This window comes from Salminus brasiliensis, chromosome 7 (assembly GCF_030463535.1).
Source record: "Salminus brasiliensis chromosome 7, fSalBra1.hap2, whole genome shotgun sequence".
In the NCBI taxonomy this organism is placed as follows: domain Eukaryota; kingdom Metazoa; phylum Chordata; class Actinopteri; order Characiformes; family Bryconidae; genus Salminus; species Salminus brasiliensis.
In genome coordinates, this window is record NC_132884.1 from 14,947,681 (window position 1) to 15,019,057 (window position 71,377).

A 71,377-nucleotide genomic window follows, 5' to 3' on the forward strand; every position below is an offset into this window, starting at 1 on the left:
TAAATTGCCTAATTTGTTTGTTGTTCAAATAAAGTAATTTAAATAAAGCCACCCCACTTCAAACGAACACAAATCAATGGCAAAATGCGCTGTGCATTGTACACACACGTCTCTGCTGACTTTGTCCACGCACTAGATTAGTACAGACATTCCAGAAGCCCAGCTTTTTGTTGTTGTAGCTGAGCTATGCTGAGGACACAGTAAAACAAATTCTGAGCACAATCAGCGTTCAGTATCATAGCAATCTTTCATATTGTCAGTTCTGAAAGTACTGTCATTCATAATCAGGCAACTACAGAAGGCATTTGTTTGCAATCATTCTGAACTGTGTTCTGCCAGCTTCTCATGTTGAATCAAGAGAACACACAGAATGTCATTATGAACATTGGTACTGTACCAAGTTTAAGAGAAACCAGAAAAAAATGTAGTTGCCAAATCATTTCATAATATTACTGAGGAATAAACCTACTTCCAAATACTGTAGATCTGACCTGTGCAGTGCTCCAAACAAACAGAAAGTACAGTTTCCAGTTTCAGACGACCCTGATAATATGCTGCCAAAAAGTCAGTGTTTTCAGTAATTATCAGGTTACTTGGTATCAGCATTATATTTAGATTGACAGCAGAAAGTTCACTCAGACAGATGTCCAGGTAGCAGCATCCAGTGCAGCATTTCTTTTATTTTCCATTTTATTTTCCCTCAGTTTTTCCCCCAGTCCACTAGAGTGGCTTATAGCCTAGCACGGATCCCTGCTCATTTCCCTGGCTTTTGTGTGTGTGTCAGGTTTGAGTTACTCTTCCATGGACACTGAAACAGGAAAAGCAGCGGGCAACCTTTATTTCAATAATTCACTAAATTTAACTATGAAGAGACTGAAAAGGAGATGCATTGGTTCATCTATAAAATGTCCTTTACATTTCTAAAAGGGATCAGAAGTGATTGTAAGTGAACTCTTACTTAAAGTACACATTTTACCACCACACAGCAGTACAACACAATTCTACCTCTGCATTAAACCCACATATAGGGATCAAACCAGCAACCTTCTGGTCCCAAGCAACCTTTTAACCAAGCCTGTCCCTAAATGTCCAACATTATTGGACCATGGCTGGAAAAATAACATCTGTGTGGTCCTTTTTTTGGATTAGGTTGAAAACCCTTCATGAATTCCTTGAAGAAAATTATAGTAGTAACCCCTAGTGTCCCTAGAGGGCACTGTAGAGGGCTGTTAGAATACCACCATCTCTTGTCTCCTAGTGGCCTTTAATGTTTAATACGGTAGTGATGAATCTTACAGTACCTGTAAATGCAGTATGTGTAAGTGAGCTTAATGACAATAATACACAGTCCATTAACACCTTACTTGTGATTCCACTTACTGTTGTTTGCTGTAGCTCATCTGTTGCTGCAGCCCTTGATTTATTTCTGCCCACCAGCCCTCTGCTAACTAGATTTGGGCGGTGGGCCATTCTCAGTACAGGAGTGACATTGACCTGGTAGTAAAATAGTAACTTGTGTGTTGCTGATAAGTGTAACAGTGGCACAGTCCTTTAGTGTGTCACTGCTGAGTTGAGTGTGGTCTACCATCCAAAAATAGCCTGCCAAGAGTGACTCTGTGGTTAGAAACTGACCATTAATGAAGGGCTATAGGACATATAGAAAGTTTATAATGTAATGTGTTTAAGGTTATGTGTTCTTAGGCTGTTTAGGAGCCATAGAAAGAATTGCTGTGAACAGTTTTTGTATAATTATCACTGTTAGGGTTGCAATTTCATGTTTTGGTGTCATTCTGTTTGTTGTACTTCAGGTTTAATACAACATACTTTTCTAATAAAACTAAAAATGATTTCCTGAACATTCTCAGCATCTTGTAAAATCTCAGTTTCACTCATGACGGTGTAGAGGTGCAGAATGGTGACGAAATGTCTGCTCAGTGTTCTTCAAAGCCTGCCAGATCTCTGCTGCTTTCTACAGAACTCCGGTTTGAGTTTGTAGACATTGTTTGACATTGAATGCTGCCATCTCCTGGACAAAACATCCTATAAATAATGCAGTTACAAGTTACTTATTTTTTTTTTTTAATCATCTTAAAAATGAAGGTGCTGCTATTTGAGGGACACCATAGAAGACCAAATTTAACCCGTTAACCTCACTGACAAGTGGTTTTCTTAAGGCTACACAGCTGTTTAGTCCCAGTCCCTTTGCATTGTACATGTTGAAATGCTCTTACTTTCACTATTAAACATATCCTGGAGTTCTATTGTTGTTTTTCATAAGGTTTGATTTCACAGTTCAAACGTTAAACGGATCCCCAATCAATCAAAATTTTTTTCTTACCACATTCCTTCCTCGAAAATGATGTTTCTCCACCATCCTTCCACTATTTAATAATGGGTGGGAAAGTTCCTTATGCAATATTAGTAGTTTCAGCAATCTCGCCTGCTTGATGCATGCCAATAATTCAACCCTTCTGAAACAGATTAACTTTCTTTTCCACGATCACAGGATGTGTCTTTTGACATGGTTGTTTAACAAATAAGTAGCTAGACACTGCATCAGTTAGGGTTTAATAACTCGTTGTAATTATCCAATGGGACGATTTCACCTATTTGCAGTGTATTTTCCAGATATACAGATCTGAATGCTGTAAACAGTAACAGTAAATTGGAGGCAGACTAATGAGTAGTGAGAGGACATTTAGTAGAAAGTGATAAGTAGTCCCCTTGCAGTTTGAGATAAGTAGTAACTCGTTACCTCAACAAAGAACTGAATCTTGAAATTGATTTTTGAACTGTGACATATTATGTAGTGATCCTAGCTGGTTTGTCATTATAACAGTATTTTCTCAATATAAAATTCCAAATCATCAGACTTTGTTTACCTTCTGATGGTCATCTGATATTCAATCTTGTAAAAAAAAAAAAAGTGTACTAGATCACAGCAATGACATACTGCAGCAAACAACATTCACAAGTCATCAGTATGAAACGTCAGAGTGGTATCTGATAAGGTCAGAGCAAGGTCATGGCTCATTTTCACACCCCCACTGGCACTGGGTAACTATGATCACTGTTTATATGTTTATATGCATAATCCAATAAGTAAGAAGAGTATATATATGTAAATATATGTAATTTTGACAGAGCAATGGGAGCAATATGTTTTACAGCTTTTTGTTTATTTTTATTATCGTTTTTAACGTTATTTATTATGATTTTTTCATAATGAACATGCCATTATTAATTAACAGTAAGGTTGCTCAGTAATGACACACTATTTAAATAAAATATGTTACATTTATGTTTTTTTCCCATTTTTAAGCAGTTCATTAATAATCATAATTGCCTAGGTTGCTCTTATAAAACGGTCCATAAACCAGCTTCTGGGCAACTCAATAACTACACAACAACATCTCAGCACTCCACAAATAACCCAGCAAAATAAACCAACAGGCTCAGCCCAACATTTGGTTAGAAAAAACAACCCAGCAGTTTTTAAGGGTGTAGGTGCTGTCTTTTCAGCTGTTGAAGCTGTTCATTTTGGTTAGCTTGGACAGCTTACTTGGCACACTGATTCACATGGTCAGTTCTTTACTGTGTTGTTCACTTTGTGTTGGCTAATAGAGTGAACTGACACTCACTCACATACACTCCACTATTTGCTCAATATTAAGCTGGGTATCATTCTGTGTGTGTGTGTGTGTGGGGGGGGGGTATGTGAGAGAGAGTACCCCCCTCTGTCTTTCGCTCTTTTGACTTAAGTTACATATAACTACCCACACACACACACACACCATCCTGGCCTGTTTTAATTATAGTACTCTATCTCTAACATAACACACAGCCCTCTCACTCTAGGCTGTTTTCCATGAAATCATAAGGTTAGGCTAAAAATAAGAGTAAGGGTAATAAGGGTTCTAAGCCATTTTTATGATTATAATCTATATTAAGTTTATGATTAGTAAAGGAATCGTTTGATGTGTCCTGTAATCTCTGAACCTGCTTATGAATGATATCGATATATAAACTATGTCAAGTCTCATATCTTTAAATTATAAGTAGGTTTTTGGCCATAGTTACAGCTGAATTAGATTAGAAGGGCAGTTTTTATGTGTTTTCTTCAGGGTTCTACCTGAAACTCAGGAGAACATTAGTCATAGAAGCAAAGAACCATAATAATAAGGTTCCAGTGACTCTAAAATGCTTGAGGTGTGTGTATGTGTGTGTTGTGGGGTTGTGTGCTAAGTGAGTAAGTGTGTGTTGGGGGTTGGGTGCTGTCACCTGTTGTAGCAGCTGCTTCCCATCACTGTCACTCTGATCTTAGATGTGCTGCCATACACACACACACACACATATACCTATACACAAGTAAAATACTCTTCCCCACAACAAAACACACCCACAAGTGATCGATTATACACAATCTATTGCCTGTTATAAGTTATAACAGTGCAAAGGAATGTTGTTATTAACACTGGTTATAAAGGTGGCCTGTGTGTGAAAATTAAATGTTATACATCTTTTTAAAGCTTCACACACGAAAGAACACAAATGTATAAACATGTTTTATACATTTAAGGAAATTCAGTGCTGAACCTGTTTAAATTGGTCACTGGTAACATATGAGTATAATTTTAATACTTAACATGGTTGCAGTAATTATGATTTCTCAATCAGCTCAATGACACATGTGGAGAGACTGAGTGGAAATGGCAGATTTCCAAACCAAATTTGTGTTTGTGTCACTGTATTATATGAAGATGCTGTATAGTTTATATTATATTTAGAAAATAATATTTTGAAAAGTAAAACAACCATAATTTACATTTTTGCTATTGGGAAATTAGGAGGAAATCTGAATGTACGTGTTATTCATTATGTAACTCTACATTATTATTGCATATAAATACTCATGCACTATAAATAAAATGTACAGCAAAATGACAATATTCATGCATGTCCTGGAAGTTTAAAAATCAAAGCGGTTGCTGAGTTACTCAGGGGTTCTTTAGAAAAGGCGCTGAGGTTATAAATAGAACCATGACAACTTAAATAACCATTTGAATATTTAAATGGTTGCGTGGTTAAAATAGTTCTTCTCTATGATTGAATATCTTCTATCACTGCTGTCCCTCAAAAACCTTGAATTCCTATTTTTGTCCATTTTAACTTTTTGACATAATGAATGAATCTGGCAGTTGTTCTTTACATTGTGTCAGATTTTGAAATGCCCCAAAATTACTTGGAATAAAATGTTATTAAATAGTACTGAAAGGGTTCCATTACGATTAAAAGAACCATTTCTCAATAATATATATATAACCCTGGACAGCTGTGATGCAATTTATTATGTAACTTTTATTATGTATTTTATTAATGAACTGCATTTGAAAGTACACTAAAACAGCAACAACAGTTTCAGACATTTGAGGGTTAAATCTCAGTTAGGTCTCTGCAGCCTGTTTTACTGTGACAACTGCTGTCATTGCACTCCCCCAACTCACAGACGGACAAGAGGGGATAGCAGAGGGGAGGAGGGTCGAGCCCAGGTTAAATTTAGAAAGCCCAGATTAAATAACAGCTTCTTCAGGCTGCGAATCTTTTCTGTGGTCTGTCCTTTTCCAGCCAGGACTGTGTGGCAAGCAGAAGCCACCTTCTCGCCTCTCTTTCTTCCTCCTTTCTTTTTTGTTCTCCACCACTTACCTCCCCATTTACTGCCATGGATCCGAAAGCACTGAAGGAAGAACTCCGCCTGTTCCAAAGTACGCTGCTACAAGACGGCCTGAAAGAGCTGCTGAACGAGAACAAGTTTGTGGACTGCACTCTCAAAGTAGGCGACCGCTGCTTTCCCTGCCATCGCCTCATTCTGGCCGCATGCAGCCCCTATTTTAGAGAGATTTTCTTCTCAGAAGATGGAAAGATCAAAGAAGACCTCAAAGAGGTTGCTTTAGACGACATTGATCCTACCATTCTGGACATGATCATCAAATACCTCTACTCGGCTGAAATCGAGCTGACCGATGAAAATGTTCAAGAGATATTTGCAGTAGCGAACCGCTTCCAGATTCCATCTGTGTTTACAGTTTGTGTGAACTATCTGCAGAAGAAGTTGTCCATGGCCAACTGTCTGGCCATCTTCAGGCTTGGCCTGATCCTCAACGTGCCCAGGCTGGCCGTAGCCGCCCGCGATTTTATTGCAGATCGCTTCGAAAGCCTAATGAACGAAGAGGAATTCCTGCAGCTAGCACCTCATGAACTCTTCGCCCTCATTGGCGGAGACATGCTGAACGTGGAAAAAGAGGAAGTGGTGTTCGAGTCTCTAATGAAGTGGGTGCGAAGCGACAAAGAAAAACGTGTCAAGTCTTTGAATGAGGCGTTCGAATGCATCCGTTTCCGCCTGTTGCCGGAAAAGTACTTCCGGGAGAAGGTGGAAACTGATGACATCATCAAGGCTGATCCAGAACTCCTGAAGAAACTGCAGGTCATCAAAGATGCTTACAAAGGAAAACTTCCAGAGACGAAAAAGAAGGAGAAGAAGGAAGGAGAGGTGAATGGGGAAGCAGAGGGAGAGGAGGAAGAAGAGATGTTGCCGGGTTACCTGAACGATAACCGCAGGCTGGGGATGTACGGGCGGAATTTGATCCTGATGATTAATGACACAGCAGCGGTGGCGTATGACGTTGGAGAAAACGAATGCTTCCTGGCGGCCATGGCTGAACAAGTGCCAAAGAACCACGTCAGCCACTGCTCTAAGAAGAATGAACTTTTCGTCATAGGTGGCCTGTTCGTTGATGAAGACAACAAAGAAACACCACTTCAATGCTACTTCTACCAGGTTAGTAATAACAAGAATGACAGAATTTTATTTTGATTGATGGGTACATCCTTACATATTAAATACCTGTCATTTAGTTTACTTGTCAGTGCAATATCTTATACTCATGTGAAAATGAGTTGTATCAAGTATTTTAAAGGCAGCACATTTTAAAGCTAAATTTTGGGTGAAAAAAAACAATTATGCCATACTCAGTTTATACCAAGTACTGAAACAGTTATATATATATATATATATATATATATATATATATATATATATATATATATATACATATATATATATATATACAATCAAACAAATCACTTGAAATATTACAGGATATTACATTACAGATCTCTTCTGTAAAACCTAAAAAACCTACCAAGTACCAAGTTTCTCTTATCCATGAATTCCATCATGCACAGTGAACCATAATAATATCAATTCCCAAATGTATGTTAATTGTGATATTTAAAAGGTGACTATAATGTTGTTTTATTACAGTTGGACAGTCTCACCTCTGATTGGCTAGCACTGCCACCCATGCCAAGTCCAAGATGCCTCTTTGGTTTGGGTGAATGTAGCAGTCTGCTGTTTGCTATCGCTGGAAAAGACCTGCAGACCAATGAATCCCTTGATTCTGTAATGTGTTATGATACTGAGTAAGTAATCTGACTATTCTTCTATCAGTCAGTTTTTCACTCGGTATGCCACAAAACGTGGTATTTTTAATGTAGTCAATATGTCTCTTACCATTTAGAAACAATTTAGAAAGCTAAAAAAGCTGTAGCTCTTTTAAAACAAGCAATTGTAATTGGTACTTTACAGATTCAGACAGGCACGTAGTCTAGCTATAGTTTATTTAGTAATTTGTGTAGTCTAGTCATCTTACTTCAGTGGTGAATAATTCTAATCCCTTTTTCATTTACTTCATTACCTTTCTTCATTCATTCATTTTTTTTTGTTATTTGTTGTTGTTTTTTATCTTTAACTGTCTGCTTCTACTTTATGAGAATCTAATCACACGTCATTTTTTACAGGAAGATGAAATGGAGCGAGACGAAGAAACTTCCACTCCGCATACACGGCCATTCAGTAGTCTCGTATAACGGCATGATTTACTGCATTGGAGGAAAGACAGATGATAAGTGAGTGTGTGTGTGTGTGTGTGTGTACACTGTCGGTTTTGCAGGGTTGGTAACGTACTAAGCCAGCCTTACTGCACCCATATTATAGGCAGTGTTTTACCACTGTATAGGAATTAGTAATAGTACAAACATTACTATTGCTATAGCTATTATTGTTGTTGGTAATGACAATATAAAAAGAAGAAGATATAATATATGGTTGTAAGCAAATGTTTGAACACCCCTGCTTAAATGATACATCTGCATATTCTATACAAAATTGCTAGTTTGATTATTTATTTGCTTAATTAAATATATTAATGGGAGACAGTCTTACTCAAAAGGTGGTGTGTACACAGGTTTAGAATAAAACATTTTTCAATTAACTTATAATAAAATGTTTCCATTTTGGAGATACTGGGTTCTTGAGTAAAAACAACAATATGTTAAACTGAAATTATGCTCTAGAATTTGCTAAAAGATTAATTTCTGTAAGAGTTTGTTAATTGTTTATACGCATTGAATCCACAAAATAGATCATTTAAAAAGGTGTAGCAAAACTGTATGGTGAGATGGTGATGTTACGAAGCCTGTTGAATTGTAAAAGTGAAATCTATTTCTCTGTCTCTCAGTAAAGCTTTAAACAAGATGTTTGCGTATAACCACAAGCAGTCTGAGTGGAGGGAGCTCGCCAGTATGAAGACGGCCAGAGCAATGTTTGGAGCCATTATTCACAATGGGAAGATCATTGTAGTTGGAGGAGTTAATGAGGAAGGTCTGACTGCTTCATCTGAAATCTACGACTTCGCAACAAATAAGTATGTATATACGACATCATGATAAAGACTGTGTTTGTACGTGTATTTATTTGTGTTATCTGATATATGTTTATATATATTTTGGTACGTTTAGTAAATTGTAGTTGTTTTTTATTTCTTGTCTTCATGTGCGAAAAGGCATGACGTTATAGAAGATATAATACATTTTGTGATCATATTTTCATTTCTAGGTGGGACACGTTTGCAGAGTTCCCACAGGAACGCAGCTCGGTGAACCTTGTAAGCAGTGAAGGAACTCTCTATGCTGTTGGAGGCTTTGCCATCGTGGAGTTGGAGAACAAAGAATTTGGACCCTCTGAAATCACAGATGTTTGGCAGTAAGTTATCGAGCCTGAAACTGTTATGGCTCCTCTGTAGTCTGAAATGCGGTGTGGCCTATTATTGAAGTTTAATTTAGTTAAGGCTTTTAGTTCGGTAAGGGCTGCTCATTTGAGGTATATCCACCGATTTTTTTATAATATGCATAATTTCAAGTGTTTAGATCAAAGCCCAATGTTTAGATCAAAGATCAAAGCCCAATGGCTACTTAAAAAGCGCTTTGCTATCTTCATCATGTAGCCTCCTCCTACTTCTCCTACGATGACTGTAAACAGGCCATAGTCCTAACAAGCCTTTAAACAATCAGTTCTTCATCTTCAATCATCATTCAATCTTCTACTTAACAACTTAACAATATAACAGAAATGTGCCAGGGCTACACACATTTCTGCATGCCACTGTATATACATTGAAACAATACTTTCTATAATATATTAAAGAATGGTAGAGCATAAAATAATAGCTAACTAGACAATCCTTCAGATCCTGTAAAACATATTGCCACTGAGGCAGTCCCTGTCTGGTTTCCTATTTACTGAAAACTCTCTCAAATATACACTATATGTCCAAATAATTATGAATCCTCTTTCTAGTGATTACACCCATTGCTGACACATGTGCAAATGTACACATAGCTTGTCTAGGCCCTAAGCACACATGTACTGTCCATAGAATAGGACCCTCTGATGCAGATAAACATGAACCTATTGGCACCATACCTAATGCCAGATGTGGGCTAGAGGGGTATTAAGTTCACCCACCTTGAGCAGTGAAACTGTGTTCTCTGGAATGATGGATGGTGCTCCATCCAATACTTTTGAGTTGAGTTGCAGAGTTTGGGATGAGGTCGGGTGTTGATCACCCAACATCCTAACCTCACTAACACTCTTGTCACGGAATGCAATCAAATCCTCACAGCAATGCTCCAAAATCTAGTAGAATTCCTGGACAGTAGAGACAATTAATACAACAAAAGCAGGATAAACTCTTTTCTAATGCCCTTGATTTCGGAAGAAACTATGAATGAGCAGGTCCCAATACTTTTGTCTATGTAATGTATTAATATCATTAAAATAATATAACTTGAATGCCCATGGCTACAGCATTATATTCCCCAGGCTTTTTGTTTTTATACCTAACTAATTTTTTAACCGACAAATTAACATGAAATGTAATGACTAATATTATTATCATCATCATCATTATCATTACTGCTGCTGGAAAGTTAGCAGGAAATTGACCCTCTACTTTTCAGCTTGGGTGTTGGGACATTTCCCAAACTGTGAAACTGCATTCTATGGAATGCTATTCGATAGTCTAGGTCCTATATAAAAAATGGGTCGTCAGACATTTCTAGAAATAGGGACATGACAGAGCATATTCAGTATTAATAAGCTGATAGAGGCCTGCCACCATGTTTTAAGTGTTCTATTTATGTGTGTGTTCCCAGATATGACGGTGAGAAGAAGCAGTGGAGTGGTATGCTAAGAGATCTGCGCTATGCGTCTGGAGCCTCTTGTGTTGCCATGCGCCTTAATGCTGCCCGTATGCCCAAACTCTAAACTCAGTGTTCCTCTCCAACTGCCCTGTCCTCGTGTACATTCACCTCAGAGCCCAGCTGTCTGCAGACTCTGACCACTTATGTGCCTTAGACTACTCAAAACCATGCTTTCAAAGTTACAACCCCTTGTGTAATGAATGAATGTATGTATGTAGTTTTATGTACATTTGATAAATACTAACATTTCTGTTCATTTAGGGACTTTTTGACAATTCTCCACCGTTTCATTCAAGCCTCATAGAGTTTTTTTTTGTTCGTTTTTCTTTTTTAAACAGTAGCTTACCTATGCAACTTTTGGCACATGTGGTCCAGTTATACATAACTATGTGTTCTATTTTGTAAATTAAACATTCTTAAATTGCAGATTCTGTTGCTTTCTTTTGGGCTTCTTCGATTTCTTGATCTAAAAAGAGCTCTTAGTCAAGTCAAACCTTTTTGTGAAATCTGGGATGTAACAGTGTAAAGTTATGAAACACGTGTTCAGAATACAAAAGTTAAGTATCTCCATTCAGTCCACATTACATTGTGACAAAGTAGTTTTATAATATATAATAAACAGCATTTGACAATCCTAATAATTAAAAATTTGGCAATCATTTTTATTAGAAGTCCTTGAGAGTAATTTAGACTTAGTAATGTCCAGTAGTTCGGAACATGGCATAAAATGTGACATCTGTTATGTTTTAAGCAACATTCCATGAGACCCTACCTAATAATCCGACTAACGAACGGATTTATATTTGTGGATATTTAGCTGATGCTTTTATTCAGTGCAACCTACATTTGAATCATGTCACACATGTAGTCTTAGGAGTCTTGCCCAGGTATTCTTATATAAGGTTTCTCCCAATGTGTGCATAACTTCCCCCAGGAACTAGCAATGCTCCCAACACTAGGAGGGTAAGGACTTAACACATATCTCCTTCAATACATGTAAAGCCAGCCACCACCTCTTTTCAAACGGTTGTCAATGCGATAGTGCCAGGCAGCTGACACGCTTGCAGGAAAGCATTGGGTCCCCAGATCCACTGCAACAGCCAACAGATGCTTGTGCCGGCCAACATCACTTAAGAGTGATGTGGGTAGAGAACACAGCTGATTGTCCTCTCTGACTCTGTCAACTAATGGCAAAGTGCCATAGGTCGGGATTCGAACTCCCATATGAGCCACATAGTGGTGGAGTGTTAGGCCGCTGGTGGCAACCAAAGACCTTATTGGTGTTTACCTGTGGTGAGGAGGGCCGTCAAGCATTAGAAGGCTTTCTAAGCTTGGCTGGTTTGGGATACTCCCAATTTTACTAATTACAATACAGGTAGGCAAAAATGGTAGCAGCTCTGGCTATCTCTCACATAGTTGAGAGTGGATGAGAGCTTATTGTCATAGGGGCACTGCCCTCCCCTGCCCTTAACACTGTAGAACAAATAGTTTTTGTGTAATAGCCAGTATGAGTGTTGTATGCCCCCTAGGAGGACAAAGTCTGATCAGTATGCAAAGCACCTGACAAGGAGGAAGGTGAGTTCCTTCTTAGACCTTCTGGACAACATCACCAGTTTATCCCAAACTTGCCCAGCTGAACAGCCATTCTTACAGACCTAACAAAAAAGGACGCTTAAAGACCTTAAAAGATGTTTATGCTCAGAACCGGTTCTGCTTAGCCCTGACTATGAAGAACCATCAGTGGTGAATGGATCAGGTATTGGACTGGGTGCAGTGCTTGCTGCTACAAGAGATGGGCAGGATCACAGCCCTGCTAAAAAAACAACCTGGCTAGCTCGAGCTGGTTAGTCTCCAAATCAACATCAGAAATCTATGTTGATTAAACGGTCCTTTCTATCTGGGAAGAGTAAAGAGAGAGTAACTGCGTGCCCCATTTTGAAATAACTTTTGTTGTTCATTAAAATATACAGCTGTTTTTTTATGTCTGATTAGCATATGTTGGCATAGCAATTCTTCACATCCTGTTAGAATAAAACGGTGTTAGCATGGTAATATTTTGTGTACTAATCTGCCAAATCCGCACTACTAAAATTAATATATAGCGTCAGAAATACAGGATACAGGAGACTGGCATTGGCATTTATTCACTTGCAGACAGAAAATCACACACGGGCACAGCTTAGATGATGAACGGTCTGTCAGCAGTCTGATCCAGTCCAAAGAATGCATAGACTTTCAGGGTTTAAGTACACTGAGGTGAGGAGGAGGGGGCAAGTGTGAAAGAAGATAAAGGGGAAAAGAGGTAAGGGTAAGGTGACAATGGTAATGTTATCAGGAGAAAAGGGGATAGGCAGTCATTTAATTAACACAGCAAAAGGGCAGTGGCTAAAACTTTTAAAAGAGAGAGTTAGTTAATAATCAAGATAATCAATGATGTACCTTATAGTATTAGTGTGTAGTACTCAATTGGGAAACAGCTAGTACCACCAGTGGAAGTAGCGAGACTGGGTGCAGAAGCCAAGATTAGCTGTAGCTACTATAATACGAGATTCCTGTGAGAGCGTCGGAGTGAAGAAAACCAGACAATACCAGCAAATCTTTTTTTGTATGAACTCATTGTAAAATAAAAATCTGCATTTTTCATTCGGAGGGAAAATAATAGTTGTAAATAGGCTTGTTAGGCTTGTCAATACTCTATATGCTAAGCCAATAATTGACCTCTCTGTATTATGATGGGTGAAAGTAACAGTTTAAATTCCAGTTACCGGTACATCACTGTGACATATTCATTCATTCATCAATTCATTCATGTCATGTCACTTTTTTTTTTTTTACATTTTTTATATATTGCTATTTTATGATATTTTCTACTAGACTTTGGAGCATTGCTGTGAGGATTTGATTGCATTCAGCAATAAGAGCATTAGTGAAGTCAGGATGTTGGATGATAACCACGCCCAACTCATCCCAAGAGTATTGGATTGAGTATCATCATTCCAGAGAACACAGTTCCAGTGCTCCACAGCTTAGTGCTGGGGGGCTTTATACCCCTTTGGCCCATCTTGCATTAGGCATGGTGCAGATGTAAAGAGTATTCAAATATTGTAAAGGAAATTAGTATTACTATACTTTGATGACATTTTCCTTAAGTACAAGTAAAAACACCCGTCTAAAAATCTACTAAAACATCTTGCAATCCAGTCTGACTGACCTACTTCAGCTCCTAGTTCCTTGACAACTCTGCAGTGTAATCACACAGCATGTGTACATTAGCACAGCTCTGTTGTGACGGCGCTGTTCAGAGCTGCTTTTATAGTCTGATGTTATAAAAATAGACCAGGTACAGTCCACTTATCAACTTGACTCTGACATGTAAGATAGAGTAAGATATTGGGGTGGGTGTTTAATGTATCTCCGTACCCAGAACGTCTGCACCATTAATAACTAAACTTCTACCTGTGTTTGGTAGATTATTTCTTTGTTGTAACAATGCTTCTTGGATCCAAATGCCGTAGGCAGAATCTGGACTCATCGCTGAACATAACGTTTCTCCACATGTTCAGGTTCAGATTGGCTGCGTGCAGTCTGTTTCGGATTGTCTGGACTGGAAGTGCTGACAGGGTGAGGAAATTATTTTCTTGGGGTGAGATTTATTGCAAAGAAGTGTTGTTACAACAAAGAAATAATCTACCAAACACAAATTGACATACTTTTTGTGCTAAGTTTAGTTACCAGCAGGTTAGTAAGTAGATTGACATAACCTGCCAGAGGGGCTAGGGGAGAGGCAGGCGGGTTTCTCTCATATAAACCAACGTTTTATTGACATTTTTTCATTCTCAGAAACAGATGTGATTTAAAATGTAGTAAAGTTCAATACTTTAAACATACAAAGTCAAATTACAGATTTTAAAACCTAGTACAATAGTACATATTGTACAAAAGTACAATAACTAGAGTACATATAATTAGTTACTTACACACAGTGTAAATATGTTCATGCTTTTCAGAGAGTCCGGTTCTATTGACAATACGTCTCTACATGGACTCACCCAGTGACTGTAGAAAGTATGAATGCCCCTACTTATTTGGTTGGACCCGTCCCTTCTCTCAGACCAAGCTTGTCAGAAGCTTACAGCACAGCCTAATGAGGCTTCTGTCTGGGGCACTTTTTTAACAGTAATATACTCCACAGCACATCCAGCTGTTGGTTCCTGATCATGCTGTTTTGATTGGTAACGATGTCACTGTTCATACTGTACGTCGTAATATGCCATTAGACTTTCATGGCAGCAAAAGTCACAGATCGTTGCTTTCATTTCACAGATCACTGCAGTACTGGACGGGCAGAGCTACACATCATACTGCCACCAGCCAGCAGAGGCGCTAGACCTGTGGTGGCTTCACTAAAGCTGGCCATGCTTTAACCGAGCTGCGTGTGAGCGTTTGGACGTTTGTGGCAGCAATGGGAGCAACTTACAGTGTCTGGATGCAGTTCATTAGACGGGGTGTCCACAAACATTTTGCTTACCAGGTCTGCATTCAGCCCTTTACAAAATATGTTGTATATTTAAATTGGCCCCGTGAACACTGCATACACCAAGGTTCATTTGTAGAGGACCATTAGATTCTACGCTGTGCCTTTCCGTCGTTGCTGATGGGGAAACACTGCCGACACTCCCAAAAGGAAACGCACACAGGGTCGCACACAGTTTCACACAGTTTCGACTAAACATGTCGTTCAACCCAGAAATCCTAGGGTAAACTGTGCACAACGCTGTGAGATAGACGGCGCCCCTGTTGACTGCGCCTTCGTCCCGCCCTGCGCGCTCTCGTGCGCCCTCTTCCGCGCGCTCCAGTTTGGCGCCAGTTACTGCTCGTACTAGAGGGGGCGGGGGTCTTATACCCACAATGCACCGCCCCCCATCAGAGCGCCATCTTCTGAAAGCCGCGCTGTGTAAGGGAGTTTCCAGTCTGCAGTTTTACTGTGTTTTATATGTCCTCTGTGTTTAGTTCAGCCCCAGCCTCGGCTTAACCACGCGTAAGTGTATTGTAGTGTTTCTGAGCTCGACTGTGTCCTCGCTGGAGGGCTGTGTGTGAACGCAGGTTTAATTTGTGGTCAGGCGGAGGCCTCGCTGGAGGAACTTGTGCTGTTAGCATTAGCGTTAGCGCTAGCATTGGATTTGTGTCTCTGTAATTAGCTAGCTAACGTTCTCTCAAATTTGACCTCGGAAACGTTGCGCGGATGTGGGTCGTGTTGTGTCTTTAACGCATCGCTGAGTGAATCCAGACATTTGCGTTGAGAGGCGAGGCGGAGCGGAGTGGAGGGTTATTCGGGATTAGTCGCGGTGCTGTAGACGCGTGTTGAAGACGGAGGAGATTGAATGAACTAGCTAACGTGAACTTGCGGAGAGCAGAGCTGCGAGAGGGCGACCGAAATGTTTCTTCTTTTATTTTTTAGCACAATTTCTAAAATGAACACGAGATAAGGTGTTAGATAAGCAGTTTAACTTTTAAATTAGAGACCAGACCAGAAAACTGTCCAAATGTCCGCCAACGATGAGCTAGTGTTAGTCTGGGACAAGGTTTAACACGGAAATGTAATCACAGCCGTGTGAGGCAGCTGGTCAGATATCAGGCTTTCTGTAGTGACTGTGTGTAATGATTAGACTCGGTCTGAGTGATTACTGTCTTACAGTCGGTAGTATTTAGGTCCTGTCGTGGGTCTGGTGGGTTGAGCCTCGAGGCTGAGTGATGGTGGTGAAATACTCAAGGATTTGTTTCCAGTTTCGTTTTCATTCTCCATGCTTTGCAAGGAAATGTAGATGATTGGGGCTTAATATTTCTGAGAATTTGCTCTGTTAACTAACTGATCATCTCTCTTCCCTGACAGAACTATGGGGGTGAAGGTGCAGCGTCCCCGCTGCTTTTTTGATATTGGCATCAGCAATACACTTGGTAAGAATGCTGTAGTCTGCATCCCCCACACATACAGACACACACACACACATACATATATTGATTTACAAGTTTGACTGTGAATGTGTTTTGTCTCATACTGTATATACTATACATTTATATGTTTATACTATACTGTATTTATATTTATTTTAAGCTGGACGAGTTGTCATTGAGCTCTTCTCTGACGTATGTCCCAAGACGTGTGAGAACTTCCGTTGTCTGTGCACAGGTTCGAAAGCAGTTTATCATAAACATTTTTATTACTATTATAAAACTTAGCATTTTTTATTCTGTAGTAACTTCAATACCACATAATATTGAATGGAAATATTTCATTAAAACATTGTTTTGGTTCATGTTTAAGGTGAAAGGGGGGTTGGAAAAACTACCCAAAAACCTTTGCACTACAAGGGATGCCTCTTCCACAGGATAGTGAAGGACTTCATGATACAAGGAGGAGATTTCAGTGAAGGTAATGTGTACATTGTAAACAGATTGTGCACAACGTTGACTGTAAGTATTGGAATGATATCGCTATAGTTATGAGTGTTAATATTTCTCCTTTAGGGAATGGCAGAGGAGGTGAATCCATATATGGAGGCTTCTTCGAAGGTACAAATGAGCGTTTACAGATTCTGGTTGATTTTCTGGTTTCATTATTGAGAATTGACTTGATATTTGAAGCCTGCCTATTAAATCCCCCACCCTTCCAGTTTAAGATGAATTTCTAACCTTTTCTCTTTTTTTCTAGACGAGAGCTTCTCTGTCAAACATAATAAGGAGTTCCTGTTGTCTATGGCTAACAGAGGCAAAGACACCAATGGCTCACAGTTTTTTATGTGAGTCAGAAGTACAGTAATGGGCCACACTTAAGAGTATTTATGCCTTCTATAAACGTCACCCACTGGATAAAATACTGGTGATATTTGTGTTATTGTTATGTTGAATGTCAAATGTCCCCCACAAGTATAGATATTATGAACTGTGAATTGTTAACGTTGGACATGTCCATTAATCACTGTTTTTGTGTTTATTAGATTTGTATTTACATTCTGCCTCACTGTTTTGTGTCCCTGACCATAGAACTACAAAACCTACTCCCCATCTGGACGGGTAAGCATTTCCGTGTGTGATGTAAATGTAATGAATTACACAGCTATGTAGGTTGTCTCGTAAAATACGTTAATTCTTCCTTTGTTTTTATTGCGCACTATCCTAGTATTTTAATGCATATTTCTGTTATGTTTCTGACTCCTATCTACAATATAATGTGTTTTCTCCTTCCCTCCAGAATTCATGTGGTGTTTGGTCAGGTGATCTCAGGCCAGGACGTGATCCGGGTGATTGAGAGTCAGAAGACAGACGCTAATAGCCGGCCCTACGCAGAGGTCAAGGTGCTTAATTGTGGAGAGCTCATCCCCAAATCCAAAGGTGATTTACTTCTTTCCAGCTCTAAAGCATTGTATGCATTTAGGTTAAAGTAAGAGTAGTGAGTAGTGGCTACTTTGAGCATAAGCGTAAAAACGTCTGTTGGTAACTGACCAATAGAACCTGTGCAGGGGAAAATTAAAATGTTTATTTGATGGCTCACTTAATCATTTATTAAAGGACCCGTATCATGCAAGATGGAGGTTTCCTTTTTTTAAGAGCCAGATGTTTGTCTAACTTAACAAACCTAGTCTTCGCCCCTCAGTCCATGTGTAGAAAGTAAGTTGCAAACATTCTTCCAATTAATTTATTTTTGATTCACTGTTTCTGTGATTTTCATGAAACCATTAGCATTTAGATATACTTTCACACAAAACAGAGAGCGAGAGAAAAACAATCCCCTTTTAACTTTCAGTGGCAGTTATTGTAATTATTATGTGGACTATTTATTATTTGGGCCACTTCTATTTATGTGCCAAATCTTTGTGACCCCTATAAACAAAGTATTTTGACTAATTTTTAATGTGTGTAATTCAAAGTGCAATAAAATCTGCCTTTAATAAAGTTTTGTTCTTTTGGGTGTGCCAGCTAAGAAAGAGAAGAAGAAGAAGAAACAGCAGTCGTCTAGCGAGAGCAGTGACGATTCAGCCTCCTCTTCAGAATCCTCTTCTGATTCTGGGGAGTCTGACAAGGAGGAGAGGAAGCAGAAGAAAAAACACAAGAAGGAGCAAAAGAAGAAAAAGAAGGAACAGAAACACAAGAAGAAAAAGGAGAAAAGGTTTCTATGTGATCTGCACATTGTAGTCTAGTTCAAAAGCAGAATAATACTACAAAGAGGATGTTATGTTGGGGCTTTTTTTGTCTGAATGGAGAAAATATACATTTAGACATGGAAAGAAATTATTGGTTATCTGGTTGCAAATTCCCTTTTCCTTTTTGTTTCTTCTATAGTTCTGATCATGAAGAAGCAGAGGATGCGGAGCCCCAACAACCTGTTTCCACCATCCGTCCAGAGGAAGTCCCACCTATTCCAGAAAATCGTTTCCTCATGCGACGGAGTCCCCAGCAGCCACCCAAAGAGGAGCAGGAAAAGGAAAAACTCAAAGAGGATTCTGGTAAAGAAAGGCAAAGAGAAAAAGAACGAGAACGGGAGAGAGACAGGGATAGGTGAGTTGTTAGTCTTTTTGTTTTATTTTTAATGTTTTCTTGCACTCTTTCTACTTCAGGGTTTTTTCCAGAATCTCATTAATTGAAAGTACATTGTGTAGTGTAAACAAATGTTTTTTTTCACTGTCTTGCCATTTGTAAAGCTGATTTTGTAGTGAGAATTTTAGCTCATTGTAAGTGTGTGCAGTAAATGTTGCCGTTGTGTTCTAGACCAACGATGAACTCAAGGCAGAATCGAACACGTCTGGTGATGACCAGGTCAGGACGAAGAATTAAAGGAAGAGGACCCAGGGTAAGAAAGATTTGGCCGTGTGTGTGTGTGTGTCCCCTCATCATTGTATTTTCCTTGTTTTCCATGTTTTGTGGAAATTCTGAAAAAGCTGTAATATCTTATATTGGCTTGGCTTTCCTTTTCTCCCTATTGTCTTCTTTCTGCACAGCGTTACCGAACTCCATCTCGATCTCGTTCTCGTTCGTGGGACCGATTTCGTCGCAGTGAAACCCCCCCACACTGGAGGCAGGAAATGCAGAGAACGCAGAAGGCCAAACCAAACACGCAGGCCACGCAGGATCGCTGGATAAAAGGAGACAAGTAAGGCTTGAAAAATACCAGCACACTTATGCTTGGGGATACACATTTTTTTTCATTACAGGTGTAAAAACCAGCAGTGCATCACTGATCTTTATGTACAGATTCTACTGTAATGACTTTTGAATATTAGGGTATAAATTCTAGACTTATTTTTAAGATGCTTCAATTAATTTATCTTTCTATTCAGTTACTGTGTAAGTAGTATAATTTTTTTTATAAATATTTACAATATTCTGCATAAATAGTGATTTGTCACAAACTGTGACTCATTTTACTTATTCCAGAGGCGACATGTCTGAGGAAAAGGCAGATGCTGCAGAACCTGCAGAGAAAGAAAAATCCAACACTGACCGAGAAAGGAAAATTTCTGAGAGAGAGAAGAAGGAGAGCAAGCGAAACAAATCAAGGAGTCCGTCTAAAGGACGGGAGAGAAAGAGTGGCAGACATCGCACCAGGAGCAGAGAAAGAGACGGGCGGAAAAAAGGGGACGGTGAAACCGACAAGAGAAGGGGGAGGAGTCGCAGCAAGAGCAAGGAGAAGAAAGAAGAGAGGGAACACAAACGTGGCAAAGCGGACGACAGAAGGGACCGATCAAGCAGCAAAGACAGAAAAGACAAGGACAAAGATGATAAAGAGAAGGACAAAAAAGGGAAAGAGCGAGAGAAGAGCAAAAGCAAAGAGCGGACCAAACTGACGGAAAGTGATGGAAAGGAGAAAGAAAAACACAGGGGGGAAGATGGTAAAAAAGCTGACAAAGAACAACGTGAAAAATCACGAAGCCGAGAAAAAGAACGCGATCGAGACGGCAAGCGGAAGTCCAGGTCCCGGTCGAAGGGACGTGGACCGAAAGATTCAAATGACCGAGGGAGGGATAAACAGAGAAGCATCAGTCGGGACAAAAAATCCAGAAAATCAAAAAGCAGGGAGCGGCAGAGGGATGGGGAGGACAGAGAGAAAAGGAAGAATAATGAAGAAAGCAGGGAGAGTAGAGGGAGGGGCGGAAGCAGGGAGGCCAGAAGGAGAGACGGAAGGCAAGACGGGAGCAGGGAGGCCAGAGGGAGAGACGGGAGCAGGGAGGCCAGAGGGAGAGACGGGAGCAGGGAGGCCAGAGGGAGAGACGGAAGCAGGGAGGCCAGAGGGAGAGACGGAAGCAGGGAGGCCAGAGGGAGAGAGAGAAACTCTAAAGAGAGTTCTAGCCATAAACGCAGAAGCAAAGACCGGACTGATCAGCAGGGCGGAGACAAACAGAGGCGACGGAGGCGGAACAGCAGCAGGAGCAGTGACTCGGACAGCGACAGAGATAAACGGAAGAAAAGGACAAGGAGTGAAAGCCCCAAATCCAGGCAAAAGGTTACAGACAAATCCCGCAGCCCCAGGAGAGAGAGAAACCATCAAAGGAATCAGAAAAAGGACTCCAGCTCCAGTGAAACCGACTGACCTCCCTGTTCAAATTACCTGAGTAAAGGAACTAATGTTGTAGCTAATGTCTATCTGCCACATCTGTAGGATATGGATGATTGCCACAAACACTTTCACCCCGTTTTCTTGTGCTAACAAAAATAAGAAGACTTGTCTCAAAAGTATGGATATTGTAAAAGCCAATTAGCAGATATTTCAACTGCCCCTTGTTTTGAGGCAACAAATTGTGTTCTCCATGTACAGGAACATTGTTTGTGGTAAACAACCGTATGATACAGATTTAGCAGATTGAGATTAGGTAAAAAAAAAAAATACAAAATTTAAAAAATAATAATTCACCTACCCCGGTCAACCATCATCTGAACACCTGACATGCCCAACCCCATAAGAACGGTTATGAAGAATGCTGTTCCTTGTTTGCATTTACATGGATGCTTTAATTTTTTTTTTATTATTTTTTTTATTAAATACACTTGTAAACACGTGAGGTGATCTTGAACTGGAACTAAAGGAACTGCAGATTAGTTGGTCCTTGACCAGAGAAATTGTGTAGTTCTTTTTTTGTTTTTGTTTTTTGTTTTGTTTTCCCTCCCCCACTCTCCCCTTTTTCCTCCCTCCACCATGTTTTTTCCTTGCCTTGCTATTTTGGGAGAAGCTGTTTTTCATGTTGAATGAATGTTAGTTTACATTATTGTTCCTGAAAGAAAATGGTTAATGTTTTTGCCTTTCGCCTCATTGCTGTCTTGAGCTGTGTTCTTAATCTTTAGGGAGAGATTCTGGGTGTGAGTCTATCATTTTGGAGTTTTATTTTGGTTTTATGTTTGTAATAATGTCCAGATACCAGTGTCAGTTAAGTCAGACTTGGGAATTAAAACTGATTTTGAAATAAGAATTGTCTGCAAACTGTTCATTTCAGGGCACTGTTTTTTGAAAGAAAAGCACTATTTGAATGTGAAATGCTAATTAAATATCCCCCTACTCAGAAATGCATCACTGAAAGGACACAGTCGTTAATGTATGGTGATTTACAATCCATTTCTTGGTCTAGGTTTTTTTTTAGGCAGATGTGTATTACACTAGAATGTCGAACATATGGCAGGAAAAAAGGATCTAAGTTAGTAAGACACTTAAATCCATAGTTTGTATGATCTCCACCAATGCTTCTTTTTTATTGGTTTTTGTGTCTGGGCTGTAATTAAATCAGAATCTTCATTTCAGCTCCGGGGTGGGTCAAACACCCGCAATAAGGCCAGTTTGTTTTTTTTGTTTTTTTCATTTAGGGAGGCAGGACGGCGACAGATGATCAAACGTGGGCGGATTCCCAATCAGCGTTCTTTTCTGCACGTCATCAGTCTCAGCCCAAGTACTGTTCCATTCAAAGGTTCACATCTAGCCAGGTACTGTCTAGTGTTTTCCAGGATGCATCAGGACATGACGTGTGGATCAGAATGGATTGGATTATGCACCACACTGCTGTTCCAATTGCAAAGGTACCATACAGTGTCATCCTGTCCTCGGGATATGTACTGAAAGGTTGAACTTGCCTAGTCAGTACTGCCAAGTACACCCGTCTGAACTTACTTAGCATACTTTGTATCGAGAACCTCTCTTGGACCAAACCGGGACGACAAACCATTTTGAAGCAAAATGGGGTCCCCAACCAAATCGTGAAACCACTGTCAGTTCTGATTCTCATTGTGAAATTTTCTAAATGTCAATAGACCTTTTATCATCTCGTCACATCCGGCACTAACTAACGTTAGCAAACTTCTGCCAGCACCGTTTACAGACGACAAGAGGGCACTTTACACGTCTGGGGGTCCCTCCAACATGGACGAAAGGCTAGTTTGTCTTGACTGAAGTGCGTCCCACTGAAGTTCAAAACATTTGTGTGATCCTGCACGTCAAATCTGCCTGTAATGAGTTTAGCAAAGCAGAGAAGGAGCAGAGCGTTTCTTTATGTAAACCATCTCAAATCTCTGAATGGACAGACTAAAGAAACTAGCACTTACTGTGCTTCATTTTGGAGGAGAAACGATTTGATGTTGATTTCATGTTGATTTTTCTCCCTCCATTAGTGACATTAGCAAGCACCCTAAACACAACAATTAGCAAAAAGACATAGTGTCCCGTTTCTACATTAACCTACTTACCAGTATCTGCTGCTGAGGGGTCTGTTTCTCAAGATTTTTAACTAAACCTCGCTGGTAATCTGAATGATGATGAACTGCAAGTTTTGGCATATTAGTCACAAACATGTGTTCACTCTGGTTCAGAATAATTGAGATTTACAGATGGAGGTTGAACATTTTTAAACTTAATGGGTAGGTATGTTTGGATGCGATTGGTGTATTTAGGAAAGGGCAGTTGCCCCAGCCACTGATTACAACATGACTGGAGCCTGTTTTATACTACTATTTACACTTCCCTCCTGAAACACCCAGTTTTAGCAGGGCAGGAAATGTAAAGTGGTAACACCAGGGTTGGTGCCAGGGTTAGTGGATATCCAGGGCTTAGCCCCTATAAACATGATGTCACAAACCATATATACATCCATCTAATCATGTGCTTATTCCTGGTGGGTCCAGAGCCTACCCGAACTCATTAGATGCAAAGCAGGAACACTCCCTAGACAGGCCTCTATTTCACATATCCAACCAGTTGTCCTTATTCTTGACAATGGCCACAGTATGCTAAGTTAAAGTCAGCATATTAAAATGGGTACACACAATTTGCCAACCTTTTCAGAACTAAATTAGATTCATGTCCTTATTAAATTAGGATGACCGCAGCCTTGAGAGGATTCTCAAGAAAGGTCAATTCAAGAAGTTGGGCTGAAGCTGGTATCAGTGCATCAAGAGCTACCATGCACAATGTCTCCACAGTGAACAGCTGTGGCGTTCTCGGTTTAGTGTAAATGACTGCAAAAATAAATAAATAAATATAAAATAAAGGAGCCTTGAGAGTGCTGGAGTTAAACAGGAACCAGAAGAGTTAGGAAGCTCGCAGCTCTGCCTCTTCCTGGGCTCCACCCTCTGACACCACACTTACACACCTGTAGTTAAACCCTGTCCACGTGTATGAGGATATTTTTATAGTTGTCAAAAGTTCAGAAAAAGACCAGGTCAAGGCCTTTTTCTGAGATTCCTGTCTGACTCTCTGCTGCTTGTGACATCTGGCCAGAACAGGACTGAAGGGTGAATTAGGTCAGTCACTCTAAAGGGGCAATTATTTATGCAGTCACATATTGATTGCAGTCACCATAATTTCATTTATTCATTCTGTATAGGGCATGTGAACCTCTTGGGCATCAGTGGCCTACCTTGGTAAAGGATGTCTTGGTAGATGTTTCAATAGGAGTCAAGTAATTGAAATATATATATATATTATAAAACTCTTTTGATCATTAGGGTCAATAAAATAAGTAATCTTTAAACATAAAACATCTGACTCATTAAGTGTTTTACTGCATTATAGAGACTCTGAAGTGCCATGATGTGTCAGACAAATGAAAGTTAATAAAACTGTTGGTTAAACATAAGCTGTGATGTCATGTAATCGAAATCACATGACTTCTCAAACATCCAATCATAGCTTAGGGTTCAGCAATCTTCAAACAGAAGCGCTCCATGTTAATACCACCGATAGGTCAACATACCAGGCCAATATAATGTTATATACATTAATATTATTATTATAATGTAATATACATTTCTTATTAATGAAATAGTCGTGCTAGTTTTTTTTAAGGATGTGTTTATGATATATCCGCATGATGTCCCTAATATGTCATGGGGCATAGATTGTGCTATAACAATGGTTATATACATAGTTTTAGTCTGCTAATTGATTATTATACAGTATTGTTCTTATAATAATTCAATAAATAGGTGTGGCTGCATCCCTGTTAAAACGATCTTACAGTTCTGAGTAAATTTGTCAGCAGGTTCATGAATGCATGGCTCAATGACTTCTAATAATACATCAAGTCTTTAAAGCTGTCCAATTCTCCATGTCACGTCCACACCTAGAAGCCAGGGTTTATTACACTGTAGGTGGTACAATTAGTGAACACGGAAATTCACATTTAGTCTTGAGAGGGTTTTATTAGCTACATGCATTAACGTTGACTCTTCAACGCCCCACGTTAAGGTTGTCTAAGACAACTTGGCACTAAGAGAACTGATATGTCTCCTGTTTCTTTTATGAGGAAAAATATCTGCGTTTTCCTGTGTGGTGTGTTTTGATTAGGACACATGCTGGACATTTCGGACGCATGATCACACAAAAGCCACACATTAGACTGGACTTGCTCAACCTTTAGTTTCAAGTTTTATAAATGTGACTTTTGCGATGGACGTAGTTCGGATTCTAAACTCGTGATCTGAGAAACATTTAATTTAGTGTGTTATTTTTTTTCTGGGATTTTCTTATAAGAGTCTTCTCCTCTTTCCGGTAGGGGGCAGTAACAGCATAATCAGCCGCTCGGTCATTTCAGAGAAGAAGGTGTCTATTCCTGTGGAGCAGGTGAGTATTGAGAGCCCGGGCGGTTTGTTGTTTGATTCATCTGTAGTTAATTTAATATTATATTTTGGATAGAAGTTACCGGTTGAGGGCGGAACCTGTTGTTGTTGCTGTCCGTTGTGGTGAGCGGAGTAACATCATGTCACACATTTAATGGAAGCAGTTGAAGAGTAGCTGACTCAGTCACTCCTCAAACCGAAAGTGAAGTGTGTCTTGTGAGTATAACGAGGGAGAGGGGGAGAGGGAGAGAGAGGGGGAGAGGGAGAGAGAGGGAGAGGGAGGGAGAGGGAGAGAGAGGGGGAGGGAGGGAGAGGGGGGGAGAGGGAGAGAGAGGGGGAGAGGGAGAGAGAGGGGGAGGGAGGGAGAGGGAGAGAGAGAGAGGGAGAGGTAGAGGTAGATGGATGATCTCCAGCTCTACTCCATACACAGCTCCTGAGGGTCTGTTTCTGAATTCTCAATCCAGCTTTGACGTTTTAGCATATCGCTGCTGTCCAGTGAAAGAACATGTCCAATTTTAGTTTTCTCCAAGGTTTGAACCCTGTAGCTGTTCTGGATGAAATTCTCTAAATTCCTTTGAATAAATAATTATTTTACATGAACCTTTTAGCATTTTTGCCTTCTCCTATAAAATCACCGTTCTGGAGATTTTTATTGGACCATGGTAAAGTGTTTCAGTCTTGGTGAGTTAAAATGAGAGAAATGTAACATTTCAGTGAGGTAAATGATGGGAAAAAAAAAAAAAAAAAAAAATATATATATATATATATATAATTTATTTAATCATTATATTTGTTTATTTTAATCATTTATTGTGTGTGTATATATATACATATATATGTATATATATACACACACACATATACATGTTTAAATCGTTATGGTCAATATAAAATATATCTTAAATCATCAGACTCATTAAATGTGCATTCATGACTCATTATAGATGAAATGTGACAGGTTAGCTCTTTAGTGGTGGTTTATAGTAGTGACTGCGTGAATAAAGTAAAATCAAGTGTTTAAGCATTAAATAAGTAATTCCAGCTAACAATGCTCTTTAAAACCGTGTTCTCATTTTCATTAAAAAATGACAAAACAGTGCCCCAGGTATCTGAGACCTTTGGACATTTGAAAGTATGTCCAAAGTATTGGATAATTAGTCTGATCCAAAGGACTGATCCATTCATGGAACCCAATTCGGTATTCTAGGCTTCATAACCCAAGATGAGAGTAACCTACAGCATCATAGCTAACAGCAAGACTCCCCCTTTCTAACTAGCGTGCCCTCGGCCTGTCATCAACTATCAGCAAGTAATCCAGCTTGTCTTTCATATAAGGAGAATCAAGAAGGGAGGAGCTGCTAGCTCCTCTTTAGTCTCACAGATTTTGAATTTCAGAATAAAAGTCCTGAGCCCAGACAACACTGTGCCGTAAAGTAATGTCAATCCTGATGTCTTTCTCTACATTAGAGCATTTTAGAGTAAACAGTTTTGTACTAAAAGTGTTTAAAAAGATAAACATGTTTCCATATATCCAAACATATCTTAGTAGAAAATGCAAAGGAATAGTATAGGATAGTATAAAAAACGTCCTGATACTGTGGGCTAAATGTAATTTCCACTGTGAAACAAGGGCAGGTATTAACAGTAAGTTTGTCATACTCAGGCCAGTACACACATGTAGCTTCTTAAATTCATTAGCATATCTGATCTAGAGGATTTCTCAATGTTGTGTTCACAGGCCAAAATGAAGACGTTAGTTGTGTTTGACTTCGATCACACGCTGGTGGACGATAACAGCGACACATGGGTGGTCCGCTGTGCTCCAGAGCAGAGTTTACCAGCCTGGCTGAAGGACTCCTATGAAAGAGGACGCTGGACGGAGTACATGGGCCGGGTTTTGTCTTACCTCAGAGACCAGTCCGTCCACCCGGACGCGATCAGATCGGTTTTGGAAACGATCCCATTCACAGATGGAATGGTAGAGCTGCTGACTTTTATTTCACAAAACAAGAGTGAAATAGACTGCATCATAGTCTCTGATTCCAACACGCTCTTTATAGACTGGATTTTACAGGCACACGGCTTGAAGGGTGCCATTGACGGCGTGTTTACTAACCCGGCTAGTGTCGATAACCAGGGTTGCATAGGAGTTCAGTGCTTCCACTCGCACCAGTGTGATCGCTGCCCAGTGAACTTGTGCAAACAGAAGGTTTTGAGTGATTTCAGACAAAGCCAGGCCAACTCTGGCATCTGCTATCAGGCTGTTTGTTACGTTGGGGATGGAGGGAATGATTTTTGTCCTGTAAAACTTCTGAAAGAGACAGATCTGGTGATGCCACGTAAAGGGTACACCCTTGAAAAACTGCTGTCCAAGGCCGGCAGTGAAAATATTGTCCTTAAACCCCAAATTGTGCCTTGGAGCAGTGGCAGTGAAATCCTTCAGCAGTTGAGAAACCTCATCCAGTAGTAATCTGACCTTGTAATTGAGGAATGGCAATCTGGCTAAATCATTTATAACGGGTTAAAAGAGATACAGCTGTTAGAACATATAAAATAGAATGTAGAAAATGCATTATTACTGTTACAGAATATAAGAATAAGAATGACATATGAAAGAGCTTGTATAACAAAATATAAAATGAGAACTAAGAAATGAGGTGGTTTATTTGTGCTTTAGCTTATCCATGGCAAAGTATCCTTTTTGAATTTGGACCAGCTTTACTGAATGTGGGCAAATATGAGACATTTTAGCACAACACACTCTTTATAGCTTGCATTTTACAGAGATAAAGGGTGCCATTTATATGTGTATATGTATGTACTATCTTTATATATCTTTATATAGCAGTAAGGATAAGGATGTAAGGATGCACATGTGGGAGCATTGATAAATCACTTAAGCTTAAACTTAGGAAAAATGTTAAATTGTCCCCTAAATCAAAATAACGTTTTCACTGCCCTTGAAATGACCATGGTTTAAACATGGGAGAAGAGCTGCAATCCCATGAGATTCAAAATCAATTGCAATGAAAACTGATAATGGTATTTCCATCAGGTCTGTACCTTTTGCGTGAGTCCCTTTGATCAGCCGGCATCAGAACTAATCTGTACTGTATGATTATCAGTATTTATTATGTTTTTCAGCATATATTGAGAATCAATGTTTAAATGGTACACCATGCTGTTATTTTTCACTGACTGTGGGTTTCTGTCAGTGAGTTGTAACCTCAGGGATAAAGCTGTTGATAAACACACTGAACAAGGGTCAGTGTGACTGCATAGACGCCAGTATTTAAAAGCATTTTGTTTATAGTTAATAATTGTATTAATTGTAGTAATTACATTACTCTACTGTTTACCATTAAACTACTACAGCTGAATTTAGTGTTCTTTGCATATACTGATATGTTAGGCTTCCACTTTTCCAGTTGTGCTGTGAACTTAAACATAAGCTCAGTTGTGATTTGCTGAGAGCTTGTCTGTTTTATCTAGGCCTTCGTGATACAAATAATGCCCATCTTGCGATTACATTGTTGCATATCTCTAAGCTCTCCAGATTCTTCTTTCACACCAACAATACAACATTACAGACAGCTTAGAGCTCATTTTCACATGTGCAGCCAATTCTATTGGTGTAAACCAAGTGTAAACCAAGTGTAAACGTAAGGGACGTTGCTAGATATTTATGGATGTGGATTAGACTTGCTGTGGAGGGGTGGGTGTTGGCGCAATATGAGGAAGGCAGGGTCCATCATGACTGGTTAGAGCTGCAGTAACTGTAAGATTCATTGAAATTATAGCGGTTTTGTGAAGTTGGGACAGAGTCAATCTGTCACCTTCCAACAGATAGATCAACCAGTGGAATTCAAGCAATGCTCCCTCAATGTTATAGAAATACACAGACTATAGATGAGTTTCTGGTCTATAAACATTAGTGGGTGCACGTGCAGCCATGGGCCAAAAGCGCTTTGGAAACATGTCGGGTCACCAGATTGTAACGTTAGTCAACTGCTGTGTATTTCACACTGTTTAAATTCTTGTTGACTCAATAATAAAATCCAGTTTCAGAGTTGGATCTGTTTGTTTTTTATTTTTGTTTGCCACCTTTTTTTTTTTTTTTTGCAAAGGGATGTGAAGCCCTAGGGATATTAACCATATGTCCTCCATCTTCTGTGTGGTTGGTGTAGTTTTCTGCACAACTCGTTGCACAGAAACCCATCTATAGTCTGGAACCTGATCAGACCTGCTCCTTCACCCATATCAGTGTTCTTCAGCCTACTTCTCATCCTTCCTTTGTATTTATTAGCACATTGCTTATATATTTATTTTTTTTAACTCAGATTTACAAGAACTCAAGGCTCATTATCAGTAAGGCATAATATTTACACCTGTCTGGCCTTCTCAGCTGCTGCCTTAATATTCACATATCCATCTATATGTTGAGAAACTAAGAGATATACAATTTGACCAACACTATTTTTTTTCACTTACATTAACTCACTAAACAACAATTTATGCTTACTGCTGGTTGGAGATATGAAGGTAAGGACTAAACATGTCAAAACACTACTCATTATATATTCACACAATATTAAATTATTCAAACAGAACTACTCGTGTTAACCTGGTGTTGGATTACTAACAAGAACAGAGTAAAAACTGCATAACTAGTAGGTAGGTGTCTCACATACTTCTATACACACAAATTAATCACAAAATCATCTCCCTTTACCCCACACCACTCTGCACCCAGATACCTAATTTTCTTAAATTTAGGATAAAAAAAAAAATAAAAAGCTACATGGTGGTTATGCTGAGTAATGAGAAGTTTTACAAATGCATTTCCCCCAAAAAGTATATTTTTAAAAATTATAAATAATATTTAATAATAATAATAATAATTAGTTTAATAGTAAAGAGTGCCGTTGATGCATTCCACTTCAGCCTACTGTGCCATTTCCGTCCCCAGAAAATTACATGTATAAATGTACACAAAAAATAATTGTAAAATACATTTTTTATTAAGCACAATGTACAAGTGTCTTGTACCATAAACCACTTTTTCCAATTATGTTTATCCATTATCCATTTATCCATTAGTTTAATAAATTACATGATGAAAAAAATACATTTCAGGTTTGGGTCTTAGAAAAATACAACATGCAGGCATATATTGTAATAAATATCAATAATTTCAATTATTTGAACATGTCAACTATTTCTTTAAAATAAACACTTTCTTGAGGGAAAATTAAAGGAATTATTAGACATGCTTTTAAATATTCTTATAATATTTTATAACACTCTAATAACACATATATTTAACTTTTCAAAACATGTATTGGTCATGTTTTGAATTGTGTCCACAAACTTTGGCTTTTTAGGGAAAAACTCACCCAATACGTTTAGCTAATAAAGCTGTGTCCACAAACTTTTGCTCAAAAGATATTTGGGGGAAACACGCATCCAGACAGACAGAGACTTATAAAGGTATAGAGAGACAGGCAAACAGACAGCTATACAGGGATAGACAGAAAGAGTTGTAGCGGGACAGAGACAGAAAGGCAGGCAGAGAGTTGTAGAGGGACAAAGGCAGGGAGCTATAGACAGACAGGGAGCTATAGAGTAATAGTGGGCTAGACAGACAGAGTTGTAGAGGGATGGGTAGAGAGATAGACAGACAGAGAGTTGTAGAGGTAAAAAGAGAGGGACACACAGACAGCTATAGAGGGATAGACAGAAAGAGTTGTAGAGGGAAAGAGACAGAAAGACAGAGAGTTGTAGAGGGACAAAGACAGACAGACAGGGAGCTATAGAGGGATAGACAGACACAGACAGAGTTGTAGAGGGATGGGTAGAGGTATACAGAGAGACAGACACACAGACAGCTATAGAGGGATAGACAGAAAGAGTTGTAGAGGGACAGAGACAAAGACAGACAGGGAGCTATAGAGTAATAGAGGGATAGACAGACACAGACAGAGTTGTAGAGGGATGGGTAGAGGTATACAGAGAGACAGACACACAGACAGCTATAGAGGGATAGACAGACATAGAGTTGTAGAGGTATAGAGAGACAGGCAAACAGACAGCTTTACAGAGATAGACAGAAAGAGTTGTAGAGGGACAGAGACAGAAAGACAGAGAGTTGTAGAGGGACAAAGACAGACAGACAGGGAGCTATAGAGTAATAGAGGGATAGACAGACAGACAGAGTTGTAGAGGGATGGGTAGAGGTATACAGAGAGACAGACACACAGACAGCTATAGAGGGATAGACAGACATAGAGTTGTAGAGGTATAGAGAGACAGGCAAACAGACAGCTATACAGAGATAGACAGAAAGACAGAGAGTTGTAGAGGGACAAAGACAGACGGGCAGAGAGTTGTAGAGGGACAAAGACAGACAGACAGGGAGCTATAGAGTAATAGAGGGATAGACAGACAGACAAGGTTGTAGAGGGATGGGTAGAGGTATAGAGGGATAGACAGACAGACAGAGAGTTGTAGTGGGACATGTGGACAGACAGACAGAGAGTTGTAGTGGGACATGTGGACAGACAGACAGAGAGTTGTAGTGGGACATGTGGACAGACAGACAGAGGTTGGAGAGACTCTAGTAACAGTTTTATTGAGAGGAACAGAGAGAAAGGGAGGCTTAGCATTAGCACAGTAAGAGGGGAGAACCGGTTCAAGCCGGTTTAAAGACAGAAGTCACAGTGGCTCACTATCAATCTATTAATCTATCTATAAACATCATACCTTAGTTTTCATTTCATGTCTCAAAAAGCATAAAGCATATCAACTATTTTATACTATTACTATAAACATAACCTACTATAACCTACACCATACATTAAGCCGTTCTTGATCCGGTAAAAAGAAGAAGAAGAAGATTAAGAATCCACGTGATAACTGTATAAGCACTGTATAATAATGTTCACTGATTTCCTGAGAGCTAAAGGACATTTGAGGGGAGGGCTAAAGCCCCCTAAAACGGGCCTAGCGACAGCCAGGTAAACATTAGCATCGTCGCTGGATTGGACGGGACACTATTGGGCTCCTCTGTGCTGCGCTAGGGTATGCACGAAGGGTTAGCCAATCACAACGTCGGAGGGCGGGGCTAGCCGAAAAGCAGGTGGGGAAAACAACGCGTGCAGAGTGAATGATCGTGGAGACGTCAGAGCCTCTCCTGCACGCATCTGAGCTATGGTCTAAACACAGCACGGTAAGTCTATGGACACTCACTGCCTTTTCACACGTAGGTCCCCCACTGTCTTACGTTTATGCTAAAAAGCACCCAAGCTCTGCACCGTAGCTCTGGTGTGGGCTGTCCGCTCCATCTGCACGCAAACACAGCACACCGACCTCTGAAATGTAATCACAGAAAACAGCTCGATTTTGAAATTGCATTTGTGCTATTGTGCGTTTTAGTGTATAGTTTAGAGTAGTAATGTCATGTTCGTGTTATTCACTCGCGCCGTAGTAATGTAATATCTGACGATTATGTTACTGGAGCTGAAACTCAATCGGTTTATTGGGGTCGGTGCTGTGCTCGTATTCACAGGCAGCAGTCACCCAGCAGGAATTTCTGATGAAGGTTTAAGCTATGTCTTTTTTTTTTTTTACGTTGTCACAGCATCAGCTTCCTCGAGATCACCTCTCAACACTGCAAACGGACAGGGTGCAAACCTAACAGTGATACTTCAACATTAGGACCACACTGATTTTTACTAAAGCAATAGAACTCCTGGAGGAGGAGCATCACATGTGATGCAAGTAACATCACAGCTGTGGTGGGGTACTAGACCAATAAAATGGTTTGATCGAGCAGAATTGTGATTTAGGAGCACGTCTATCCACTTCCACAGAGGGAAAATCAGCCTTATTACATTAAGAATGTAAAACTAATGCAGTGGACCACAGCTGGGGTAGTCCAGGAAGCAGGGATGCTCAGTCAAACCTGTCCAAAAGGAGAAGAGCTGGACATTGCAGTTAGACGATCCTCGACTGTGGGCTTAAGTCATTTGTCTAACTGAGAAAACATGCTTTCTGTAATACCCCCTGCTGACATGCACAGTGTATTGGATGTTTGAACTCTTTTCGGATCAGTTGACTTGGCTCACCAATAAGAGTCGACTCTCTTAGCTCCCGAACCACTCTTCATTCATGGTAATTAAATGTCTTTAAGGAGCATAGTTAGACATATTTTCTGTACAAACGATTAAAATACAATGTTTGTATTTTGCTGTAATGCTGTGATGCTGTAAGGGTCTAAAACACAACTTGCAGACACCGAGTAATTTATTAGTAAGTAACAGTGGGTAGGGCTTCCGACTGGGAAGGCCACTGCAGAGCACTGAAAAACGTCAAGTTCACAAAGCCAGTTTGAGAGACTTTTGCTTTGTGACATGGTGCATTATTGTCCTGGAAGTAGACGTCGGACGATGGGTCACAATGGGAAATATTGTGGCACATGGTTAGCAACAATTGTCTAGTCTTTAACTGTCCAGTTTTGGTAAGCCTGTGCCCACTGCAGCCTCAGCTTTGTGTTCTTGGCTGACAGCAGTGGAACTCAATGAGGTCTTCTACTGTTGAAGCCCATCTGCCTCAGTGTTGGATGTGATGTGCTCTCTGAGGTGCCTTACTGCTCGCCCCACAGCTATACAGGATGGTTACTGGAGTTGTAGTCTTTCTGCCAGTGCAATCCTATCTGCAAACTGGATGCTTTTATTAATTGCACCAGATATCAGCAGTTCTCAGACCAACCCGTCTGGCACTAACAATCATACCATTACCATTACCATTAATACTTTATGCTGTTTGCTGGTACTTTAAGTGTTAACCTTTAAGGAAACTCAAAACTCAATCTTTTGATGCAAATTCATACACGTATTATACCACAGTGTTGTGTTGTATTTTTTCAGGGTCAGAAATGTCTAGTCGAGGTTATGAGGGCTACAGGTATGATTTCTGTGACCCGGCTCACCCAGCGGAGATGCTGGATGCTCTTCAGGACTTCCGGGCCGAAGGGCTATTCACAGATGTCACCCTGCTGAGTAATTCTGGACGTGTTTTCCTCTGCCACCGCATGGCACTGGCAGCCCGGAGTCCATTCTTCCGTGCCATGTTCACAGCTGACATGCGAGAGAAGAGGGACAAGTGTGTACACCTGCCAGGCCTGGACAGTGAAGTTTTGGGTGCAGTTATTGACTTTATTTACACTTCGAGAGTCACCATAGCCCAAAGCAACGTGGAGAGACTGATGGAGGCAGCCAGTCTGCTGCAGCTAGGGTCTGTGCAGCAGGCATGTGAGGGCTTTCTGATCCGCCTGCTGGACGTGGATAACTGCCTTGGCATGCAGGCTTTTGCAGAGTTGCATATGTGTGGAAAACTTGAGATGGAGGCCAGGAGGACCATGCTGTCCAGGTTTGAGGAGCTTGTAGACCAAGAGGAGTTTGTGGAGCTCAGTTCTGAAAGGCTTCGAGCTATACTGTCACTGCCGAACATCAGCATGCGTAAAGAACAGACTATGTTAGATGCCGTGATGCGCTGGGTTAGCCATGACAGGCAAGCCAGGTTAAAACACACTCAGGAATTAATGCATTGCTTGCATTTGAATTTGGATGAGCAAAGCTTCAGCACTACTTTTAATATGTGGGACAGTTACTTATTTACAGATTCAACAAGTATTCGCACCATGGTTGCACACTTGCTAAAACCTAGCTTAAATGCTGCCCGTATACCTAGCAAAAAGCCGACCTCCAGTATGTATGTGATCGGTGGCTACCACTGGCGTCCCCTAGCTGAGGTCCATGCCTGGGATCCGCTGACCAGAGGTAGGTAGAGTAACCTAAAACCATTCTTTAGCCATTTTCGCACACTTAGGACATGTACTTTTAATGTTCAGTTTTTAATTTTGCTAAACTACTCTACACATTATATTATACTTAAACCCTTTCCCTTTTATTACTGGTTATATCCGGTTGAAAGATGCATGCATGGTGACCTGAGGATCGTTGGTTCGAATCCCGGGTCGTGCTGCTTGCCATCAGCAGCCAGAGCCACAGAGAGCACAATTAGCCTTGCTTTCTACGGGTGGGTAGATGGCTCTCTCTCTCTTCCCACATCACTTCAGTGTGATGCTGGCTGGCATGGACGTCTGCTAGCCGATGCTTTAGAGCTGGGTAGCCGGCCCATTCCTCTGAGCATATTGGTTATTCTAAAGGAGACGGTGTCTGGTTGCACATGTGTTGGTGGAGGCATGTGTCAGTCCTCATGCTCCCAGTGTCAGGAGTATTACTCATGATGGGGAGAGTACTAATGAGTGGGTTGGGTAATTAGCTGTCTAAAACTGGGGAGGAAAATTGTGTAAAAAGAAAAAGCATTTGTGAAAAGTGAAAGAGTTAAATAACATTATATCATTTTTACTTTAATAAACTGATTACGCCTAGTAAACAACTTACACTGTTACGTAAAACATTATCCGGCCCCATAGAACTGCTGTGTAACATCTGCAGAAGAACTTAAGTGTTGTACACTCTTTGCGCTAAAATAAAAAGCTAAATGCTAAAAATGATAGATGTGAGCACAACAGAATAAAATTAAATTAAAAAACACAACTTCGGAGCTCAATTTTAATGGCTAAAGAGTAAATATTTAAAAGGTAGATGACTCTTCTCACAAACATACATAGAAGTATGTATGCATATTATTAAGTAAAAGTAAATGCAATATCATTTGAAAGTATTCTCACTATTTACTTTATTATTTCTTAGAAACTCCTCATTTGTACTTTCACTTATCTTATAGCGCTCCAACTTATAGGTCCACTATATAAGTATACAGTTGTAGACTGTAGCACTTCTTTTGCTGTTTCTGACTATAGGAGAACTGCTGAACAGCGGTGCTGTGTGTGCCTAAAACACACCAGTATTGTTGCTGAGATTATTCAATCAAGAACACTTTGTGGTCAGAAACTGACCATTAATAAGGGCTAATACAAATGGTAAAACCCGTCAAGATGGAACCACAAAGGAGGCATTTCTAATCATGTAACCAGTGAGAATACTGGTTACATGATTACTAGAGTGCAAAATTTCACTTAAGTACATGTGACTAAGTAAACGTAACTCGTTTCTATCTGCTTGTGCTTCTGTTAGATTCCTGGGTGCAAGGACAGGACATGCCTGACCACACCAGAGAAAGCTACAGTGTGACTCAGCTGGGGCCAGATGTTTACGTTACTGGTGGATACCACACTGACACCATAGAGGCTCTGGACACTGTGTGGGTGTATAACGGGGACAGAGATAAATGGACACTTGGCATCCCCATGCTGTGGGCACGGTATTATCATTGCTCCTTAGCTCTGCATGGGTGTGTGTATGCAGTTGGAGGGTACAGAGGTGGCGCTCCCACTGCAGAAATGGAGTTCTTCGACCCATTAAAGAAGAAGTGGGTTCCTGTAGCCAGAATGGTGCAAGGTAGGCTAACGAACACACCATGATGCACATATGTATCCCCATATTTAAATATTTTTTCAAATATGTATATTTGAATATTATTTTTTATACAATGAACAGGAAAACCTTGTTTAGAAATGTGTACATATTCAAAAAAAAATACTACTAAAACAATATAAGCATGTACTCTGCATGCAGTTATAACTAATGTCCATGATATGCTCGTAAATCGCTATCCTGTTGTCAGTCCTTAGTGAAAACAATTACTGTTGTAGTCCTAATACTCATTCCTAAATCAATATTATCTAGTATAATAATTGTGATGTTCCGCTTACTGTAATATAGGAATAGCATTGATATTGTGGCTATGCTCAGCAAAGCATTTTGCCAACTTCACTGTAAAACTTTGGTGAAGCAGGCAGGAAACTGATTGCGAGTCAGTCCGCATACTTTTTTCACTTCAGATGCCGGTTTTGTATTCAAACATCCAGAACTGCATGTAAGCCTGTGCATTTGTCCTCAAAGCATGTTGCTCAAAGCATGACATGCTTCGAGTAATATTACAGGAGTTTACTCAAATATGACTCGAGGTATGCAGCGTTACGCAGTTCCTGTGAGCGTTGCCCTGCCCACTTCGCCAAATGGCAATGATATAGACGCTATTCTCCCTTTTACAGGTCTGTGAATCACAAGGATTTGAAACTATTATTTTAAGGTAACTACATAGTGTTGCTTTAGGCATGAGTTTTATTTGGAACCCTGAAGAAAACAACAGGTATGTGATTCAAGAAAAAGAACACTTTCCTGTCACAAGGGTGACTGGTGTAAGTGACTGTGGACACGTTTTTACCTGCCACCGCATGGCACTGCTGGCCGGTGTCCCTTACATGTGGGAGAAGGGGGACAAGTGTGAAGAAAGCAGTTTTACCAGAAGTTCAAGCTGTAATTTTGCCCAAGAAACCTCAGGCATGCATTATCAGTATAAAAACAAGTTGGACTGTTAATTGCAGTCATACCAGACCAGGCTTTTATCTCTTTGAATGAGAAGACATCTATAAACCTGGCACTGAATGCCACATTAACATCTGAATGTCTGAAATCACTGGTAAAATATGACATGGTATAAATAGTTTTAGAAACATTTTGCTGTATTTGGCTCAAAAACTGCACAAAATACCTTCTTTTTCAGGCTGGCACTTGTGTGGCCAGAGCTGGTGTTCTTCCTACATGCAAACTATGCAAATTGCGTACAGCCCTTTAACTGCTGGGGGCTATTTATTTGATAAGCCTGTTTTACATTTCTGACAAGATGAAGAGTGTGCAACAGAGCATGCAACAGTCTCATCATGTATAACAAATACCGGCTAAATTATTTTTGTCATTTATTTAAACGTAGTAGCGGCATACATGACAGTCTGGCTTTGAAATGCTGTTGCATGTCAGGGGCCAAAAAACTTAACAAGAAAAGTCTCTGATGATGAGGTGCAAAAACATGAAGTTACCAACATGCGATATCACTCAGATAAGTCATTATGGTTTCTTGCCTCATTAAAGTGTGACTGAGTGATCAAAAATGTTCACAGGGTGAGTCTCCTTACGCTCATTAGGACATCAATGCCCCAAACAATGCACTCATATAATGCATTATTTGTGTGTAAAATGTGACCTGATTAGTGTACTATATAGTGAGATTTATGATGATACCATTGGCAACCGTGCCTTAAGGTTAATTCTACATAATTGTGAAGTTTGTAGGTTGACATGAATAACAAAAGATGATTTAAGAGGACGTTTAAGAAGCGGTTATAGATGGAGTGTAAGTGAGGGGGGCCCCAAATCAAGTTTTATTTAGGGCCCTAGGAAGCTAGGACCACTACTGGCACCTGTAGAGAATTGCAGACCATCCCATTTAATTTTTCAACCCACTGATGGGTCTCCTCTTTCTTTGTAATGTCTCTGTTTATCACCCAATCTATATTACTACCTGACGGACTGGATAGAGAAACTGAGGAGACGTCAGTTAGAGATATGAGAAAAGTGACTTTTTATCATTTATAACATAGCAATGTGTATCAAATGAACATTATAAAGCATTATATGATATTTGTTTTTAATGAAATGGTCAGTGTTTCTCTTAAACATACATTGTTGGTGACTAATCAATTTTGTATTCAGGACTGGGACTGAGAACTGCTTGCTCCCATGAGTTCATCAATATATGGTGTTCTGCATTGTCATTTTCTGTTGTTGTAGGTGTGGGCAACGCCACAGCATGTGCTTTATATGACACCATCTACGTCATCGGTGGCCATTATGGTTTTAAAGGAACCTGCACTTATGAAAAGATTCAAATGTATCGATCAGACCTGAATGAGTGGAGCATTGCAACTACTTGTCCTCATCCAGGTCATTTTCTTTACTTTACCCTGGTGAACTGCCATTTAATTGTTCAAGAACAGCCTTATTCTCCGTTTTTAATGCAAGTGTGTACAATTCTGTCATTGTGCATCGCTATTGTACTATTGTACTATTGTACTAGGAATGACTGTTTTCAATCATATAAAGCCAAATATACTTGCAGTGCAAAGTACCAAGAGCTCATGAATGCATTTTTTAAAGTATCAGGCTGCCTTATCCACCTATAACATAGCAACAACCTAAAAACATTAAAAAGCAACAGTCAAGTCAAGAACATGACACCTAACCAGCCTGTCAGAAATAACTTACAAACAAATAAATTAACGAATTACCTTTAGCTAACAGCAAAAAACTGAAAAAAAACTCCCATCACAGATCATTTAATGGTTAAATACAGTTCAACTATCCAAAAACAGATGAGGGGAAACTAAGCCATAAGTGTTTACATGCATCAGCTCTTGCTTATAGATTGAAGCTATTTTCTTTACATATGTAAATAATTTATTTTTGTAATTAATTTTTTTTCTTGTCTTAAAACAGCAAATATCAGCAATAGAACTGTGGTATTTGTGCGGTGTTTTGTGGTCACGGGCATGAGGCTGGAGGCCAAATATAGCAGTGTTATTATAGAATTATGTTGCAGATAAATGTATAGAAATTATTGTAATGGGATATTGGTATTCTATTCCTGTTAGATTTTGAAGAACTAAATAAATGTAAATAAATTAATGAATTGGGCATGTTTTAAAAATAATGGACATAACTGCATATGCATAATTTATTATAATAAAATGAAAAAAGATAAATGATAATTGATCATTTTGTATTTTAAAATAATAATTAGTGCATATGATGTATTCCCAAATAACTTAATACTAAAACTAACTCAATTTAATACCACTTTTACGGTTCATAATGTACTAAACTACAGTAAACTACACTGAATAAAATAACAATAATAATATTGAATACTGAATAATATTACCATTATTAATATTTAATAATAGTGTCAGTGTGTTTGACTTGTTCTTCCTTTCTTATAGAGTATGGTCTTTCCTCTGTGACCTTAAATAATTGCTTGTATCTGGTGGGAGGACAGACTGCCACAGTGGACTGCTACGACCCAGAGAGGAATGAATGGAGAGAACCCTCTGAAATGAAGGAGAGAAGGATGGAGTGTGGTGCTGTGGTCATAAACGGTTGTGTTTATGTATCTGGGGGTTACTCCCTCTCCAAAGGCACGTACTTAGACACAATTGAAAGGTACGATCCTGACACAGGCTCATGGGAGATTGTTGGAAATCTTCCAATCCCAGCACGTTCTCATGGCTGTGTGTGTTTGTACAGTGTGTAAAACGAAAGACACGTGCATAAGTGAGTTTTACAGAGGTGTAAGGCAGCTACCTTTTTTAGACTTATTGTGCTAATAAGCAGTGTGCTGCTTATCACAGGTCTGAAATTAAACAGTGCCAGATTTCCAAGTCTATCTATTTTTAATAATCCACTAGAGGATCATCGATGTTTTAGCCTTGAATGTGATTAGATTAAGAAATGGTGTTACAAATAAAGAACAAAGGAAACATTTATCATAAACAAAAACAGTGTTTTACAGGAATGATATTCTGACACCTCTAATTTATAGATTTAAGCACAGTGATATGCACAATGACGATGCACACAAAGCAGAACAGTTAGAAAGGCATCCTTTGTAATTAAAACAGACTTGCACATTTTCAAACTGTCAGGACTACAGAATGTGAAAAATGAAGTGGAATGTAAAATATAAAGTATTTATTTGTTTGTAGTTTATGATATGTGAACAGTTCTACTATTTTACTGTTAAGTATTAACTTTCTAAAGTATTTAACTTTAATATCAATGTATTGTTTCTATTCATGTAAAACTGCCTCTGCCTCATTCAGAAAGCACCATTCATGATATCAGAAATATAACAAAGATGATGACATTTATGATTACATTTAAATATAAATTATATTGCAGATTTATGCTAAATGAAATATTTAATGCATGTATTCACACAGCCTCAAATATGGTTGTAATTGTGCTGTTTGCAAAATAAAATACTGTGAAGAAGACTGAATCTGTGTTGTCATTCTGTGCTTTGTTTTACTTACCTAGCAGTGACCTATGCCTTTTAACAGTCATGTTTAGCAATGTTCAAGAGTAAAACTACCAATATCTCTTGAATAATTGTTTTACTTAAATATTAGTCAGCCTTATATGTTCTCTGTATCTGTAACATAGCATCAACCAAAGGGCATTAATAAGCAAACAGGTTTAAAATGACACATAACCAGTCTATCAAAAAAAACAAAAACAAAAACAAAAAGAAACATACAAACAAATAAACAAATGAATTATAGTGAACTAACAGCAAGTTGGTACATAAGGTTGTTTAATATCATATTTAATATAACATAAATATAACAAAGATGATGACATGATGAATTCACTTAAATGTAGCTAAATGATACTGCAGATTTATGCTAATTTGCCTTTAATGCTGTATTCACACAGACTCAAATATGGCTGTAATTAAAAAAAAAACAAAATACTGTTCAGCAGGCTCTGAATCTGTGTTGTCATGCTGTGCTTCTTTTTGCTTACCTGGCAATAACCTAGCTAAGTCTTCTTGCAATTATGTTCCGCAAAGTTCAAGAGTAAAACTACAAAACCTCCCCTGCGAACTCAATGTCCCAGCATGCGTCGACTGGTCTATAAATGACGTATGTAATGCGCGTGCTCGCACTGATTCATGGGAAAGTAGCTCTGGCAACGTGAGAGAACCGTTCACCTAGGAGCAGAGCGACAAGTGCTAAAAGTAAGTGCTGTCTATAAAGGGTTGTTTTTTGATTATTATTTTAACATGAATGTTTTTTGCAGCTGTGAGTCAGAGTGTAGAGAAAAGACACGAGCAGGCGGAGGGTGTTTGCGGGTCCTCAGGCCGTTGCTTGAGCGTCCACATGCGGCGTGGTGAGGCTCGTGTAGTTAGTTAGCTAGCTTGTACTAGTTAGTTCCAACGCCGCCTCACGTTTCCCTTCCCTGATACACTTGGACCCGTTTCAGAAGGACCGGTTCAGCATCCAGTGCGTTAATAACTGCCCTGTGAAGTCCAGCTGGGTCAAGCAGCTTTGGCGCTGGATGCCGCGGCCCGAGCCGCAGCTTAACATGACTGTAAATTTAGGATTTCTGTACTCCAGCCAATGGAAAATGGCCTAGCCTCCATGTCATATTTACTTGCAGGACAGGGTATTCATGTGTCCCTGGTTTTAAAAAGGAAAACGACTCCCCTCTGCTGCATGCAATCTAAGCCAGCTAGCTGGCTAACTAACGTGGTCTTGCTTGGGGTGTGCAGGAAGTAGCTGCATTAATGTGGCTACATGCATGACTGAGAAACAGCTGGGGTGTGTTGGTGTTGCCCCCACGGTGAAATACACATGTTAACAATGATCCACCGTCTAACTGCCCTGGGGATGTTTTAGGTGTATTACCTGCAGGAGGGTGGCCAGATGTTCTGGTGGTCTGTATTTTTTCGTTGGGCTCTGTGTGGCAGATCTCCCTTTGCGTGAAGTCCTACCTCAACTTTTTCTCTTTTTTCTATTACAGATGGCTGAAGAACAAGATATGTCTCCTCTAGAGAAGAAGGTGGCAGATCAGATAGAGGTGAGTCTCCAGCCCACGATTGTATAGGGTTGGGCTTTGTCAAATACACACACGATATGGACAATAGGTATTGCCATAGGTGTATAAAAGCCAAGCACCTAGATGTGCTGTCTGCCTTTACGCACATTAGGGAGAGAGTCCACATAGTTTACCGCGATACTTAAACATTGCGTATTATCACAGTGATTTAGATTGAGTACAAAAGACTTTTATTTAGCTTTTCTCATGCTGTACCACATTCAATCCAATTACTCAGTACAACTTTTTAATTGGACTTACAACAGGATTTGACCATGTTTTCATTGTCTTATGTAAAGACTTGTACAGATGTGAAGAACTGCATGGACAGGCCTTAATTAACATTGTACATTACATTCATGTACATTCAACATGTACATTAATTCAGTTACCAATTAGATTAGTGCTATAGGCTTGGCTGTCCATGCAGTCCTTTCCGCTGGTGCGAATTGGTACGTAGAAATGTTTGCGAAAATGAAAATCTTGTTTGGTTGCGATTGTGATGCTCTTTAATGGACTGTAATTGCCCCCATTACCTAATGGATTTTTTTTTGTCTGCGTTCCAGCTTCTGAAAGCTGCACAGCGATTTATCATACCAATGATTCCAGTCATATCTCTTAGCCCTACTACTAAATGCGTAATGTGTTTTATCATACGTGTTCCTCTGTGGTTCTTTTAGTATTATTTTGGAGACCACAATCTGCCACGAGACAAGTTCCTGAAGGAGCAGATGCAGCTGGATGATGGCTGGATTAACCTAGAGACAATGCTCAAGTTTAACAGGTAAGTGTAGTCCTTTGTGGTTTATGGTTTAACCGCTGACAGTGAGTTGCTGGTTCATGTGCCCTGCTCACACCAATTTGTCATCATAGGCTAAAAAGTTTGACCTCAGATGCAGCAGTTATCATCAAGTCACTACAGAAATCTAAAACGGGGCTCCTGGAGATCAGCGAGGACCAAACAAAGATCAGACGGTGCCCAAGCAAACCTCTCCCAGAGCATGACGAGGAGTACAAGGACACGGTCAAACACAAGTCTATCTACATGGTGGGTGATTCTGCCCCCCTCTGGCAAAAGTGGGAGTTGTGCTAGATATGTAGAATATACAGTGGACCTATTTGTGGTTTTAAATATAATAAATTGTCACGATTTATTTAAAAAACAATTTTTGGGGATGTGAAGGAATTGTTCATAAAAAGAAGTGTTAGAATTCTGATATTAATACATAAATATAATTGTAATATAAATAAATGTCTCCTAGATAAGACATTTTCTGTCTTTACTGTTAAATGCTGCGTTAAATGTAAAAATGCTGTGCTTTGTCTAGTGTCGGCCTATAGCCTCAGATCACACACAATACATGGCATAGATCTTTCTGATAGTAATGGAGAATTTTCGTCTCACAGAAAGGCTTTCCCTTGGACACAACGCTGGATGAGATTAAAGAGTGGTTGGCTGATAAAGGAACCGTGGAGAACATTCAAATGAGGAAAGGCCCACAGAAGACGTTCAAAGTAAGATTGCTAAAGCTGTTGGAATTTTTTATATCTTGCAAAGTTACCATAAAACATACATTGTTGATGTAAACAGTCAATCGGTCAAAGAGCAGTTTGGTGTCATTGGTGTTGATGGCCACCAGGGGTTGCAGTGCATGCAATGAAAGTATGGCCTTACATGTACCTCTCTATTCTCCATGTTTCTTTTAGCTTGGTTAGGTAGAGTTTCATTACATTTGGCTTTCAACAAGTTCTCAAGTGAAATTTGTGACGTTAGTATTAATTAGAGGAGCTGTGTTAAGTTGTAAAGTCAGTAGCGTGATTGTTTTGAAATGGTCAACTCTCTGACCCATGATTTATTTTTGAGTGGTTGACTTCAGAGTGGTCATTCCAATATCATTGTGCATTTCTATGAAAAACATGAGTACTGTGTTATGTTCAGCCCCAAGTATTGTTGCTGTAAGACCAGTTCTTTTGTTCTCACAAAACACATTTGTGTGCGAGATTGAAAGATGAATGATACAGTGGAATGTTACAATACCTCATTCTTTTTATCTCTATCGCTATTATTTCTTCAGAGTTTAGCAAAAAAGTTGGCCGTACCATTCAAGTACTTTCCGGGGAGACTTTATAAAAAGCGCACAAACAGTTGTTTTGAAGTTGCATTATGTAGCATTGTTACATGTAGCATGTAATAGTGGGGCAGTGGTGGCTTAGCGGTTAGAGCAGCCACTGTTGGGCCCTTGAGCAAGGCACCTTCTCTGCTCCCCAGGCGCTGCAGCAATGGCTGCCCACCGCTCCGAGCATGTGTGCTCACTGTCCACTGTGTGTTTCACTGGTATGTGTGCGCGCGCGCTGCATGAACGGGATAAAAGCGGAAGCCAGATTCCATCTCTGTTCGTCACAAATAGTAAATAATGTTGTCTTGTCTGTTACCTTAGTCATGTTAATGCTCCACTGACATATGGAGAATATATATTTATATATATTTTATTTGATTCATTTTTTTTTTTTTAATTCAAGTCTTGAAATATTACTTTTCATTGTCGGTCCACATGCTTCTTATTTCAGTGACTGTTCTGTATCTCTTAGCTTGTCAACAAATGTTTGGTATGGTAAAGTGTGTCCTATAGGGGTGGCTCAACTTGCATTTACAGGCTGTAGGGGGAGCAAGAATTCCAATTCCCCACAATGTTGCTTTAAGCATGAAAATGTATATTGCTCTATGTAATATTTACATGAGTAGTAGTGAATGTTTGAAGAGATGTTGGATGCAAGTCTGAATGGGGTTAATGGTTGCTTTTTTTGATGTTTTTTTCTGCAGGGCTCCATCTTTGCGGTTTTTGAGTCAGAAGATGCTGCTAAAGCCTTTGCTGCAAGAGATGACGTCAAGCAGTTCAAAGAAAATGACATGATTGTGCTCTTGAAGTATGTAACTTTTCAGGCACTTTGCATATGTTTCTGTGATTTGTTTACCTATGCCTTGTATGTCATAGTAAGTCATGTAGGGCCAGTTTCTCAGTCATGGGTTAAGCATGTTCTTCAGGGAAAATTAGGCTGCAGTAGAACCAATCAGAATTACTGTTTTGGGGATGGGAGGGAACAACAATGGAACCAGAGTTCTGATTCGGTGAGTTATGATACTCTGATGGATGATTTACATCAAACGCACTACGGCCTACAACCAAGGGCTGCACCCAGAGTAAGCAAGCTAGCCCAGTTCTAGCCTAGTATAAAGCTGGAGGCTTATTCATCCTCTCATTTGAATTAAGAAACCAACTTCAGTCTGAAAACTGAAAGTAAGTTATTTGTTTCTTTGTATCCCACCAAAAACGTCTTGGGCTGTTTAAACGTATAGCGCTATTGCCCAGCCCCAGTAAAGGAACTATTTCACAGTGGACCATGAAAATGTAAAATGTGGCTCTAGCGTGTTGGCTGCGTTTGAGCCTCTCTTTCTCCAGATATGTGTCCCTGTTTAGCTGTTTGTACTGGCAAGACTTTTTAAATTTGCTGTAGTTACTTAGTGAACAAAAAACGGATTTCCTATTGCCGTGCTAATCTTTTAAATCTTTGTGTAGGCATGATTACTTTGCTAAGAAGGCAGAAGAGAGAAAGCAGAGTCGTGCGGAAGCAAAGGCCAAAGCCAGGAGGTGAGAGACTAAGCTCAATTTCAGTTCCACTTATGTAAACATACTGCTAAGCTCTTCTAACAAGGCTGATGATGGTCAGGTGTTTCTAAAGGTTTTACTCTATGGAATGAGTAAATTATAAGTAAAGTTTATTTATTTTTTTAGTGAAAAGGAAGAACATCAAAAACAGGCTGAAGAGGAAGAGATGGTAAGTTTTATTTTATAAGAACAAAAGTACTTAAAAGACCTGTGTATATTTTCATCCTGACTGTGTAAAATTCTATGCTGAATTCTTTTGTTTTTAGAAATCTCTTGATGACCAGAGGGGGTGTTTGCTGAAGTTTTCTGGTGATCTGAGTCAGGTTTCTCGAGAGGACTTCCATGAGCTCTTCTCTGAGCATGCCCAAATCAAGTGGATTGACTTTACCAGAGGAGCTAAAGAGGTGAGGCCTTTGGTTTTTGGGTCATCCAGCATTGTGGTTTTCAGACAAATTTAGTGAGATGGTTAGCACTGGCTTGCAGCTAATGTTGCGGGTTTCTAGCTATGTGTTACTATATTAAATAGTGAAATGGGGTGATTTTAGTTGACTAATGTTTGCCAACGTCATAATGTTTGCTTGAGACCCATTTATACTCCTTTTACATATGAAAATGAATGTTCTTCAAATGTTGCAACAGTTCCTTACCACATACTTCTATGCATCCTTTATTTTGGCATGGGTGTTAAGCAAATCATATAGAGGGCAATTTGAAGTCAAAGGTCTGTATTTGTAAGCTTTCAGTGAATGTGCACACAAAGACAAAATAAATCCAGAGTACATGTTTGTATTTAGTGTTGTGCAAAAATGAGCATTAAGAAGTCTGGGGTGCAGTTTGGTTTGATGGAGCAATGCAAATACAAATAACCTTCGTTAGTCTGGGTTTTTTTTCTCTCATTGGTTGTGAACAGACAGTTGGTGAGTTAGTTTTGGACTAGCAGTATCTGATTCTTCCATTTGAATCAGATTTACTGACAGATTATATTTGCTAATCACAGGGCACCATCTTGTTCCGATCGAGCGCTAAAGAGGCCCTGGAGGGTGCAGGAGGTGCGGAGCTGAAGGTTAAAGATAAAGAGGTTCAGTGGGAGGTTCTGGAAGGAGATGTGGAGATGGAGACCATGAAGAAGATAATCGAGAGTCAACAGGAGTCCTTCAACAAACGCAAAGGAGGAAGAGGTACCCCTCAGAGTAAAATCATCAATCTATGCAAACTCTGAACTCCACACAAGGTTTCGCTGCATTGTCTGATCATTTTCTATGTTTCGTGATTATCTTGACCGGTCACAGTTATAGATGAATTTGGATGAGTCTTGGTATTTTTTGCAGTCATCATTAACTATTTGTTTGGGATAATACAGCCACTTACATTTATTTGATCGCTGTGGTCTTACTATATTGCAAAACACATTATAAGAAAGGAAATCCAGTTGTTCCTACATAGCAACCTATAAAGTAAACCGAGTAAACAGTGTACATTTTACATTGTACAGGTACAATTGAAATTATTCAAACTTTCAGCTGTTTCAGCAATCAACCAAACAAACAAGAACAATTTATACAGCTCGACACAACTAGTATAACATGGTTTCTGCATAGTCAACACAAAAGACCACTTTTGTGAATACTACAGTCTGACAATTTGAAAATCCCTGAATAGAAGCTTGCAAAAGAGCACTTTTGCAAATTAAGGTCGTTGTTCGTTGCACAGGTGTGATTGAGAAACACATCAAATACCTGGACTGGTTTAGAGGTTTGTTGACTGACGTTTTGATTGTATGTGAAATATTAGTTGGAAGCAGAGCTCACAAGTTCAGAGTTAAAGGCATACTGGCTACTCTACCTGGACCCGGCAGAAAGGAGAAGCTATCACTAGGAGTCAGGTGGTTTGAAACACTCGAGTGACTGCAAGATTTTGTAGCTGCAGACAATAAAGTTTCAGCTTGCACAGTAAGGCGCATGTTAGTGCTGAAGGTTTCCAAGCCTGTACACCTCTACTGACCCAAAAACACAAAGATTGGCTCCAATCTGCCCAAAACCAGGTAAATAAGCCACCGAGGTTTGGGAATCCTTTCTGTAGGAACATTTCCGGCCTGTTGATCAACGGTAAGTGTTGGGAAGGAAGAATGAATTACCCTGCATACAGTGAAGCAGTGCGGTGGCTCGGGATGATTCTTTGGGGCTGCTTTGCTTTCTCTGGCACTGAAAACCTACAGTGTGTGGAGAGCGAGATGGATTGCATGAAGTATCAGAAAATCATAGGAGGAAAGCTCATGCCTTCTGTACGAAAGCTGGAGTTTGGTCATTACTGGACAAAAATCCTAAGCATACTTCAAAGTCCACCAAGGCTTAGTTTGATCATTCTGAGACTGCAGTAGTCATTAAAAGTGGCATTTTGTTGAATTTGAAGGAACCACTTGTTCTGTTGTGTTGCTGTTTAAATTTGTCTTGTCTGACTGCTTTATTACTCACAGCTGAAAGATTGTACATTTTGGTAATATTAAATATATGTATATTAAATAAACCAGCTTTTTTTTTGACCAACATTTACAATAACCAAACAAGTTTAGAAACACTTCTTTGGCTTTTCTGCAGAAACCGTATCAGAAGAACTTTATTCCTCACTTGTGTGATAGTGTCTTATGTGACTCATAATTAAAAGCAACTGATGCACACTTATCCTAAAATTAAGATTCTTCAGAATTGCTTCATACCACCTAGAGTCCTTCATATTTGTTAAATCTGTGTGTAGGAGGCCACAGAGGTCGTGGCAGAGGCCGGGGTGGCCGCAAGGACCGAGGAGGGAGAGATCATGTTAAATTCCAGGGCAAGAAAACAAAGTTTGACAGTGATGATGAAGATGGTGGTGAAGGAGACCATGCAGGTAAGACTGAAATGCTGTAACTGTCATGCATTTGGTCAGTGGTGTTTGACGATTGAAAATGCATATTAACTCATTAAATATCATTGTAAATACCATTCTATTACGTATCCCTGATCCTGTGTCTGCTGCAATACCTTTGTACTATATATTTGTTTTAGATCAATTCTACCTTTTATTTCTTTTTAATAATTATAATTTTTAAATTTTCAATAAGACAATGACTGACTTTCTTACTCTTGCAGAGCCCACTGTTCCAAAGAAGAGAGCACTTGAGTCCAATGGGAGAGAAGCTGATGCCCCAGCGTCCAAACAGGCGAAGGAAGAGAACGGTTCTTAAACAGGGAGCTGGTCCCCTGCTGTATCTGTACTGTAGATATTCACTTATAAACGAGCAATTCCACTGTCCAACCCAGGCCACTAACCTAAAACCTCCCATCTCTGCCTCCTGAATAAGCACCCTGGAGTATTCACACTGAACTGAAGTTAGGACTGAATGTAATCCTGTAGACTGAAATAATATCGAATCACTCATTTTAATTTTTATAAACCACCACCTACTGTCTTATGTGACATTTACTTTCTTGTCTAAGCTTTCCCTTGATGGTTTGGGAATTGGCTCATTCTCAAAGCATGGACATTTTCTAGCATCTCGTAGTCTAGCTTTTGTTTCCTGAATGAAATGCTTGGGCCAGCCTCGTTGTCGGACTGGGATTGCGTTGCGTGTATGACCTTTTGTGAACTCCATTGATCTAATCAGGGACCTGGAAAATTGACACAACGATTAGGTTATCGTTGCAAACTGGTAAATGTTACTTGCCAACAAGCTACAACTCTGCCGCGTTTAAAGATTTCACGCACCTTTACATTTGGTTTTGGTCGCACTTCTGTGTATTTGACATTGTCTAGCTATCTTACAATTATGATCATATACCCAATCTGTAATTTAGCAGTCTGTTTAGATTCCAGGGATTTTGTTACAGCAGGGTCTGTGCTTCTAAACAGGGAGTTTGTTTTTGTTGAAAGAGGACCATGAAATCAGACATTGGTTATTATGTTTTCCGCCTCCTCTGTTTTTATTTAACCAGTGAATTCACCCATGTGACTAAAGCAACTCCTTCTAATAATCCTAAGTGCCATTTTAATTCAGTTTGGTTTGTACACACCTCTCTGAGGGTTTCAATGTAAGGCACTCATTTTCTTTACTTTGTTTTTCCATGTGTGATGAATTTAGCTTATTTCCTATTTTGAATTTCAATAAAAACTGAAAACTATACAAGGGATTGTTGTAAATTGCATCAAATTTTAACTGAATTTATCCATGCAAGGTTATTTTGCTGACAATATTGCTTTTCTCCACCCACTTGCATTTTGGCCAGTAGATGGCAGCAATGGTACATGTCACACGGTCTGTATTTCAACATGCATGACTACTACATGCTGGAATGTCACCTTGTTCATGAGTCTGCAGCACATTGTAGGATTTTACTCCCCTGACAGTGCACTAACTAAACTGGTGCAGGAGCATGATGGACTTTTGGTTCAGTGTACATCTAAATTTAACACTTAATTAGCTGTGCAGTTAAAAGGGCTAAAAATTGGATTGTCTTTGGCAGTCTGCCTAAATTGAAATGTCTCCATCTGTGTGGGGATGTGATGTAGACAAATACAGCCATTTTCTTGCTGACGAAAATGATTTTCTCCATCTCAAAACATGATCTGTTGGTACATACATCCTATTGTATTGGTATAGAATATAACCACCACATGCAAAACCTATAGGACTGAAGTGTATTTTAGTTGTTCTCGTTTAGATACATGGGTGGATGTACTTAAGAAGGTGTGGGTGGTACAGCAGCTGAAAAACAATACTGTATGTATGTACTGTATTTTCCCACAGGCAATTGTCTTTATTAGGGGGTAAAATCAGTTGGAGGAACAGCAAATGAAGACAGACTTCTACTGAAACCTGTCTTTTCGCGAGGTTCCCACGTAGCTCAGGACACCGAGCCACCCAGTTTACTCTAATTAGTGCCGTGAGTTGTGATCAATATGTCTGAATTGGGCAGTGGGAGGTGAGCTGGGTGAAGATGAACAGGGAGGACGGGAGCTGTGTGATAACGCAGGGGTTAATGTCCTCAGCACAGTGGTGTGGGATACTGATTGCAGAGTAGATCTTTAGCCTGATAGTGTCTTAAGAGCTGAAAATAATTAGCATTGTGTAGCTGTGGCCTGAAGACAGGGTCTTGAGGTGTGTGAGAGGGAGGGGAAAAAAGCAGTGTCCTCTACTGAAGGTCAGAGAGGGAACTAGTGCAGCCTGTATGTGAAGGATCTGTCTGTGGCCCAAAAGCTCACAGAGGCGATCACGACATCAGAGAAGTAGCAGAGCCTCTTTCCTGAGGCTGGTGACTCACTGTTTTTCCCTCCTCTTGTACTGAAATACTGTTGTCCCCAGATAAGAGACTGATGGGAAAAATGCTCCAAATATTTTCACCAAATGCAACAACACTACATTAAAATCTGCCCCACCCATTTTAATCAAACAACCAAAACAAGCCAAACACCAGGATTCACCATCTAATGGCTTCACTTTCCACCAAACCCCAGTATTCACCATCTAATGACTTTACTTTCCACCAAATGCCAACATGCGTTTATTTTCATTCGAACACCAACATTAAACATTACCATTTTCATTACACGCTCTCATTCACCAATCATTATTTACTATTAAACACCATAATTCTCCACTCAATTACTCTATATTTTTCATCAAGTACCATCACACCATCTCCACTGGAACCAAATCATTCTACAAACGGCATCAATCTCCAACCATTACCATCAATGTTCATCATTATACAACACAATCCAATAAATGCCATTATTCTCCATCCATCATTCTCCACCAAACACTGTCATTCTACCAACAGAACCCTTGTTCATCATTCTCATCATCATTCACCATTGTCCACCTAAACACCAACGTTCACCAATAAAGACCATCATTCTCTACCAAAACATCACCATTCCCCACTAAATGTCCATTGTTTAGAATTTGTAAGCTGTTAGCTTGATGTGTTCAACATTTATTATATGATAAATTTTAAATAAACTCTATTCTCAGTCATTATAGTTACAGCAGTAGCGTTTCTATTTTTCAAAGTAGCTTCCAGAAGTCTGCTTCAGGTTCCGGCAGGGATTCTGTTGAGACCTGTGATAACAATCTACTAAACTAGATGAAGGAGCTAAATCCAAATGACTGATGCTGGAGTGATATCAATGTGGAATATAATATGGAATCCAAGTGAAAGTTGGGTAAATGACAATAATATAAAATCTATAATAAATATATATAAATATATATATATATATATATATATATATATATATATATATATATATATATATAATCTATTCTAAAGTATTATGAATACAAATAGCTTGTGCTTCACCTTTACCAATACTGGGGCTTCTGCATCAAGAACCTTCTTTAGATTTTGATGATATAAGACACTTCTGATTGCAGTTATACAACCATATACCATTTAAAGAGGGATGAACAGGTGAAATGAACGTGTGAGAAACTAAACCCGCCGATTATCTGGGCAGTATACTGGAATTAGACACTAAAGTGCTGTGAGCTTCCCACACTCCCTTTTCAGAACTTTCTACATAGCTTACATCACTGTTCTCATACCATAAAACCTTTCATTAGAAATTTACAATAAAAAAATCCTGTCAAATGCCTAATCAAAACACAACTCCCTTCTGTAGCCTGACCAGGCCAATAGCACATCATAACTGGATGCACATCACAACTTAATTAGGCAGTAACTGGGGTGAATTATGAATTTGTCTAGGCCACTTTATGTGTGTATTAAACATCATACACATCATAATGTTGTGCACTAATTCTGTCAGTTATTATGCTAAGGTGATACAATAGCTTGAAGCTAACTGAACTGCTAATTAACTGACTACTTGCATCATTCTGTGGTTGTTATCATGTCCATATTACTAACCCCAAGTCTAAGCTGGATTTCTTAATGGCAATTCTCCAGAATTGCTGCTACTGAGGTACAGTAAACTGCTCCAAGCCTGGTACATTATTCTAGCATTCTATTCTTCAAAGACATAATGTTTTTAACGAGTCAAATTAAGAATTTTGCAACATTCAAGCTAACATTGCTGTGCATTGAACTGGTATCATCCACAAGCAAGCTTTTTTCAGTTGCTTTGGTAATATTAGAGTACATTGTGTGTAAAGCCGGTGGTGTTATATAACAGTGTTCCATTTTAGCAGGTGACTTACTTTGATGTGACATCATTTCAAGTAGTGTTAGCTTGCTTGTAGCAAAAATGGATGTCACCAAATTTGTAACTCAATTCGGTAAAGGTGCCCTAACTGTCTTACTGTTTTAGATTTTGGCCTAGTTAAATAATGAGAGCTTGGTACATAGAAGTGACATGCCGTAAACCTCAAGCACTGTTGTCTCCTCATTCTAAACACAAAATGTGACAACAAACTATTTTTACATCCCCAAATAGACTTAAACCCAGCCCACTCGCAAAAGTTTTTTAAAGTTCATTACAATGGGAGAAGTGTAAAAAGTCATGTTGGGCCAAATGAAGAAGGAAGAAGGGCCAACCGAAGGGAGTGCTGCTGCGAATATCCATGTAAGGAAGCTTGGGGAGTGCTGCGCCATTCAGCGAAGGGTAGGCGGGGCCGCGTGCCATGGGAAGGCAAAGGGGTCAATAAGAATCTGGTAAGACTCAGGAATAATTACAAAAAATAATTACAGTGTTCTGATTACAGTGCTAGGCAACGCTAGACTAGGTAATGTGGCTCTTGGGAACTGTAGCAGCATCCAATGAAAGCAAGGGTTTTCATTTATGAGTGCTTCATAAAAGGAGGAAATGTGTGTTTCATTGTGAAAGGATAACAAGTATGTAAACCACATCTGAGCATTTTTCACCCCAACCAAAACCACATACTTACTATTTATATATCAAAGAACAACTTCAAATACTCAATATATTATAAATGTATTAAATTGACCATTTAGCAACCAACTCCAGTAGCATTCAAGAATCCAGTAGCATTCAAGAGCAAAGATAAACACAAGAGAAAATCTATTAGGCTAGGGATTTTTGATTTACCACAGGGACTGACAGTGACATTCATTTTTACCATCAATTCAGCTTAGACCTGAGCATGAAACTGACTGCAGATTGACAACAAGACTTCAGTGGTTTATACATAACCTGTTAGACTGCATGTCATCATAATGCAGTAGCTGGATGTCTTCCTATCATTAAATGATGTACAAGACATTATAAAGCACAGGACAGAAGGAAGTGCTGTGTAAATGCTTTATTCTGCATAATATATTTGTTGCTATCTCTAAATATTCTCATTTGTTCTCTTTGTTTGTATTTTATTCTTGTACTTTTAATTGTATATTTGATCTCTTTGTTTGATGTGACCAAGTAGGCTCAAGTCAAGAGGCTTTTATTGTCATTCCATCTGAGTACAAGTACACAGTGGAGCAAAACTACGTTCCTCCTGGACTAGGGTGTAACAAGAAACATACACAATAAAGTATAGATTCCTAAAGCCCAAATTTGCAAACATGGAATCAGAATAGTACACTAAATGCTATTAATACAACAGACATTAGACATAGACAGACAGGACAGTGCCATGTCGACACTCAGTACTGAATGTGTGTGCTGGGTATAAGGTGCAGAGGTATGTATAGTGCTATTGCATATAGCAATACGCAGTTTTTTTATGTATTTAGTATTTAGCAGCAATTTTCTTAATAGGTGTTCAAGTGGGCACCTGGTGGGAGCATCAATAAAGATGTGTATGTGAATGAGCTCAGTTTTTGTATGTTGAGAAGTCTGATGGTTTGGGGGTAGAAGCTGTTGCAGAGTCTGGCCGTGACGGCTCGGATATTCCAGTACCTTCTGGCAGACGGCAGCAGTGAGCAGAGGCTGTGTAGGGGTGGGTGGAGTCGGCCACAATGATGGTGGCTTAGCGGATGCAGTGCAAACCATTTCACTGCTAGTTGTACTGTGTATGAATATGTATATGACAGGTAAACCTTGATTTGATTATTGCTTAATGAAGCAATACTGCGCAGTCAATGAGCAGCTATTGGCTATTGATAGGAGAGTACAGGACACCTGAATTGTCATGCAAAAGATTATGATGTGTAATACACACATATAAGTGATCTGGGAAATGCTTAATAAACAGCATTAATAGTTAATACAGTGTATATAGTGTTAAAAGTCCTTGCTGTGAACTTTCACATTTGTACTATAAGTCAACCATAGTAAGATAATAAGATAATAGGAAGCTGAACTTGATGAACTTTTTGCTTTATTTGCTTTACAGTAGAATCGAAAATACAGATAAATTAAGGAGTTTCCCAAAAAACCCTCATACCAGGATATCAATATTTTAATACTGTAGGGTGTACTGACAGCCGTCTGTATGCAGTAGTGCTCTATTAGGCTGTTTGACCTCTCAGTAAAGGTGCTAATTAATACAGTGTTTAATTTTAATGCCCTGAGTACACACTGTTTATCTGCACGTCAGAGTGATTGATGTATTGTATCTCCAGCGCAATGAATCCAAATTGAAAAGACCATTTGTCTCTAATTGATGTGTCTTACTTGTCTGAACAGAACCAATTCCACTGCAAGACCTATAGGTAAATTCTGGGTTTACTTTCAGGATTGTAGAAGATTTCAGTGGTGATGTTACTCCCACAGCTACATACTACTGAATAACAGAACAACCCAATGTAACAGTGTGGGTCGGAATGTATAACTAGGAACAAAAACAGCCTCAGTCTCTAAAGAACAGTGATTATTATTCATTTGGAGTCTCGAGCCATACAGTCACTCTGCACTCTACTGTGCACTAAGCAGGTCATTTCGGTTTTGTTTACTTGTTTGTTTTTCAGGAGGCTTATTTGCATATAATCTGGGATTGATTCAGGATGACAGAGGTTGTGTGTGGTCACCTCACCTCGCCACATGCTAACCGTGAGTTGGTGGAACAGCCACCCCGCTCTAGAGAGATAAACACAGTGACCCCACCTCTGAAGGTCACTCATAGGCCCGTCTGCTCTGGGTTTTCCTTTGCTGTCAGCTAGGGCAAATATACTGATATTAATGTGTGTGTACGGACGAAGGGTGTGTGTGATTAGTGAGGGTGCGGTATGATGAATGAGGCGGGAGTGGGGCCGATAACAGCCATCTGGACATTATAAATGACCACAGATTACCAGAAATATTGCTGTTATCTGCAGGCCATGATCATAACCACAATAGAGTGATCCTTAGCAGGAATACATAAGGACATTTATCATATGCATTGGGTGCTGGGTGGCTTCACAGCTCGGTATATATATGTGTGTGTTGCACAAAAGTGTTTTGACTACTGGAACAGGGCTAAACTACAACACAATGCTTTTTAAGAAAGGTGAATGTTTCATTTATTGAAACTGAAAGAGTAACAGCGACCATTTCTGGTCATTGAAGTTAAAATGACATTAGGTTTGGAGTTTGACGTTTTGCACCATCCATCCTTAGCTTTGTGTCAAGATGGTATGATGTATGGATCAATAGAAATGCTGCAAAATGACTTGGAATAAAATGTTTTTATACTGACATTCCATTGAAAGTTTATTCCTTCTCTTGTACAATTTGGGTGACATCGATGAGATACAATATAATACACACATTATATTATATATATTATATAAATATATATATCCCCATGTTCTGACACGTGTGTGTGTGTGTGTGTGTGTGTGTGTGTGTGTGTGTGTGTGTGTTGCACGCTTCTGTGGCTGCGTGATGGAGGTTTAAATGAAGATGTACTGTATTTGGTGCAATACAGTTCTCTCTCTGTCTCTGTCCGTCTGTTTCTGCCTTCTGAGTCTTTTTCTATCCATCTCCCTGTCCTCCCACATTCATTCTCTCTCTCTCCCTTTCTCTCTCTCTCTCTCTCTCTCTCTCTCTCTTTCTATCTCTCTCTCCTCAGTTAATTTAGATAGAACATTCAGGACCACTCAATGTTGACCCACATTTTTTGGGAAGTCATCCTGCAGACAAGGACCAAGGTATTATCTCTCTCCCTCCCTCCCTCTCTCTCTCTCTCTCTCTCTCTCTCTTTCTGTCAGTGTCTCTCATACACACACATTCAGCTCTCTCACTTCAGATGGACTGTTTCTATGACAACCCTTCCCTGGCAAGGGATGAGGAGAGGAGAAGAGTCAGTCAGGATTGCTCTGCTGTATAACTGCTGTCAGTACTGCTGAGAGAGAGAGAGGGCGATGTATAGAGACACACACACACAGAAAGAAATATATATAGAGAGAAAGAGACTTTTGTTTTTACTTGTAACTGTCCTTTATCATAAACCAGTCAGCAGCATAACATCAGTCCAGATAAAAATGAAAAAATAGATAAAAACAAACAATTCAAACCAGCAGTAACAATCAGTAAAACCATGACGGCACTAAAGTGACACATCACTCAGACAAGCTCAGGTGCGAAAAAGAGCTTACCTCTTCTGCTGAGCGCACCGCCTCCCCAAAACACCACGCCAACTCAAAGAAATAGAGGCCATTCATATATTAATAGAAGTATGAAAAACTTTGATCTGTACCCTTCTCAGTACCCTTGCTCTCCTGAAGATTGCTTCAGGGTTTCCTGTTCCATTTGTCATTATATTGTATTGAACTATAAGCATCAGAATGAGCATTGTAGTCTACAAACTGTACAAAGCCACAGCGTTTAAAAATGTGAGCACATTGATTTAAACATATATAATTAATGTGTGTTATTATATATAAGAATAATTATGGAGGAGGAACAAAATACATTGTTTTATGTACGACTGGATTTGCTTATGAAATGAGATTTTCATATTCATGAAAGGTAGAATTTTGACCTTGTTGTCGAGTGTATTTGCACACAGACGTAACTGCAGAGTCCAGTGGTCAGCTCTGGGCAGCTCTAATGTGCTATGAAGGCTGTCCGGTGTGATTAGCCGGCCCGCGCGCTAACATCCTCTCCAGCTATTTACGTGCAGCTTCACGCTAGCATGCACAATCGGGGTCGTCACGGCAACCACGAATGAGGAACGCCCCCGTTTCTGAATCGGCTTCCTGTGTGTGTTTATGATCCCCAACCCATTCCAGTCTCGGATCCTTCATTTGGCAGGTCCGGACTGTTCACGAGGAAGCAGAAGACGAGGCTGGGCCGATGATTGGTATTTAACACATCTTTCACAGGGGGAATGCGCTCGCTTTGAAAAGGGCAGTTTTGCTGCACTGGAAAATTGTGGGCCCTCAGACAAGGATAAATTCACACACATATTCGGCCGTGGATGTTTGTGAAGATGACAAATGTTTGCGGCGTTTTATTGTCTGCAAAAAAAAGAAAGAAATAAAATGATTGTATACAACGTCTGCTGTGCTCTGATTTATTGTGTGTGTGTGTGTGTCAGCGCTCTGATAATGCTGCTGATAATGTGTGTATTGCCCTCCGAGCTTTCCCCTGAGCCCTATTGAGAATTGCTACTTCTTAATATATGTAAATTGAATGTGAATGCGGGGCTTTGGCCGCAAGTGGGGGAGATCACAGGCAATTAGCATAAACAGGCTAATTTGCATACGTATGGCCGTCACTCAATGGAGATAGGAGAAGGCTGTTCCCGAGAAGCAGTGTGCTGCTCAGCCAATCATGAGACAGCTTTTTGATGTCCGAGGCACATGCCACTCTGCTCTCGTAGTGACGTCAGACGTGAGGAGGTGTGTGACGCACAGCAGTGAAATCCTGCCTCTGCCTTTTTTCCCTTTCTGGAATTTCTTCAGTTGATATTATTTTTCTTTGTAAAACAATTCACTGAATCATCAAAGCTCAAAATCCACCAGAATTAATGGAAGTTCTATAACACCACATATTATATATATATATATATATATATATATATATATATATATATATATATATATAATATGTGGTGTTATAGAACTTCCATTAATTCTGGTGGATTTTGAGCAAATCCAGTCGTACATAAAACAATGTATTTTGTTCCTCCTTTGTTCCTCATAATTATTATTATATATAATAATACACATTAATTACATATGTTTAAATCAATGTGCTCACATTTTTAAACACTGTGGCTTTGTACAGTTTTGAGCTTTATATATATTCTCTAATTTTCCAAAATGGTTGATGCAAATGACAGTCAGTATTATTTTCTATATTTTTCTATATTTTATTTTCTATATAAGTCATTAACAGATTACAAATCCAATTTTATTGAACGACCCTCCCAATGATAACAGTATTACAAAAACTCAAAATGCACTGTTCCAAATTATTATGCACAACAGAGTTTAGAAACATTTTATAGGTTGTAAAGAACTGATAATAGTCATTTGTTGAATTTGCAGCATTAACTAAACACATTTACTGAAATCAAAAGCTATTTCAACTAAAACCATGTTAACAGGCCAAGTTCCATGTTAATATAGGATCCCTTCTTTGTCATCACCTTCATAATTCTTGCATCCATTGAACTGTCAGAATAGCCTTCCAGAGCTGCTGTTTTGATGTGAACTGCCTCCCACCCTCATATATCTTTAGCCTGAGGATACTCCAAAGGTTTCTTAATAGGGTTGAGGTCAGGGAAGGATGGTGGCCACACCATGTGTTTCTCTCCATTTATGTCCATAGCAGCCACTGGCACAGAGGTATTCTTTGCAGCATGAGATGGTGCTTTGTCATGCATGAAGATGATTTTGCTACATAAGGCACGGTTCTTCTTTTTGTACCATGGAAGAAAGTGGTCAGTCAGAAAAGTCACAATGTACTTTGCCAAGGTCCGCTGAATTTGTCTGGCAGAAACCTTCCTCATCATGCCACGTAAACATGTCTGTGCTCTGAATCAGCCAAAAAACTCTTCACAGTACAATGATCATGCTTAAGTTTCGTGAAATATCTAATGTTTTCATACCTTGTCAAAGGCATTGCACTAATTGACGCCTTTCAGCAGATCATTTTCTCCCCATATTGCTTGAAACCTGTGGAACATCCTTCTTATGTTTGAGAACACCCTTTCACTGTGTTTGATAATAAACCTTAAACTTTGTAGTAAAGTATACTATCATCATTTACGGCAGTAATAGTAGCATTTGTAGCAGTAGCAGTTGTGAAAGTACAAGTAGTAGTAATAGTAGTAGCAGCAATTGTAGTCATAGTGGTACACGTAATAGTAATTCTCGTGGTAGTAATTGTTGTAGTAAGAGTAGTAGCTGTGGTAGCAGTAGTAGCAGTTGTAGTATTAGTAGTGATAGTAGTAAAGGCAGTGATATTAGTAGCAGAGGTAGCAGTAACAGCAGTAATAGTAGTAAGAGTAGCAGTGGCAGTACTAGTATTATTATTAGTAGTACTAGTAGCCATCCTACGAGTAGTATTAGCAGTAGCAGTAGCAGTACTAGTGTCATTATTAGTAGCACTAGTGGCATAGTACTAGTAGCAGTGGCAGTAGTATTAGTTAGTATTAGCACTGATGAATGTTTACAGTCCTATTGTTCAGCAATCTCTCTTGTCTATGGGCTGTTTTTTTTTTTTTTTTTGGTTGTTTTATCGTCCATGCTCATTCAGATACATCCAAAATGATCCGATTTGATCAATCCTTACCTGGGAAGGTTTTATAATCTTTTATAATCTGATAATTTTATAATCTGAATAATGTAACACTACTGTAATTTCACCTGCTGTAGATTCTTGGGGACATCAGTAACTTATACAAAAATATTGCACTGGCTGTTCCATAGAATTGATGTCATACACTGATGTCATGTACAGATGTCATATACTGGTGTTTATCGGCTGTTTGGGCATGTTAAAAGGGCCTCTTTCCTTCTTCCCTTACCGACAAAACCTGCTACACTGCTGATCACGTGATAAAGTAGGATGAGGAGAGAGAAAGCTGAAGTGATGCTAAAGCAGACTGGAAGAGGCACTTTTAACACTGTTTCAATGCAAAATGGGTGCAGAGGAAAAATGTTAACCACTGTAGGCCAGAGCACTGACCAAATCATATATATATATATATATATATATATATATATATATATATATATATATATATATATATATACATTTTACACTATTAATTGTACAAACAGTCTGATGCAGTAAGGAACGCAGGCACGTGAATAATATACAGCACTTTGAACAGATGTCTGTTTTTTACAGTGTGAAGCTCAATAGGTTAAAGTCTTTACAGCGCTGGTAGATGTCTCTGTGTACATGATGTTTATTGATCATGCTGTATTTTACAGCACACATAGCATCCTAAATCACTGTCCACAAAGAGAGAGTGTGTGGCTTAGGACAGTAAGGACCCTCCTTGTTGCTCCATCTCTGTCTCTCTTTCTCCTTCTCTCTCTCCAACACTCACATTTTGTTTATGTGAATGTTTACATACATACAGTCATGTGAAAAAGGTTTGGACACCCCATGAAAATCATTATTATTATATGTATAACATATTTGAACATATGGACATTTGGATCTTCTTTTCTACTGCGAGATGTAGGAAAATGTCTTATTTGAAGCTGTATTCACTATATAGGGCATTATATTGGGTATTTTGTAGTAGTTCCAAAAACAAGTGCTGAATTTTCAGTATATCCCACAATGCACTGTAATATATAATATACAAACAATTGTGTTTGGTTTGAAGATTCACACACAGTTTCTCTGAAGAAGGCACACTCGGCTGTTACACACACAAGGCATTAGGGCAAGATCTAAGATTCAGGGGTCCACAGTATATTGTAATGTCCTGGTCTTTGTCTAGGTGTTGCACACCTCTTGCACACCTCTTTCTGATGGTAGATGCTGTACTCAGCTGTGGCAAAAGCTACCTGTAGATCCTGTGATGACATTTTAGGATTGTTGGAGACAACTTTATGCAGCTGTTTATAAGGCCTCAGAAAGCTCTTTGGATCTCAGCATGGTAATAACATTCACTTTACCAATCAAGAGCACGCCAAACTAAATGTCTGAGGTTTAAACGAGACAGGCTTCTCCAAAATCCCCTCTGATGATGTTCAAATCGTCTGCAGCTAATGTGCTGCACCTGATTCAAAATAAATGTGTCCAAACTCTCTTCTTACAGGAAATTAGCATTTACATTAACTGCAGTTTTATTGGTTTAGTTATTTTACCTCCATCTCCCAGGGATGATCAAATGTCCATATGTTTAACTATATTAAAAATAGACAAAGGTGTCCCCATTTTTCACGCCTGTACATACTGTATTTATACACATTGTCGCTGTCATGAAAAAATATCTTCAAAATAGGTGTAATTGTACAAAACCAAACAACCTTTGTATGTTTTCTGTGATAAAGACAGCATGACCTTCCACCTTTGACCCTCTTCCACCCCACTGTGTGTGTGTGTATCCCAGGCCATGCTCCTGCTTTCCGTTATCAGCGCTCAGCAGATGCTTTTCCAGCACCACACTCACTTTATCGGCAGAAAATTGCCACCCCCCACCCCCTCTCTCTAATCCTCTCTCCCCCCTCGCTCAAACACAGAATAAGCACATAGCTGCTTTAGGCTTATTTTAGAAAATGCTGAAACACAGCAAACTTCACTGCAAAGTGAAGGGTTGGGGCTCTGTCGCACTACAAAACGAAAACGCTTATTTAAATATTGGCTTTAGTGTTAAATTGAGCACACTGGACTCAGCATATTTGTATTCAGAAAGCACACATACACACACACACACACACACACACACACACACACACACAATAGTTCACAATAGCACAATTAACACTCTTTAATGTCATATGTGTGAATGCTGTTTTTACCAAATGCAGTATTGCACTATACAGCTGTTACACCGCTTTACACAAAATAGCACTTTGCCTTAAATATAATGTATTTGATTTGAGTGAATATGAAATTCATGTCCATGTTTGGGTTATGTAATACGAATACAATCTAGAAATCTTGGTCTCTTTCTCGCTCTCTCTCGTGTGTGTGTGTGTGTGTGACATGACTCATTGGCAATCCCTGCCCCTTTCAACAGAGCTGTCACTTTAGCTTTACATAGCCTACTTGTGGTGTGTATGTGGTTGTGAGTGTGTGTGTGTGTGTGTGTGTGTGTGTGTGTGTGTGTGTGTGTATGGGGGTGGATGGGTGCGTACGTACGAGCATGTGTGTAATCTGTCAGTTTGGCTTTGTGGTTCTTTTCATATTTGTGCAGCTCCTCTTTGTACTGCTGATGTTCCCTATTGCTGGCCCACGTGAATACTGGAGCCACGTGCACGTTTGTTTGTGTGTGTGTGTGTGTGGATATATCTGGCATAGCTAACACACATAACTAATACATATCAACCTAACTAGGTGTGGGTTTTGAGTGGAATCGTGCACGGTTTAGTGGCCACATTTAGGAATGTTTGTTGTTGGCACAGTATGGGGTAGCTTACACAAGACCCCTAAGAAACTCACATAGCTAACTAAACACACACAGACAACTAACTAGCTAACCAACTGACTTATGACTTATGAACCATGAATTTGGACAGTCACACAGTTTATGTACTTTTGTTGCTGGACACCACCTCAGTGCATTTGAAATGAGGTAATCAAGATAGGATTGAAGTGTAGACTTTTAGCTTTAATTAACTAATTGGACAAACTAGCGTCATCATAAATATAAGGGCTATTTAGAATACTTTGCTGTATTCAAAAGTCTTAACAGTCAATTAATGCCTGAGGTCTGGAACCCATGGACATGCTTTGCCCAGCCTTTACTACAGCCAGTAAAGTAAGGTACAAGGTGCTACTTGTTTGTGGGTCTCCGGCAGGTCTGACTATAACAGCCTAATTAAAAGGAGAGAGCCAGAAGGTAACACAGACACGGGAGTGCCCTGAAATGCTAGCGTCCATCTGCTCCACCGTTCACAAACCTGAGTAATCGCATGCAAGCAGCGAGAGAACAGCTCCAGCATCTCAGTGTGCTACAATTCCCTGTGTCTGCAAACCCCTGGGCCTGCAACCTTTATCTAAGGGGAAGCATTAATTACCAAAAGCTAAACTAAAAGGGTCAGATGACTGACTTTGACATTCCATTTCTTTGCCTTATGAAGCTCTTGGGTTGCTTTTATGGAATGTTTTGGGGTCATTTTGCATCTGTACTGTGAAGCGCCATCCTATCTGTTCTGCAGCATCTGACTGAATATGACTAGAGTAGTATAGATAGTAGATAGTATAGCTACATGTACTTCAGAATTCGTCTTTCTACTTACTATCAGCAGTAAGCACCAGTGACTCACTTCTATTGAAACCTGAAGATCATCAACCTTTTATTTCCTTCTCCATACTCTCAGTTTTTAAAATCTGTATAGTAAATCTTGTTCCCAACTGGTCAGGCATTTGAAAATGGTTAAAAGCAGTCTACGTAGCTCTTCCTGTTCTTGAGTGTAACCAGTGGTTTGCATCTTGAGGTAAACCCTCTGTATTTACTCTCATGAAGGCATCTCTTTGTAGTAGACTTCGTCAGTGATACGCCTTCTTCTACAAGTGTTCTTGACCTTGACTAGAGGTTGCAAAAGGAGCTTGGCGCTCAGGCGATCATGTATTTCAGTTGTCTTCCATGGTTTTTGGACCTTTTGGGGTTGCTTAGGTTGCCAATACATTGCTTCTTTTTTATATCCTACCAGATCTGGCCACTATTAAAGTTTCTGCTATTTTTCTGATAAATTCGGATTTTCTTTGCTTGCATTAACACATATTTGGACCACACATGGAGAGGTTCCATAAACAGCCACCAAATGCAAATTCAACACTTGGAATTGAAACTCCAGACCTTTATCTCCTTCATTTGACACAAAATAAAGGGGGAACAGGCCAGACCCAGTTATGAAATTACTTATCTGTCAATTGTCCAGTTACTTTTGATCCTGTGAAAATGCAGATACTATACAAAAACACTAAGGTGTTATATAGTGACAAATGGCAAAACTTGCAAATGTCACAGTACAAATACCAAAGACCACCAACATAGATAACTAACATACAGTATATAACACAAATAAATAACATAGATATCAATCTGACACAGGACAACTTACATTCTAGTACATAACTCAAATTATTAGCACATAACATAAACCACCTAACACCCATAGCTAACACACAGATAATACACATAAGTCACAATTTAACGAGCTAACAGATATCACACGTAACCAGGCAAGTATTGGACGGATAGTCTCATGGTGTCATTTTAATTTGAAATCACACAGTACACACATTCAGGAATAAACCCACAGTGCTTAAAGCAAGAAGGAGAGTCACGATGAAGATGACGTTGAGGCTGAGGAAGAGGATGACGTAGATGATGCAAAACGTCAGAGCTGTTGGATTAGGACAACCTGTCACTGCGTCTCTCTCTCTCTCTCTCTCTCTCTCTCTCTCTCTCTCTCTGACCTTCTACTTCTTTCTATCCATCTCTACTCATTTCTCTCACTCTTCCATCTCTCTCTCTCTCTTTCTTTCTCTCTCTCTCTCTCTCTCTCTCTCTCTCTCTCTCTCTCTCTCTGCCTCTCTCTCTTACTCTCTCCCTCTTAAGTAAAAAACTGTTCATGTCATGTATAGGTCTGTAGGGGGCAGCAGTGTGTAAGAGTTTACTTGACCTCATCTCTGCTTATTGTCATGCAGAGAGGATGCTGAACAGGAATGTGGGCTGTTTCAACAGAGCCTGCCTGACTAACTGGCACATCATTGTCTAATGCCCTTGCTTTTCAGTATCCAAAAAGAATGCCCTGAAAACACTCTCTGTTTGATCACCCTCATTAACTTCGTACTCTCGTCTGGCCAGAGTGTTGTTCTTGACAATTTACTTGAGTGCAATATGAATAAAGGCTAACTGCTCATGAAGGGTCTGCAAATAGGTCAGACAGTGATGAAGATGCAGCAGTGGAGGCTGCTGGGGTAACACTCCCTCAATGTTCACTGCACGCAGTGAATTGGATTAAAGCTAGAGTCGAGCTGTAACCTGAGGAAATGAGTGGCATTCGTTTACCCAGCCACTGGTCTCTCTTTGTCTCTCTCTCTTTCTTCTTCTGTGACCATGCCAGATTTAAAAAGTGACCCATTTAACTGTAAACAAACTACTGGTTTCACACAAAGTACAAAACAAAGAAGTTCATCTCTTGAGGGAAGTTTCTATGAGTTTTATGATGGAGATAGACTAAACTGAAGCTGCACTGTCATCACCATCACACTCCCAATCACCATTATAGCTATTTTCCCTCCCCTCCTCATCACCACCATTTTTAGAATCACCATAACACCATCATCCTCATTATCATCCTCACTGCCATCATCCTCATCATTCCCCTCATCCTCATCACTGTCTCCACTATCATTGTCCTTATCATTGTTGACAACTATTGTTCTCTTTCCCTTCATACATTTTAATAGGCTTTGTTATCACCTTCATCCTTATTACTGTCACTATCATCATCACCAACATAGTCATCACTCCCCTATCATCATCCTTACTGACATTACCATACTTATCACTGTCCTCTTTACCATCATTATCTTGGATATTATCATACTCATCACCACACCCATCCCCCAACTCCCCAACTCATCCTAAAAGTAAGCTGCACCGTCATCACCATCACCCTCACCATCACCATTATAGCTATTTTTCCTCCCTTCCTCATCACCACCATTTTTAGAATCACCACAACACCATCATCCTCATTATCATCCTCACTGCCACACCCATCCCCCAACTCCCCAACTCATCCTAAAAGTATTGGATGGAGCACCATCATTCCAGAGAACACAGTTCCCACTGCCCCACAGCTCAGTGCTGAAGGGCTTTATGCCCCTCTAGCCCACACCTGGCATTAGACATGGTACCAATAGGTTCAGGTTTATCTGCTCCAGAGAGTTCTACTCTATTGGCAATGCTTTTCTACAGGACTAGGCAAGCTGTGTATGTACATTTGCACATCTGTGTCAACAATGAGTGCAACTTAAAGTAGCCAAATGCATTCATTAGTGTCATGAGTGTCAACAAACATTTGGACATATAGTGGATCACCATCACTACTGCCCATTATGCACCATCATGATCGATGCCAATCCAACCGACGTCACCATCTTCATCAACATTGTTGCCCCGCTCAACATCCTCCATACCTCATCTTCCTCATCTTTGTCACAATCATCTTCATCATCTTTATTCCTGTGACTGGCACTATAATCCCTACCACTATCATTACCATCACCATCCTTATTCCTATCCTTCTCCTCACCATCATCATTACCAGTCATCACCATCATATTCATCATCATCCCCACGATACTAATAATCATTTCAGATCTCACTTTGATTGATCTCAGATCTCACTTTGATAGTGGACTGAAGTCTTCCTCATCTTAGGCACACTCATCCTCACCACTATCTTCATTATCATCATCCTCATCACGTTCACTTTGATATCACAGAGACATGTCTTGATAATGGACTGAAACTGGGTAACACCCCTGTTCCTCGATCAGTCCTTTTGTCCCCAGTCTCCGTGCCTTGCCCTCCAACCATCACCCTCCCAGCAAACCGAGAAAATTACCCCACCGGTTACCATGGAAACCAATGATTGCTGCATCTGGCAAATTATAGGCTACTTTAGAGCAGTTATTTCAGGGTGACGAAATTATTCCTCTGCTGCATGTTCCTCTGAAATCCCCCTGCTGTACGACTGAACCTAACAAAAGAGGAACGCTACACTGATCTCTGTATTGCGTCAGAATCCAAACCGCATTGTTGTAGATATAAAAAAGGCACTGGCTGGAGGCTTGGCAGAAGGGTATGTTGGTAAGGGCCCTCCAGAATGGGCCGAAAATGTTTAAGAAACGTCCTCATATGACAGTCTTCACAACCCAGTTTCACAAATACTGTTAGGAACTCAGTTGAAAGCAGGCTGAGGTGTTAAATAAGCTGGTAGAAAAACGACTGTGGGGATTAAATGATTAAAGCTGTTATGAGTTCTCCTCCTGAGTTTTTCCTTGTGATAACAGCAAGATTGAGGACTACTTTTCTTAGAGGCAGGGGAGAGAAAATACTAAATTTAAGACCATCTCTCCCTCTCTCTCTGTCTTTCTCTCTCTCAGACTCACAGACTTGGGAACAGTTTCTCATTGGAAGTGGAAATGTAACAATCTCTTTTAGAACTCCACAATATGGACAAAGTGCTTGTATTGCAATTATACTGCTTTGCCGAACAATATGTTAAAAACACACTGGTGAATCAGTTGTGCATAAATGTGAATTCGGTCATTTATCAAATCTTTATATTTTTTGCGCTAATCAGCACTGAGAACTACAGTCCCATCTTGCTGTCTTGCTGAGCTTGTATCAGAGGGGAATGTGACAGTGTGGGAAATTTCAGGCTAAAACTGGCTGCCATGTTGCCAGTTATCAAACTAAGAAATTCTAGCATGAATTATTCAACAGTTAAGTACAGGACATATCTGTAAATACTGCAAATTAAAAAAAGATTGTTTAGTCTATTTTGTGCAAGAATGTGGACGTTATACCTGTGAGACTAGGTGTATGATTGAGAAAATACAAATACAAAAAGCTACATTTACCAGCTTTTGAACACAGCTTCTCTGAAGACATCAATGACATGATGCCTCTTGTAGTTGTTATTGTTACAGTTGAACCAGATATCCATTTTTTTTACGTTAAGTCTGAGTCATGGTGCGAGCCCAAGTATCAAGTCTCTGGGATAAGACTTGAGTCACACAGACTGTTCTCCCTCCTGCCATCAGGAAGAAGGTACCGCAGCATCCGGTCCAACACAACCAGACTCTGCAATAGTTTCTTCCCCCAAGCCATCAGACTTCTCAACTCCAAAGACTGAACTGATGTTTTTTCTGTTCCATGCACACACACACACACACACACACACACACACACATACACACACACACACACACACTCTCTCTCTCTCCCTCATTCACCAACCATTTACCCATGACAATATGGGAAGCATTGCACTAATAACTATACTACCTCACTGGACTCAATATTTATTGCACACTGCATAATTTGCACACTACCCCTAGTTATTTATTATTCTTTGTCTGTATAGTGTTGTATAGTCTGTCTGCACTTGTACTGTGTTGCACTTGTGTTCTGTATGCACTGTCTATGTTGCACCATGGTCCTGGAGGAACGTTGTTTTGTTTCACTGTGTACTCTGTATGTAGTTGAAATGACAATAAAAACCCACTTGACTTGACGCTTGAATTTATGGGTGTGAGTCTGATAGTGCTTTCACGCTTACCTTGTTTAGTCTCAACTTATGGACATTTCGGTTTGGTCCAAACTAAAATTGTGGTGTGAAAGGGATCTCGAACCACAGTCCGAACCAAAGGACCCCTTTACATTCTCTTGCTCACTCATGGCCTGACAGTAAATAAGTTTGCTCTTCTTCCTCATGTTTGTGTTACATAAAAAGCTAAGTAGGTCTAGAAGAAGCAATGCTCTTTATGCTGAATTGAGCAATCAATTGGACTCTCTCACATGCAAACACACACACACACATATCCACAGTACCCATCTCGGTGATGGGTTAGGAATATTAAAGACTGACCTAATTTATTATCAGTATATGTGTTACAAAAATGCACCCACAATAAATATACACACCTAGCTTCTCAGAAAGTGTGTTTTGGTGTGAATAAACTTACATACCAATAACTGAGTGGAGTATCTTTTCTAAACTGTTGGTGGACAAAATAAAACAAAAAACTGAATAGGCTTTGCCATTAAACCCACTTTTTATTTGTATGTAAGTTTCATGGTAATAATACCTTGGCACATATTTCTTTCCTGACGCCATTATAGTAACAGTAAAAAAAAACAACTCTGCAAAAAACATTTCTCCAAACCGAGCACAGGCAGTGCATGCTGAATAATCATTGGACAGATAAAGTTGTGTAGGCGGGTAGTAGAGCAGGATGTAATGTGAAATCCTCTTGAAGGCCCAGACAGCCTTGTTAAGCCTTGAGTCTGCCCCAGTATTCATCATCATTAGGAGTGCATGGCGTTTGCGGTGAGTGATGGGAGTGGAGCTGGGCATTAGTTTATCAGGACTCTATTAAAACAGCATTAAAGGCCCGAGCTCAGAGGCAGCGCCAAGAAACAAATGAAGCGATGACTTCGGAAAGGATTCAACACATTTACGCAAGAAGAGCTCTAATTGTTTCCTTTTTCATGATTTCTTCTCTCTCTTTTTTTTGCCATTCACTCTCTCTCATGTTTTTCTCTTCTCTTTGTCCTTTTTGTCCATTTGGGTTCCATGGGTCTCTTATTCCCACCTGTCTGTCTCGTCTATCACTCTGTCTCTCACTCATACACACATTAGCAAGACAGTTGTTCTAATTTTTTTCCCCATAAGA

At 39.6% G+C, this 71,377-nt stretch overlaps 5 protein-coding genes across 7 annotated transcripts; all 5 read left to right on the forward strand.

Annotated features, from left to right (window-relative positions):
- The first annotated feature begins 5,719 nt into the window (after positions 1–5,719).
- On the forward strand, positions 5,720–10,673 carry klhl41b (kelch-like family member 41b). The gene is made up of 6 exons (XM_072682954.1): positions 5,720–6,835; positions 7,322–7,479; positions 7,858–7,965; positions 8,577–8,762; positions 8,954–9,100; positions 10,552–10,673. The coding sequence occupies exons 1-6, from the start codon at positions 5,720–5,722 to the stop codon at positions 10,661–10,663; spliced, it is 1,827 nt and encodes a 608-aa protein (XP_072539055.1). The 3' UTR covers positions 10,664–10,673.
- A 4,861-nt stretch (positions 10,674–15,534) lies between these two features.
- On the forward strand, positions 15,535–22,055 carry ppig (peptidylprolyl isomerase G (cyclophilin G)). Of its 3 annotated transcripts, none has more exons than XM_072683973.1 (13): positions 15,535–15,553; positions 16,490–16,554; positions 16,712–16,786; positions 16,922–17,029; positions 17,125–17,169; positions 17,309–17,396; positions 17,641–17,670; positions 17,849–17,988; positions 18,574–18,763; positions 18,937–19,152; positions 19,363–19,444; positions 19,593–19,744; positions 20,029–22,055. In XM_072683973.1, exons 2-13 carry the CDS (start codon positions 16,494–16,496, stop codon positions 21,179–21,181), a joined length of 2,340 nt encoding a protein of 779 aa, XP_072540074.1. In that variant the 5' UTR covers positions 15,535–15,553; positions 16,490–16,493; the 3' UTR covers positions 21,182–22,055. The 3 variants fall into 3 exon arrangements, with proteins under 3 accessions (XP_072540074.1, XP_072540072.1, XP_072540075.1); XM_072683971.1 differs by having other exon boundaries at positions 15,538–15,637; XM_072683974.1 differs by lacking the exons at positions 15,535–15,553; positions 16,490–16,554; positions 16,712–16,786 and having other exon boundaries at positions 16,938–17,029; positions 17,595–17,670.
- Positions 22,056–25,607: 3,552 nt separating this feature from the next.
- Positions 25,608–29,755, forward strand: phospho2 (phosphatase, orphan 2). The gene is made up of 2 exons (XM_072682955.1): positions 25,608–25,690; positions 27,425–29,755. The coding sequence occupies exon 2, from the start codon at positions 27,431–27,433 to the stop codon at positions 28,151–28,153; it is 723 nt and encodes a 240-aa protein (XP_072539056.1). The 5' UTR covers positions 25,608–25,690; positions 27,425–27,430; the 3' UTR covers positions 28,154–29,755.
- A 3,069-nt stretch (positions 29,756–32,824) lies between these two features.
- On the forward strand, positions 32,825–41,661 carry LOC140560017 (kelch-like protein 23). Its single transcript, XM_072683975.1, has 5 exons — positions 32,825–32,914; positions 34,614–35,525; positions 36,849–37,172; positions 39,405–39,557; positions 40,613–41,661. The coding sequence occupies exons 2-5, from the start codon at positions 34,622–34,624 to the stop codon at positions 40,921–40,923; spliced, it is 1,692 nt and encodes a 563-aa protein (XP_072540076.1). The 5' UTR covers positions 32,825–32,914; positions 34,614–34,621; the 3' UTR covers positions 40,924–41,661.
- A 672-nt stretch (positions 41,662–42,333) lies between these two features.
- Positions 42,334–51,095, forward strand: ssb (small RNA binding exonuclease protection factor La). The gene is made up of 12 exons (XM_072682956.1): positions 42,334–42,411; positions 43,197–43,253; positions 43,952–44,055; positions 44,145–44,319; positions 44,679–44,786; positions 46,093–46,196; positions 46,847–46,918; positions 47,063–47,105; positions 47,203–47,340; positions 47,934–48,114; positions 49,688–49,819; positions 50,062–51,095. Exons 2-12 carry the CDS (start codon positions 43,197–43,199, stop codon positions 50,154–50,156), a joined length of 1,209 nt encoding a protein of 402 aa, XP_072539057.1. The 5' UTR covers positions 42,334–42,411; the 3' UTR covers positions 50,157–51,095.
- The last annotated feature ends 20,282 nt before the right edge of the window (positions 51,096–71,377 follow it).

What these genes read in the sequence shown, in the direction of transcription:
- klhl41b (XM_072682954.1), top strand. Translation starts at nt 5,720, where the DNA reads ATGGATCCGAAAGCACTGAAGGAAGAACTCCGCCTGTTCCAAAGTACG. An exon ending in TTCAATGCTACTTCTACCAG is followed by an intron (nt 6,836 to 7,321) that starts GTTAGTAATAAC and finishes GTTTTATTACAG; the next exon opens with TTGGACAGTCTCACCTCTGA. An exon ending in GGAGGAAAGACAGATGATAA is followed by an intron (nt 7,966 to 8,576) that starts GTGAGTGTGTGT and finishes TCTGTCTCTCAG; the next exon opens with TAAAGCTTTAAACAAGATGT.
- ppig (XM_072683973.1), top strand. Translation starts at nt 16,494, where the DNA reads ATGGGGGTGAAGGTGCAGCGTCCCCGCTGCTTTTTTGATATTGGCATC. An exon ending in TGGCATCAGCAATACACTTG is followed by an intron (nt 16,555 to 16,711) that starts GTAAGAATGCTG and finishes ATTTATTTTAAG; the next exon opens with CTGGACGAGTTGTCATTGAG. An exon ending in TTAAAGGAAGAGGACCCAGG is followed by an intron (nt 19,445 to 19,592) that starts GTAAGAAAGATT and finishes CTTTCTGCACAG; the next exon opens with CGTTACCGAACTCCATCTCG.
- phospho2 (XM_072682955.1), top strand. Translation starts at nt 27,431, where the DNA reads ATGAAGACGTTAGTTGTGTTTGACTTCGATCACACGCTGGTGGACGAT.
- LOC140560017 (XM_072683975.1), top strand. Translation starts at nt 34,622, where the DNA reads ATGTCTAGTCGAGGTTATGAGGGCTACAGGTATGATTTCTGTGACCCG. An exon ending in CTGGGATCCGCTGACCAGAG is followed by an intron (nt 35,526 to 36,848) that starts GTAGGTAGAGTA and finishes TGCTTCTGTTAG; the next exon opens with ATTCCTGGGTGCAAGGACAG. An exon ending in AACTACTTGTCCTCATCCAG is followed by an intron (nt 39,558 to 40,612) that starts GTCATTTTCTTT and finishes CCTTTCTTATAG; the next exon opens with AGTATGGTCTTTCCTCTGTG.
- ssb (XM_072682956.1), top strand. Translation starts at nt 43,197, where the DNA reads ATGGCTGAAGAACAAGATATGTCTCCTCTAGAGAAGAAGGTGGCAGAT. An exon ending in GACATGATTGTGCTCTTGAA is followed by an intron (nt 46,197 to 46,846) that starts GTATGTAACTTT and finishes ATCTTTGTGTAG; the next exon opens with GCATGATTACTTTGCTAAGA. An exon ending in TTACCAGAGGAGCTAAAGAG is followed by an intron (nt 47,341 to 47,933) that starts GTGAGGCCTTTG and finishes TGCTAATCACAG; the next exon opens with GGCACCATCTTGTTCCGATC.